Raw genomic sequence first — 72,089 nt, 5'->3', positions numbered from 1 at the left:
TCCTCTATCACCTCCTCTCCTCCATTCCCCCTGTCTCTCCTCTATCACCTCATCTCCTCCATTCCCCCTGTCTCTCCTCTATCACCTCCTCTCCTCCATTCCCCCTGTCTCTCCTCTATATCATCCTCTCCTCCATTCCCCCTGTCTCTCCTCTATCACCTCCTCTCCTCCATTCCCCCTGTCTCTCCTCTATCTCCTCCTCTCCTCCATTCCCAATGTCTCTCCTCTATCACCTCCTCTCCTCCATTCCCCCTGTCTCTCCTCTATCTCCTCCTCTCCTCCATTCCCCCTGTCTCTCCTCTATCACCTCCTCTCCTCCATTCCCCCTGTCTCTCCTCTATCTCCTCCTCTCCTCCATTCCCCCTGTCTCTCCTCTATCACCTCCTCTCCTCTATTCCCCCTGTCTCTCCTCTATCTCCTCCTCTCCTCCATTCCCCCTGTCTCTCCTCTATCACCTCCTCTCCTCCATTCCCCCTGTCTCTCCTCTATCTCCTCCTTTCCTCCATTCCCCCTGTCTCTCCTCTATCTCCTCCTTTCCTCCATTCCCCCTGTCTCTCCTCTATCACCTCCTCTCCTCCATTCCCCCTGTCTCTCCTCTATCTCCTCCTCTCCTCCATTCCCCCTGTCTCTCCTCTATCACCTCCTCTCCTCCATTCCCCCTGTCTCTCCTCTATCTCCTCCTTTCCTCCATTCCCCCTGTCTCTCCTCTATCTCCTCCTCTCCTCCATTCCCCCTGTCTCTCCGTCTATCACCTCGTCTCCTCCATTCCCCCTGTCTCTCCGTCTATCACCTTGTCTCCTCCATTCCCCCTGTCTCTCCTCTATCTCCTCCTCTCCTCCATTCCCCCTGTCTCTCCTCTATCACCTCCTCTCCTCCATTCCCCCTGTCTCTCCGTCTATCACCTCATCTCCTCCATTCCCCCTGTCTCTCCTCTATCACCTCCTCTCCTCCATTCCCCTGTCTCTCCTCTATCACCTCATCTCCTCCATTCCCCCTGTCTCTCCTCTATCACCTCATCTCCTCCATTCCCCCTGTCTCTCCTCTATCACCTCCTCTCCTCCATTCCCCTTTCTCTCCTCTATCTCCTCCTCTCCTCCATTCCCCCTGTCTCTCCGTCTATCACCTCGTCTCCTCCATTCCCCTGTCTCTCCGTCTATCACCTCCTCTCCTCCATTCCCCTGTCTCTCCTCTATCTCCTCCTCTCCTCCATTCCCCTGTCTCTCCTCTATCACCTCCTCTCCTCCATTCCCCTGTCTCTCCTCTATCTCCTCCTTTCCTCCATTCCCCCTGTCTCTCCTCTATCTCCTCCTTTCCTCCATTCCCCCTGTCTCTCCTCTATCTCCTCCTCTCCTCCATTCCCCCTGTCTCTCCTCTATCTCCTCCTCTCCTCCATTCCCCCTGTCTCTCCTCTATCCCCTCCTCTCCTCCATTCCCCCTGTCTCTCCTCTATCTCCTCCTCTCCTCCATTCCCCCTGTCTCTCCTCTATCACCTCCTCTCCTCCATTCCCCCTGTCTCTCCTCTATCTCCTCCTCTCCTCCATTCCCCCTGTCTCTCCTCTATCTCCTCCTTTCCTCCATTCCCCCTGTCTCTCCTCTATCTCCTCCTTTCCTCCATTCCCCCTGTCTCTCCTCTATCACCTCCTCTCCTCCATTCCCCCCTGTCTCTCCTCTATCTCCTCCTCTCCTCCATTCCCCCTGTCTCTCCTCTATCACCTCCTCTCCTCCATTCCCCCTGTCTCTCCTCTATCTCCTCCTTTCCTCCATTCCCCCTGTCTCTCCTCTATCTCCTCCTCTCCTCCATTCCCCTGTCTCTCCGTCTATCACCTCGTCTCCTCCATTCCCCCTGTCTCTCCGTCTATCACCTTGTCTCCTCCATTCCCCCTGTCTCTCCTCTATCTCCTCCTCTCCTCCATTCCCCCTGTCTCTCCTCTATCACCTCCTCTCCTCCATTCCCCCTGTCTCTCCGTCTATCACCTCATCTCCTCCATTCCCCCTGTCTCTCCTCTATCACCTCCTCTCCTCCATTCCCCCTGTCTCTCCTCTATCACCTCATCTCCTCCATTCCCCCTGTCTCTCCTCTATCACCTCATCTCCTCCATTCCCCCTGTCTCTCCTCTATCACCTCCTCTCCTCCATTCCCCCTGTCTCTCCTCTATCTCCTCCTCTCCTCCATTCCCCCTGTCTCTCCGTCTATCACCTCGTCTCCTCCATTCCCCCTGTCTCTCCGTCTATCACCTCGTCTCCTCCATTCCCCCTGTCTCTCCTCTATCACCTCCTCTCCTCCATTCCCCCTGTCTCTCTGTCTATCACCTCATCTCCTCCATTCCCCCTGTCTCTCCTCTATCACCTCCTCTCCTCCATTCCCCCTGTCTCTCCTCTATCACCTCATCTCCTCCATTCCCCCTGTCTCTCCTCTATCACCTCCTCTCCTCCATTCCCCTGTCTCTCCTCTATCACCTCATCTCCTCCATTCACCCTGTCTCTCCTCAATCTCCTCCTTTCCTCCATTCCCCCTGTCTCTCCTCTATCTCCTCCTCTCCTCCATTCCCCTGTCTCTCCTCTATCTCCTCCTCTCCTCCATTCCCCTGTCTCTCCTCTATCTCCTCCTCTCCTCCATTCCCCTGTCTCTCCTCTATCACCTCCTCTCCTCCATTCCCCCTGTCTCTCCTCTATCTCCTCCTCTCCTCCATTCCCCTGTCTCTCCTCTATCTCCTCCTTTCCTCCATTCCCCCTGTCTCTCCTCTATCTCCTCCTTTCCTCCATTCCCCCTGTCTCTCCTCTATCACCTCCTCTCCTCCATTCCCCCTGTCTCTCCTCTATCTCCTCCTCTCCTCCATTCCCCTGTCTCTCCTCTATCACCTCCTCTCCTCCATTCCCCCTGTCTCTCCTCTATCTCCTCCTTTCCTCCATTCCCCCTGTCTCTCCTCTATCTCCTCCTCTCCTCCATTCCCCTGTCTCTCCGTCTATCACCTCGTCTCCTCCATTCCCCTGTCTCTCCGTCTATCACCTCGTCTCCTCCATTCCCCTGTCTCTCCGTCTATCACCTTGTCTCCTCCATTCCCCTGTCTCTCCTCTATCTCCTCCTCTCCTCCATTCCCCCTGTCTCTCCTCTATCACCTCCTCTCCTCCATTCCCCTGTCTCTCCGTCTATCACCTCATCTCCTCCATTCCCCTGTCTCTCCTCTATCACCTCCTCTCCTCCATTCCCCTGTCTCTCCTCTATCACCTCATCTCCTCCATTCCCCTGTCTCTCCTCTATCACCTCATCTCCTCCATTCCCCCTGTCTCTCCTCTATCACCTCCTCTCCTCCATTCCCCCTGTCTCTCCTCTATCTCCTCCTCTCCTCCATTCCCCTGTCTCTCCGTCTATCACCTCGTCTCCTCCATTCCCCTGTCTCTCCGTCTATCACCTCGTCTCCTCCATTCCCCTGTCTCTCCTCTATCACCTCCTCTCCTCCATTCCCCTGTCTCTCTGTCTATCACCTCATCTCCTCCATTCCCCCTGTCTGTCCTCTATCACCTCCTCTCCTCCATTCCCCCTGTCTCTCCTCTATCACCTCATCTCCTCCATTCCCCCTGTCTCTCCTCTATCACCTCCTCTCCTCCATTCCCCTGTCTCTCCTCTATCACCTCATCTCCTCCATTCCCCCTGTCTCTCCTCAATCTCCTCCTTTCCTCCATTCCCCCTGTCTCTCCTCTATCTCCTCCTCTCCTCCATTCCCCCTGTCTCTCCTCTATCTCCTCCTCTCCTCCATTCCCCCTGTCTCTCCTCTATCTCCTCCTTTCCTCCATTCCCCCTGTCTCTCCGTCTATCACCTCGTCTCCTCCATTCCCCCTGTCTCTCCTCTATCTCCTCCTTTCCTCCATTCCCCTCCTCTCCTCTATCTCTCCTCTCCTCCATTCCCCTGTCTCTCCTCTATCACCTCCTTTCCTCCATTCCCCTGTCTCTCCTCTATCTCCTCCTTCCTCCATTCCCCCTGTCTCTCCTCTATCACCTCCTCTCCTCCATTCCCCTGTCTCTCCTCTATCTCCTCCTTTCCTCCATTCCCCTGTCTCTCCTCTATCTCCTCCTTTCCTCCATTCCCCTGTCTCTCCATCACCTCCTCCTCCATTCCCCCTGTCTCTCCTCTATCTCCTCCTTTCCTCCATTCCCCCTGTCTCTCCTCTATCTCCTCCTCTCCTCCATTCCCCCTGTCTCTCCTCTATCACCTCCTCTCCTCCATTCCCCTGTCTCTCCTCTATCACCTCCATCCTCCATTCCCCTGTCTCTCCTCTATCACCTCCTCTCCTCCATTCCCCTGTCCTCTATCTCCTCTCCTCCATTCCCCTGTCTCTCCTCTATCACCTCCTCTCCCATTCCCCTGTCTCTCCTCTATCACCTCCTCCTCCATTCCCCTCTATCTCCATTCCTCCTCTCCTCCATTCCCCTGTCTCTCCTCCTCCTATTCCCCCTGTCTCTCCTCTATCCCTCCTCATTCCCCTCTCTCCTCTATCTCCTCCCTCCATTCCCCTGTCTCTCCTCTATCACCTCCTCTCCTCCATTCCCCTGTCTCTCCTCTATCTCCTCCTCTCCTCCATTCCCCTGTCTCTCCTCTATCACCTCCTCTCCTCCATTCCCCCTGTCTGTCTATCTCCTCCTTTCCTCCAATCCCCCTTCCTCCATCTCCCCCTCCATCTGTCTCTCCTCTATCACCTCCTCTTCCTCCATTCCCCCTGTCTCTCCTCTATCACCTCCTCTCCTCCATTCCCCCTGTCTCTCCTCTATCTCCTCCTCTCCTCCATTCCCCCTGTCTCTCCTCTATCCTCTCCTCCCCTCCTCCATTCCCCTGTCTCTCTCCTCTATCTCCTCCTCCTCCATTCCCCTGTCTCTCCGTCTATCACCTCGTCTCTTCCCCTGTCTCTCCGTCTATCCCTTCTCCTCCATTCCCCCTGTCTCTCCTCTATCTCCTCCTCTCCTCCATTCCCCCTGTCTCTCTCCTCTATCACCTCCTCTCCTCCATTCCCCCTGTCTCTCCTCTATCTCCTCCTCTCCTCCATTCCCCCTGTCTCTCCCTCCTTTCCTCCATTCCCCTGTCTCTCCTCACCTCCCATTCCCCCTGTCTCCTCCATTTCCCCCTGTCTCTCCTCTATCTCCTCCTCTCCTCCATTCCCCTGTCTCTCCTCTATCACCTCCTCTCCTCCATTCCCCCTGTCTCTCCTCTATCACCTCCTCTCCTCCATTCCCCTGTCTCTCCTCTATCTCCTCCCCTCCATTCCCCCTGTCTCTCCTCTATCACCTCCTCTCCTCCATTCCCCCTGTCTCTCCTCTATCTCCTCCTGTCTCCATTCCCCCTGTCTCTCCTCTATCACCTCCTCTCCTCCATTCCCCCTGTCTCTCCTCTATCACCTCCTCTCCTCCATTCCCCTGTCTCTCCTCTATCTCCTCCTCTCCTCCATTCCCCCTGTCTCTCCTCTATCACCTCCTCTCCTCCCTTCCCCTTCTCCCTCTGTCTCTCCCTCCATTCTGTCTCTCCTCTATCACCTCCTCTCTCCATTCCCCCTGTCTCTCCTCTATCTCCTCCTCTCCTCCATTCCCCTGTCTCTCCTCTATCACCTCCTCTCCTCCATTCCCCTGTCTCTCCTCTATCACCTCCTCTCCTCCATTCCCCCTCCTCCTCCTCTATCTCTCCTCCTCCTCCATCCTCCATTCCCCCTGTCTCTCCTCCATTCTATCACCTCCCTCCTCCATTCCCCCTGTCTCTCCTCTATCTCCTCCTCTCCTCCATTCCCCCTGTCTCTCCTCTATCACCTCCTCTCCTCCATTCCCCTGTCTCTCCATCCTCTCCTCCATTCCCCTGTCTCTCCTCTATCACCTCCTCTCCTCCATTCCCCTGTCTCTCCTCTATCACCTCCTCTCCTCCATTCCCCTGTCTCTCCTCTATCATTCCCCATTCCCCCTGTCTCTCCTCTATCTCCTCCTCTCCTCCATTCCCCCTGTCTCTCCTCTATCACCTCCTCTCCTCCATTCCCCTGTCTGTCTATCACCTCCTCTCCTCCATTCTCCTCCTCTCCTCCTTTCCTCCATTCCCCTGTCTCTCCTCTATCTCCTCCTCTCCTCCATTCCCCTGTCTCTCCTCTATCACCTCCTCTCCTCCATTCCCCCTGTCTCTCCTCTATCACCTCCTCTCCTCCATTCCCCTGTCTCTCTATCACCTCTCTCCTCCATTCCCTCTGTCTCTCCTCTATCTCCTCCTTCCCCATTCCCCCTGTCTCTCTCCTCTATCTCCTCCTCTCCTCCATTCCCCTGTCTCTCCTCTATCACCTCCTCTCCTCCATTCCCCTGTCTCTCCATTCCCTGTCTCCTCCTCTCCTCCATTCCCCTGTCTCTCCTCTATCACCTCCTCTCCTCCATTCCCCCTGTCTCTCCATTCCCCTCTCCTCCATTCCCTGTCTCCCTCTATCACCTCCTCCATTCCCCTGTCTCTCCTCTATTCCCCCCTGTCTCTCCTCTATCACCTCCTCTCCTCCATTCCCCCTGTCTCTCCTCTATCACCTCATCTCCTCCATTCCCCCTGTCTCTCCTCTATCACCTCCTCTCCTCCATTCCCCTCCCCTCTATCTCTCCTCTCCTCCATTCCCCCTGTCTCTCCTCTCACCTCCATTCCATTCCCCTGTCTCTCCTCTATCTCCTCCTCTCCTCCATTCCCCCTGTCTCTCCTCTATCACCTCTCCTCCATTCCCCTGTCTCTCCTCTATCTCCTCCTCTCCTCCATTCCCCCTGTCTCTCCTCTATCACCTCCTCTCCTCCATTCCCCCTGTCTCTCCTCTATCTCCTCCTCTCCTCCATTCCCCCTGTCTCTCCTCTATCACCTCCTCTCCTCCATTCCCCCTGTCTCTCCTCTATCTCCTCCTCTCCTCCATTCCCCCTGTCTCTCCTCTATCTCCTCCTCTCCTCCATTCCCCCTGTCTCTCCTCTATCTCCTCCTCTCCTCCATTCCCCCTGTCTCTCCTCTATCACCTCCTCTCCTCCATTCCCCCTGTCTCTCCTCTATCTCCTCCTCTCCTCCATTCCCCCTGTCTCTCCTCTATCACCTCCTCTCCTCCATTCCCCCTGTCTCTCCTCTATCTCCTCCTCTCCTCCATTCCCCCTGTCTCTCCTCTATCACCTCCTCTCCTCCATTCCCCCTGTCTCTCCTCTATCTCCTCCTTTCCTCCATTCCCCTGTCTCTCCTCTGTCACCTCATCTCCTCCATTCCCCCTGTCTCTCCTCTATCACCTCCTCTCCTCCATTCCCCTGTCTCTCCTCTATCACCTCCTCTCCTCCATTCCCCTCTCCTCTCTCCTCATCTCCTCCATTCCCCTGTCTCTCCTCTATCACCTCCTCCATTCCCCTGTCTCTCCTCTATCACCTCATCTCTCCATTCCCCCTGTCTCCCCTCTGTCACCTCCTCTCCTCCATTCCCCTGTCCTCCTCTATCTCCTCCTCCCTCCATTCCCCCTGTCTCTCCGTCTATCACCTCGTCTCCTCCATTCCCCTGTCTCTCCGTCTATCACCTCGTCTCCTCCATTCCCCCTGTCTCTCCTCTATCACCTCCTCTCCTCCATTCCCCTGTCTCTCCTCTATCACCTCATCTCCTCCATTCCCCTGTCTCTCCTCTATCACCTCCTCTCCTCCATTCCCCCTGTCTCTCCTCTATCACCTCCTCTCCTCCATTCCCCCTGTCTCTCCTCTATCACCTCCTCTCCTCCATTCCCCTGTCTCTCCTCTATCACCTCCTCTCCTCCATTCCCCCTGTCTCTCCTCTATCTCCTCCTCTCCTCCATTCCCCTGTCTCTCCTCTATCACCTCCTCTCCTCCATTCCCCTGTCTCTCCTCTATCACCTCATCTCCTCCATTCCCCTGTCTCCTCTATCACCTCCTCTCCTCCATTCCCCTGTCTCTCTCTATCATCCTCTCCTCCATTCCCCTGTCTCTCCTCTATCACCTCCTCTCCTCCATTCCCCTGTCTCTCCTCTATCTCCTCCTCTCCTCCATTCCCAATGTCTCTCCTTTATCACCTCCTCTCCTCCATTCCCCCTGTCTCTCCTCTATCTCCTCCTCTCCTCCATTCCCCCTGTCTCTCCTCTATCACCTCCTCTCCTCCATTCCCCCTGTCTCTCCTCTATCTCCTCCTCTCCTCCATTCCCCCTGTCTCTCCTCTATCACCTCCTCTCCTCCATTCCCCCTGTCTCTCCTCTATCTCCTCCTTTCCTCCATTCCCCCTGTCTCTCCTCTATCTCCTCCTCTCCTCCATTCCCCCTGTCTCTCCTCTATCTCCTCCTCTCCTCCATTCCCCCTGTCTCTCCTCTATCACCTCCTCTCCTCCATTCCCCCTGTCTCTCCTCTATCTCCTCCTCTCCTCCATTCCCCCTGTCTCTCCTCTATCACCTCCTCTCCTCCATTCCCCCTGTCTCTCCTCTATCTCCTCCTTTCCTCCATTCCCCCTGTCTCTCCGTCTATCACCTCATCTCCTCCATTCCCCCTGTCTCTCCTCTATCAACTCCTCTCCTCCATTCCCCCTGTCTCTCCTCTATCACCTCATCTCCTCCATTCCCCCTGTCTCTCCTCTATCACCTCATCTCCTCCATTCCCCTGTCTCTCCTCTATCACCTCCTCTCCTCCATTCCCCTGTCTCTCCTCTATCACCTCATCTCCTCCATTCCCCCTGTCTCTCCTCTATCACCTCCCCCTCCATTCCCCTGTCTCTCCTCTATCTCCTCCTCTCCTCCATTCCCCTGTCTCTCCGTCTATCACGTCGTCTCCTCCATTCCCCCTGTCTCTCCGTCTATCACCTCGTCTCCTCCATTCCCCCTGTCTCTCCTCTATCACCTCCTCTCCTCCATTCCCCTGTCTCTCTGTCTATCACCTCATCTCCTCCATTCCCCTGTCTCTCCTCTATCACCTCCTCTCCTCCATTCCCCTGTCTCTCCTCTATCACCTCATCTCCTCCATTCCCCCTGTCTCTCCTCTATCACCTCCTCTCCTCCATTCCCCTGTCTCTCCTCTATCACCTCATCTCCTCCATTCCCCTGTCTCTCCTCTATCTCCTCCTCTCCTCCATTCCCCTGTCTCTCCTCTATCACCTCCTCTCCTCCATTCCCCCTGTCTCTCCTCTATCTCCTCCTCTCCTCCATTCCCCTGTCTCTCCTCAATCTCCTCCTTTCCTCCATTCCCCCTGTCTCTCCTCTATCTCCTCCTCTCCTCCATTCCCCTGTCTCTCCTCTATCTCCTCCTCTCCTCCATTCCCCCTGTCTCTCCTCTATCTCCTCCTTTCCTCCATTCCCCCTGTCTCTCCGTCTATCACCTCGTCTCCTCCATTCCCCCTGTCTCTCCTCTATCTCCTCCTTTCCTCCATTCCCCCTGTCTCTCCTCTATCTCCTCCTCTCCTCCATTCCCCCTGTCTCTCTGTCTATCACCTCATCTCCTCCATTCCCCCTGTCTCTCCTCTATCACCTCCTCTCCTCCATTCCCCCTGTCTCTCCTCTATCACCTCATCTCCTCCATTCCCCCTGTCTCTCCTCTATCACCTCCTCTCCTCCATTCCCCTGTCTCTCCTCTATCACCTCATCTCCTCCATTCCCCCTGTCTCTCCTCTATCACCTCATCTCCTCCATTCCCCCTGTCTCTCCGCTATCACCCCTCCCTCCATTCCCCCTGTCTCTCCGTCTATCACCTCCTCTCCTCCATTCCCCCTGTCTCTCCTCTATCTCCTCCTCTCCTCCATTCCCCTTGTCTCTCCTCTATCACCTCCTCTCCTCCATTCCCCCTGTCTCTCCTCTATCACCTCGTCTCCTCCATTCCCCTGTCTCTCCTCTCTATCGCCTCCTCTCCTCCATTCCCCTGTCTCTCCTCTATCTCCTCCTCCATTCCCCCTGTCTCTCCTCTATCACCTCCTCTCCTCCATTCCCCTGTCTCTCCTCTATCTCCTCCTCTCCTCCATTCCCCCTGTCTCTCCTCTATCACCTCCTCTCCTCTATTCCCCCTGTCTCTCCTCTATCTCCTCCTCTCCTCCATTCCCCCTGTCTCTCCTCTATCACCTCCTCTCCTCCATTCCCCTGTCTCTCCTCTATCTCCTCCTTTCCTCCATTCCCCTGTCTCTCCTCTATCTCCTCCTTCCTCCATTCCCCCTGTCTCTCCTCTATCACCTCCTCTCCTCCATTCCCCCTGTCTCTCCTCTATCTCCTCCTCTCCTCCATTCCCCTGTCTCTCCTCTATCACCTCCTCTCTCCATTCCCCTGTCTCTCCTCTATCTCCTCCTTTCCTCCATTCCCCCTGTCTCTCCTCTATCTCCTCCTCTCCTCCATTCCCCTGTCTCTCCGTCTATCACCTCGTCTCCTCCATTCCCCCTGTCTCTCCGTCTATCACCTTGTCTCCTCCATTCCCCTGTCTCTCCTCTATCTCCTCCTCTCTCCATTCCCCCTGTCTCTCCTCTATCACCTCCTCTCCTCCATTCCCCTGTCTCTCCGTCTATCACCTCATCTCCTCCATTCCCCCTGTCTCTCCTCTATCACCTACTCTCCTCCATTCCCCCTGTCTCTCCTCTATCACCTCATCTCCTCCATTCCCCCTGTCTCTCCTCTATCACCTCATCTCCTCCATTCCCCCTGTCTCTCCTCTATCACCTCCTCTCCTCCATTCCCCCTTTCTCTGTCTCTCCGTCTATCACCTCGTCTCCTCCATTCCCCCTGTCTCTCCGTCTATCACCTCGTCTCCTCCATTCCCCCTGTCTCTCCTCTATCACCTCCTCTCCTCCATTCCCCCTGTCTCTCCTCTATCACCTCATCTCCTCCATTCCCCCTGTCTCTCCTCTATCACCTCCTCTCCTCCATTCCCCTGTCTCTCCTCTATCACCTCATCTCCTCCATTCACCCTGTCTCTCCTCAATCTCCTCCTTTCCTCCATTCCCCCTGTCTCTCCTCTATCTCCTCCTCTCCTCCATTCCCCCTGTCTCTCCTCTATCTCCTCCTCTCCTCCATTCCCCCTGTCTCTCCTCTATCTCCTCCTTTCCTCCATTCCCCCTGTCTCTCCGTCTATCACCTCGTCTCCTCCATTCCCCCTGTCTCTCCTCTATCTCCTCCTTTCCTCCATTCCCCCTGTCTCTCCTCTATCTCCTCCTCTCCTCCATTCCCCCTGTCTCTCCTCTATCACCTCCTTTCCTCCATTCCCCCTGTCTCTCCTCTATCTCCTCCTTTCCTCCATTCCCCCTGTCTCTCCTCTATCACCTCGTCTCCTCCATTCCCCCTGTCTCTCCTCTATCTCCTCCTTTCCTCCATTCCCCCTGTCTCTCCTCTATCTCCTCCTTTCCTCCATTCCCCCTGTCTCTCCTCTATCACCTCGTCTCCTCCATTCCCCCTGTCTGTCCTCTATCACCTCCTCTCCTCCATTCCCCCTGTCTCTCCTCTATCTCCTCCTCTCCTCCATTCCCCCTGTCTCTCCTTTATCACCTCCTCTCCTCCATTCCCCCTGTCTCTCCTCTATCACCTCCTCTCCTCCATTCCCCCTGTCTCTCCTCTATCACCTCCTCTCCTCCATTCCCCCTGTCTCTCCTCTATCTCCTCCTCTCCTCCATTCCCCCTGTCTCTCCTCTATCACCTCCTCTCCTCCATTCCCCCTGTCTCTCCTCTATCACCTCATCTCCTCCATTCCCCCTGTCTCTCCTCTATCACCTCCTCTCCTCCATTCCCCCTGTCTCTCCTCTATATCATCCTCTCCTCCATTCCCCCTGTCTCTCCTCTATCACCTCCTCTCCTCCATTCCCCCTGTCTCTCCTCTATCTCCTCCTCTCCTCCATTCCCAATGTCTCTCCTTTATCACCTCCTCTCCTCCATTCCCCCTGTCTCTCCTCTATCTCCTCCTCTCCTCCATTCCCCCTGTCTCTCGTCTATCACCTCCTCTCCTCCATTCCCCTGTCTCTCCTCTATCTCCTCCTCTCCTCCATTCCCCTGTCTCTCCTCTATCACCTCCTCTCCTCCATTCCCCCTGTCTCTCCTCTATCTCCTCCTTTCCTCCATTCCCCCTGTCTCTCCTCTATCTCCTCCTCTCCTCCATTCCCCCTGTCTCTCCTCTATCTCCTCCTCTCCTCCATTCCCCCTGTCTCTCCTCTATCACCTCCTCTCCTCCATTCCCCCTGTCTCTCCTCTATCTCCTCCTCTCCTCCATTCCCCTGTCTCTCCTCTATCACCTCCTCTCCTCCATTCCCCTGTCTCTCCTCTATCTCCTCCTCTCCTCCATTCCCGCTGTCTCTCCTCTATCACCTCCTCTCCTCCATTCCCCCTGTCTCTCCTCTATCTCCTCCTTTCCTCCATTCCCCCTGTCTCTCCGTCTATCACCTCATCTCCTCCATTCCCCTGTCTCTCCTCTATCACCTCCTCTCCTCCATTCCCCTGTCTCTCCTCTATCACCTCATCTCCTCCATTCCCCTGTCTCTCCTCTATCACCTCATCTCCTCCATTCCCCCTGTCTCTCCTCTATCACCTCCTCTCCTCCATTCCCCCTGTCTCTCCTCTATCACCTCATCTCCTCCATTCCCCCTGTCTCTCCTCTATCACCTCCTCTCCTCCATTCCCCCTGTCTCTCCTCTATCTCCTCCTCTCCTCCATTCCCCCTGTCTCTCCGTCTATCACCTCGTCTCCTCCATTCCCCCTGTCTCTCCGTCTATCACCTCGTCTCCTCCATTCCCCCTGTCTCTCCTCTATCACCTCCTCTCCTCCATTCCCCCTGTCTCTCTGTCTATCACCTCATCTCCTCCATTCCCCCTGTCTCTCCTCTATCACCTCCTCTCCTCCATTCCCCCTGTCTCTCCTCTATCACCTCATCTCCTCCATTCCCCCTGTCTCTCCTCTATCACCTCCTCTCCTCCATTCCCCTGTCTCTCCTCTATCACCTCATCTCCTCCATTCCCCCTGTCTCTCCTCTATCACCTCATCTCCTCCATTCCCCCTGTCTCTCCGCTATCACCTCCTCTCCTCCATTCCCCCTGTCTCTCCGTCTATCACCTCCTCTCCTCCATTCCCCCTGTCTCTCCTCTATCTCCTCCTCTCCTCCATTCCCCTTGTCTCTCCTCTATCACCTCCTCTCCTCCATTCCCCCTGTCTCTCCTCTATCACCTCGTCTCCTCCATTCCCCCTGTCTCTCCTCTATCACCTCCTCTCCTCCATTCCCCCTGTCTCTCCTCTATCTCCTCCTCTCCTCCATTCCCCCTGTCTCTCCTCTATCACCTCCTCTCCTCCATTCCCCCTGTCTCTCCTCTATCTCCTCCTCTCCTCCATTCACCCTGTCTCTCCTCAATCTCCTCCTTTCCTCCATTCCCCCTGTCTCTCCTCTATCTCCTCCTCTCCTCCATTCCCCCTGTCTCTCCTCTATCTCCTCCTCTCCTCCATTCCCCCTGTCTCTCCTCTATCTCCTCCTTTCCTCCATTCCCCCTGTCTCTCCGTCTATCACCTCGTCTCCTCCATTCCCCCTGTCTCTCCTCTATCTCCTCCTTTCCTCCATTCCCCCTGTCTCTCCTCTATCTCCTCCTCTCCTCCATTCCCCCTGTCTCTCCTCTATCACCTCCTTTCCTCCATTCCCCTGTCTCTCCTCTATCTCCTCCTTTCCTCCATTCCCCCTGTCTCTCCTCTATCACCTCGTCTCCTCCATTCCCCCTGTCTCTCCTCTATCTCCTCCTTTCCTCCATTCCCCCTGTCTCTCCTCTATCTCCTCCTTTCCTCCATTCCCCCTGTCTCTCCTCTATCACCTCGTCTCCTCCATTCCCCCTGTCTCTCCTCTATCACCTCCTCTCCTCCATTCCCCCTGTCTCTCCTCTATCTCCTCCTCTCCTCCATTCCCCCTGTCTCTCCTTTATCACCTCCTCTCCTCCATTCCCCCTGTCTCTCCTCTATCACCTCCTCTCCTCCATTCCCCCTGTCTCTCCTCTATCACCTCCTCTCCTCCATTCCCCCTGTCTCTCCTCTATCTCCTCCTCTCCTCCATTCCCCCTGTCTCTCCTCTATCACCTCCTCTCCTCCATTCCCCTGTCTCTCCTCTATCACCTCATCTCCTCCATTCCCCCTGTCTCTCCTCTATCACCTCCTCTCCTCCATTCCCCCTGTCTCTCCTCTATATCATCCTCTCCTCCATTCCCCCTGTCTCTCCTCTATCACCTCCTCTCCTCCATTCCCCCTGTCTCTCCTCTATCTCCTCCTCTCCTCCATTCCCAATGTCTCTCCTTTATCACCTCCTCTCCTCCATTCCCCCTGTCTCTCCTCTATCTCCTCCTCTCCTCCATTCCCCCTGTCTCTCGTCTATCACCTCCTCTCCTCCATTCCCCCTGTCTCTCCTCTATCTCCTCCTCTCCTCCATTCCCCCTGTCTCTCCTCTATCACCTCCTCTCCTCCATTCCCCCTGTCTCTCCTCTATCTCCTCCTTTCCTCCATTCCCCCTGTCTCTCCTCTATCTCCTCCTCTCCTCCATTCCCCCTGTCTCTCCTCTATCTCCTCCTCTCCTCCATTCCCCCTGTCTCTCCTCTATCACCTCCTCTCCTCCATTCCCCCTGTCTCTCCTCTATCTCCTCCTCTCCTCCATTCCCCCTGTCTCTCCTCTATCACCTCCTCTCCTCCATTCCCCCTGTCTCTCCTCTATCTCCTCCTCTCCTCCATTCCCCCTGTCTCTCCTCTATCACCTCCTCTCCTCCATTCCCCCTGTCTCTCCTCTATCTCCTCCTTTCCTCCATTCCCCCTGTCTCTCCGTCTATCACCTCATTTCCTCCATTCCCCCTGTCTCTCCTCTATCACCTCCTCTCCTCCATTCCCCCTGTCTCTCCTCTATCACCTCATCTCCTCCATTCCCCCTGTCTCTCCTCTATCACCTCATCTCCTCCATTCCCCCTGTCTCTCCTCTATCACCTCCTCTCCTCCATTCCCCCTGTCTCTCCTCTATCACCTCATCTCCTCCATTCCCCCTGTCTCTCCTCTATCACCTCCTCTCCTCCATTCCCCCTGTCTCTCCTCTATCTCCTCCTCTCCTCCATTCCCCCTGTCTCTCCGTCTATCACCTCGTCTCCTCCATTCCCCCTGTCTCTCCGTCTATCACCTCGTCTCCTCCATTCCCCCTGTCTCTCCTCTATCACCTCCTCTCCTCCATTCCCCCTGTCTCTCCTCTATCACCTCATCTCCTCCATTCCCCCTGTCTCTCCTCTATCACCTCCTCTCCTCCATTCCCCTGTCTCTCCTCTATCACCTCATCTCCTCCATTCCCCTGTCTCTCCTCTATCACCTCCTCTCCTCCATTCCCCTGTCTCTCCTCTATCACCTCATCTCCTCCATTCCCTCTGTCTCTCCTCTATCACCTCATGTCCTCCATTCCCCCTGTCTCTCCGCTATCACCTCCTCTCCTCCATTCCCCCTGTCTCTCCGTCTATCACCTCCTCTCCTCCATTCCCCTGTCTCTCCTCTATCTCCTCCTCTCCTCCATTCCCCTTGTCTCTCCTCTATCACCTCCTCTCCTCCATTCCCCCTGTCTCTCCTCTATCACCTCGTCTCCTCCATTCCCCCTGTCTCTCCTCTATCACCTCCTCTCCTCCATTCCCCCTGTCTCTCCTCTATCTCCTCCTCTCCTCCATTCCCCCTGTCTCTCCTCTATCTCCTCCTCTCCTCCATTCCCCCTGTCTCTCCTCTATCTCCTCCTCTCCTCCATTCCCCCTGTCTCTCCTCTATCTCCTCCTTTCCTCCATTCCCCCTGTCTCTCCGTCTATCACCTCGTCTCCTCCATTCCCCCTGTCTCTCCTCTATCTCCTCCTTTCCTCCATTCCCCCTGTCTCTCCTCTATCTCCTCCTCTCCTCCATTCCCCCTGTCTCTCCTCTATCACCTCCTTTCCTCCATTCCCCCTGTCTCTCCTCTATCTCCTCCTTTCCTCCATTCCCCCTGTCTCTCCTCTATCACCTCGTCTCCTCCATTCCCCCTGTCTCTCCTCTATCTCCTCCTTTCCTCCATTCCCCCTGTCTCTCCTCTATCTCCTCCTTTCCTCCATTCCCCCTGTCTCTCCTCTATCACCTCGTCTCCTCCATTCCCCCTGTCTGTCCTCTATCACCTCCTCTCCTCCATTCCCCTGTCTCTCCTCTATCTCCTCCTCTCCTCCATTCCCCCTGTCTCTCCTTTATCACCTCCTCTCCTCCATTCCCCCTGTCTCTCCTCTATCACCTCCTCTCCTCCATTCCCCCTGTCTCTCCTCTATCACCTCCTCTCCTCCATTCCCCCTGTCTCTCCGTCTATCTCCTCCTCTCCTCCATTCCCCCTGTCTCTCCTCTATCTCCTCCTCTCCTCCATTCCCCTTGTCTCTCCTCTATCACCTCCTCTCCTCCATTCCCCCTGTCTCTCCTCTATCACCTCGTCTCCTCCATTCCCCCTGTCTCTCCTCTATCACCTCCTCTCCTCCATTCCCCCTGTCTCTCCTCTATATCATCCTCTCCTCCATTCCCCCTGTCTCTCCTCTATCACCTCCTCTCCTCCATTCCCCTGTCTCTCCTCTATCTCCTCCTCTCCTCCATTCCCAATGTCTCTCCTCTATCACCTCCTCTCCTCCATTCCCCTGTCTCTCCTCTATCTTCTCATCTCCTCCATTCCCCCTGTCTCTCCTCTATCACCTCCTCTCCTCCATTCCCCCTGTCTCTCCTCTATCTCCTCCTCTCCTCCATTCCCCCTGTCTCTCCTCTATCACCTCCTCTCCTCCATTCCCCCTGTCTCTCCTCTATCTCCTCCTTTCCTCCATTCCCCCTGTCTCTCCTCTATCTCCTCCTCTCCTCCATTCCCCCTGTCTCTCCTCTATCTCCTCCTCTCCTCCATTCCCCCTGTCTCTCCGTCTATCACCTCGTCTCCTCCATTCCCCCTGTCTCTCCGTCTATCACCTCGTCTCCTCCATTCCCCCTGTCTCTCCTCTATCACCTCCTCTCCTCCATTCCCCCTGTCTCTCTGTCTATCACCTCATCTCCTCCATTCCCCCTGTCTCTCCTCTATCAGCTCCTCTCCTCCATTCCCCCTGTCTCTCCTCTATCACCTCATCTCCTCCATTCCCCCTGTCTCTCCTCTATCACCTCCTCTCCTCCATTCCCCTGTCTCTCCTCTATCACCTCATCTCCTCCATTCCCCCTGTCTCTCCTCTATCACCTCATCTCCTCCATTCCCCCTGTCTCTCCTCTATCACCTCCTCTCCTCCTTTCCCCCTGTCTCTCCGTCTATCACCTCCTCTCCTCCATTCATTACATTTACATTTACATTTAAGTCATTTAGCAGACGCTCTTATCCAGAGCGACTTACAAATTGGTGCAAACACCTATGACACCCAGTGGAACAGCCACTTGCATCTAAATCTTGTTGGGGGGAGAAGGGGGGTGAGAAGGATTACTTACCCTTACTTACCCTATCCTAGGTATTCCTTGAAGAGGTGGGGTTTCAGGTGTCTCCGGAAGGTGGTGATTGACTCCGCTGTCCTGGCGTCGTGAGGGAGTTTGTTCCACCATTGGGGGCCAGAGCAGCGAACAGTTTTGACTGGGCTGAGCGGGAACTGTACTTCCTCAGTGGTAGGGAGGCGAGCAGGCCAGAGGTGGATGAACGCAGTGCCCTTGTTTGGGTGTAGGGCCTGATCAGAGCCTGGAGGTACTGAGGTGCCGTTCCCCTCACAGCTCCGTAGGCGAGCACCATGGTCTTGTAGCGGATGCGAGCTTCAACTGGAAGCCAGTGGAGAGAGCGGAGGAGCCGGGTGACGTGAGAGAACTTGGGAAGGTTGAACACCAGACGGGCTGCGGCGTTCTGGATGAGTTGTAGGGGTTTAATGGCACAGGCAGGGAGCCCAGCCAACAGCGAGTTGCAGTAATCAAGACGGGAGATGACAAGTGCCTGGATTAGGACCTGCGCCGCTTCCTGTGTGAGGCAGGGTCGTACTCTGCGGATGTTGTAGAGCATGAACCTACAGGAACGGGACACCGCCTTGATGTTAGTTGAGAACGTCAGGGTGTTGTCCAGGATCACGCCAAGGTTCTTAGCGCTCTGGGAGGAGGACACAATGGAGTTGTCAACCGTGATGGCGAGATCATGGAACGGGCAGTCCTTCCCCGGGAGGAAGAGGAGCTCCGTCTTGCTGAGGTTCAGCTTGAGGTGGTGATCCGTCATCCACACTGATATGTCTGCCAGACATGCAGAGATGCGATTCGCCACCTGGTCATCAGAAGGGGGAAAGGAGAAGATTAATTGTGTGTCGTCTGCATAGCAATGATAGGAGAGACCATGTGAGGTTATGACAGAGCCAAGTGACTTGGTGTATAGCGAGAATAAGAGAGGGCCTAGAACAGAGCCCTGGGGGACACCAGTGGTGAGAGCGCGTGGTGAGGAGACAGATTCTCGCCACGCCACCTGGTAGGAGCGACCTGTCAGGTAGGACGCAATCCAAGCGTGGGCCGCGCCGGAGATGCCCAACTCGGAGAGGGTGGAGAGGAGGATCTGATGGTTCACAGTATCGAAGGCAGCCGATAGGTCTAGAAGGATGAGAGCAGAGGAGAGAGAGTTAGCTTTAGCAGTGCGGAGCGCTCCGTGATACAGAGAAGAGCAGTCTCAGTTGAATGACTAGTCTTGAAACCTGACTGATTTGGATCAAGAAGGTCATTCTGAGAGAGATAGCGGTAGAGCTGGCCAAGGACGGCACGCTCAAGAGTTTTGGAGAGAAAAGAGAGAAGGGATACTGGTCTGTAGTTGTTGACATCGGAGGGATCGAGTGTAGGTTTTTTCAGAAGGGGTGCAACTCTCGCTCTCTTGAAGACGGGAGGGACGTAGCCAGCGGTCAGGGATGAGTTGATGAGCGAGGTGAGGTAAGGGAGAAGGTCTCCGGAAATGGTCTGGAGAAGAGAGGAGGGGATAGGGTCAAGCGGGCAGGTTGTTGGGCGTCCGGCCGTCACAAGACGCGAGATTTCATCTGGAGAGAGAGGGGAGAAAGAGGTCAGAGCATAGGGTAGGGCAGTGTGAGCAGAACCAGCGGTGTCGTTTGACTTAGCAAACGAGGATCGGATGTCATCGACCTTCTTTTCAAAATGGTTGACGAAGTCATCTGCAGAGAGGGAGGAGGGGGGAGGATTCAGGAGGGAGGAGAAGGTGGCAAAGAGCTTCCTAGGGTTAGAGGCAGATGCTTGGAATTTAGAATGGTAGAAAGTGGCTTTAGCAGCAGAGACAGAGGAGGAAAATGTAGAGAGGAGGGAGTGAAAGGATGCCAGGTCCGCAGGGAGGCGAGTTTTCCTCCATTTCCGCTCGGCTGCCCGGAGCCCTGTTCTGTGAGCTCGCAATGAGTCGTCGAGCCACGGAGCGGGAGGGGAGGACCGAGCCGGCCTGGAGGATAGGGGACATAGAGAGTCAAAGGATGCAGTAAGGGAGGAGAGGAGGGTTGAGGAGGCAGAATCAGGAGATAGGTTGGAGAAAGTTTGAGCAGAGGGAAGAGATGATAGGATGGAAGAGGAGAGAGTAGCGGGGAGAGAGAGCGAAGGTTGGGACGGCGCGATACCATCCGAGTAGGGGCAGTGTGGGAAGTGTTGGATGAGAGCGAGAGGGAAAAGGATACAAGGTAGTGGTCGGAGACTTGGAGGGGAGTTGCAATGAGGTTAGTGGAAGAACAGCATCTAGTAAAGATGAGGTCAAGCGTATTGCCTGCCTTGTGAGTAGGGGGAAGGTGAGAGGGTGAGGTCAAAAGAGGAGAGGAGTGGAAAGAAGGAGGCAGAGAGGAATGAGTCAAAGGTAGACGTGGGGAGGTTAAAGTCGCCCAGAACTGTGAGAGGTGAGCCGTCCTCAGGAAAGGAGCTTATCAAGGCATCAAGCTCATTGATGAACTCTCCGAGGAACCTGGAGGGCGATAAATGATAAGGATGTTAAGCTTGAAAGGGCTGGTAACTGTGACAGCATGGAATTCAAAGGAGGCAATAGACAGATGGGTAAGGGGAGAAAGAGAGAAAGACCACTTGGGAGAGATGAGGATCCCGGTGCCACCACCCCGCTGACCAGAAGCTCTCGGGGTGTGCGAGAACACGTGGGCGGACGAGGAGAGAGCAGTAGGAGTAGCAGTGTTATCTGTGGTGATCCATGTTTCCGTCAGTGCCAAGAAGTCAAGGGACTGGAGGGAGGCATAGGCTGAGATGAACTCTGCCTTGTTGGCTGCAGATCGGCAGTTCCAGAGGCTACCGGAGACCTGGAACTCCACGTGGGTCGTACGCGCTGGGACCACCAGATTAGGGTGGTCGCGGCCACGCGGTGTGGAGCGTTTGTATGGTCTGTGCAGAGAGGAGAGAACAGGGATAGACAGACACATAGTTGACAGGCTACAGAAAAGGCTACGCTAATGCAAGGAAATTGGAATGACAAGTGGACTACACGTCTCGAATGTTCAGAAAGTTAAGCTTACGTAGCAAGAATCTTATTGACTAAAATGATTAAAATGATACAGTACTGCTAAAGTAGGCTAGCTGGCAGTAGCTGCGTTGTTGGCACTACACTAATCAAGTCGTTCCGCTGAGTGTAATAATTTCTACAGTGCTGCTATTCGGGGGCTAGCTGGCTAGCTAGCAGTGTTGTTTACGTTACGTTGAGTTAAAAGAACGACAATAGCTGGCTAGCTAACCTAGGAAATCGGTCTAGACTACACAATTATCTTTGAAACAAAGACGGCTATGTAGCTAGCTATGTAGCTAGCTACGATCAACAAATCAAACCGTTGTACTGTAATGAAATGAAAATGTGATACTCCCTGACCGGTGATTGAATTCGAATCAGTAAACGTGTGGTGACGTTGGCTAGCTGTTAGCTGTTAGCTGTTGGCTAGCTAGCAGAGTCTCCTACGTTAAGGACGACAAATAGCTGGCTAGCGAACCTCAGTGAATTAAGATAATCACTCCAAGGCTACACACACTAAACTACACAATTATCTTGGAAACAAAGACAGCTATGTAGCTAGCTAACACTGAACTAATCAAGTCGTACAGTTGAGTGAATAGCACTACAGTGATGCTAATCTGTGTGCGTTAGCTAGCGTTGCTAGCTCCTGGGCGAAAAGCAGTGAAGGCTACGTTAGGGCGACGAAATACGAAATACGATAATTATGCAATTATCTCTGATACAAGGACGGCTATGTAGCTAGCTAAGAAGAATTGCTAAGATTATGTAGCTAGCTAACAGTAAACTAATCAAGTCGTACAGTTGAGTGAATAGCACTACAGTGATGCTAATCTGTGTGCGTTAGCTAGCTCCTGGGCGAATAGCAGTGAAGGCTACGTTAGGGCGACGAAATACGATAATTATGCAATTATCTCTGATACAAGGACGGCTATGTAGCTAGCTAAGGAGAATTGCTAAGATTAGACAAATCAACCGTTGTACTATAATGAAATGTAATGAAAAAGTTATACAAAGTTATACAACCTGCAGAGCGAAGTGCGAATGCGACCGCTCGCTCCAACCGGAGAGGAGGTGATAGACGGAGAGACATTCCCCCTGTCTCTCCTCTATCACCTCCTCTCCTCCATTCCCCCTGTCTCTCCTCTATCACCTCATCTCCTCCATTCCCCCTGTCTCTCCTCTATCACCTCCTCTCCTCCATTCCCCCTGTCTCTCCTCTATCACCTCCTCTCCTCCATTCCCCCTGTCTCTCCGTCTATCACCTCCTCTCCTCCATTCCCCCTGTCTCTCCTCTATCACCTCCTCTCCTCCATTCCCCCTGTCTCTCCGTCTATCACCTCCTCTCCTCCATTCCCCCTGTCTCTCCGTCTATCACCTCCTCTCCTCCATTCCCCCTGTCTCTCCGTCTATCACCTCCTCTCCTCCATTCGCCCTGTCTCTCCGTCTATCACCTCCTCTCCTCCATTCCCCCTGTCTCTCCTCTATCACCTCCTCTCCTCCATTCCCCCTGTCTCTCCTCTATCACCTCCTCTCCTCCATTCCCCCTGTCTCTCCTCTATCACCTCCTCTCCTCCATTCCCCCTGTCTCTCCTCTATCACCTCCTCTCCTCCATTCCCCCTGTCTCTCCTCTATCACCTCCTCTCCTCCATTCCCCCTGTCTCTCCTCTATCACCTCATCTCCTCCAATCCCCCTGTCTCTCCTCTATCACCTCCTCTCCTCCATTCCCCCTGTCTCTCCTCTATCACCTCCTCTCCTCCATTCCCCCTGTCTCTCCGTCTATCACCTCGCCTCCTCCATTCCCCCTGTCTCTCCTCTATCACCTCCTCTCCTCCATTCCCCCTGTCTCTCCGTCTATCACCTCCTCTCCTCCATTCCCCCTGTCTCTCCGTCTATCACCTCCTCTCCTCCATTCCCCCTGTCTCTCCGTCTATCACCTCCTCTCCTCCATTCCCCCTGTCTCTCCGTCTATCACCTCCTCTCCTCCATTCCCCCTGTTTCTCCTCTATCACCTCCTCTCCTCCATTCCCCCTGTCTCTCCTCTATCACCTCCTCTCCTCCATTCCCCCTGTCTCTCCTCTATCACCTCCTCTCCTCCATTCCCCCTGTCTCTCCTCTATCACCTCCTCTCCTCCATTCCCCCTGTCTCTCCTCTATCACCTCCTCTCCTCCATTCCCCCTGTCTCTCCGTCTATCACCTCCTCTCCTCCATTCCCCCTGTCTCTCCTCTATCACCTCCTCTCCTCCATTCCCCCTGTCTCTCCGTCTATCACCTCCTCTCCTCCATTCCCCCTGTCTCTCCGTCTATCACCTCCTCTCCTCCATTCCCCCTGTCTCTCCGTCTATCACCTCCTCTCCTCCATTCCCCCTGTCTCTCCTCTATCACCTCCTCTCCTCCATTCCCCCTGTCTCTCCGTCTATCCCCAGGGTGAATGTCGGTGTGGCAGGATCAAAACTGGCGTCAGAGGAGAAAAGCACATTCAATCGTCTAGCAGTCCCAGAGGTCACCACTGTACTGTAGTCAGGTCTCCAGGCTACTGATCTCTATCAATAGGGATAAACTCAGTCAAGCCTCTGGAACATGTGGCCTTACTGAGATTAGTAAATCATTACAATGAGGGCATCTGCATTACACCTGCTAGAACAGTAAGTGAGGGATAGAAAGAGGGAGGGAGGGAGGGAGGGAGGGAGGGAGACGATGGGACACGATGGGACACGGTGGGCCTGGTACAGACTCAGAAAGAAGACTGTCATCATCTGGCCCCGGTTAAAATATGTCCCAGCAGCAGCCTCATATTAGAGAGATAGATCTCTATCAGTACTTTACTGGACTGGTCATGTACGATATTTATATTGTATAGCATAGGTGCAGAGATGATTGATGTAATGATTGACGTAATCTATAAGAATAAATTGTATAGAATTAGTCCATTTACTGTTAATAAGAAAGAGCTGTCCACATTTTTTGTCTTTTCAGTATTTTCAAACTCAGTACCCAGGTTGGCCTGTAGAATATCCCCTTGGTAATTCCAGCATGCATCAGAGGCCCATAGTCTAAAGCAGTGAAGAACGCCAGCACAACAGTCAGACAGGACTGGTGGCAACCTGTCAACACTCAGAATAGGACACAACACTACAAACAATAGCTGTGCTGCCAGCTCCCGCAATCATCACCTTGTCTGTGGAATGAGGGCTTGGGACTTTGTAGGCTTACAAGTATATGTTTGTATTTATTCTGTTCATTGTAGAAGGCGTCTGACGTTGATTTACCTTTCAACATGTCATTGAAAAAGAAAATCAATAAAATTCACTTGAGGTTGCTGTCTGGCAGGAGTGGGGCCAGGCTGGGCTGAAAATGAATAGATCTGTGGAGGACGCTGGTGTGTGTGTGTGTGTTAGTGGAGTTGTGTGTGCAAGTGTGTGTGCACGTGTGTCAGCCAGGTATTATTCAACAACAAAACCTGCCGTGTTTACATGTACATAAAATGTATGATATTGGTCCGACGAATGTTCAAATGATTTAACTAGACAAGTCAGTTAAGAACACATTGTTATTATAATGTTGGCCTACCCCGGCCAAACCTGGATGCAGCCCTATGGGACTTCCAATCACAGCCAGATGTAATGCCGCCTGGATTCACACCAGGTACTGTAATGACGCCTGGATTCACACCAGGTACTGTAATGACGCCTGGATTCACACCAGGTACTGTAATGACACCTGGATTCACACCAGGTACTGTAATGACCCCTGGATTCACACCAGGTACTGTAATGACCCCTGGATTCACACCAGGTACTGTAATGACCCCTGGATTCACACCAGGTACTGTAATGACCCCTGGATTCACACCAGGTACTGTAATGACCCCTGGATTCACACCAGGTACTGTAATGACACCTGGATTCACACCAGGTACTGTAATGACCCCTGGATTCACACCAGGTACTGTAATGACGCCTGGATTCACACCAGGTACTGTAATGACCCCTGGATTCACACCAGGTACTGTAATGACGCCTGGATTCACACCAGGTACTGTAATGACACCTGGATTCACACCAGGTACTGTAATGACCCCTGGATTCACACCAGGTACTGTAATGACGCCTGGATTCACACCAGGTACTGTAATGCCGCCTGGATTCACACCAGGTACTGTAATGACGCCTGGATTCACACCAGGTACTGTAATGACACCTGGATTCACACCAGGTAATGTAATGACCCCTGGATTCACACCAGGTACTGTAATGACGCCTGGATTCACACCAGGTAATGTAATGACACCTGGATTCACACCAGGTAATGTAATGACGCCTGGATTCACACCAGGTACTGTAATGACGCCTGGATTCACACCAGGTACTGTAATGATGCCTGGATTCACACCAGGTACTGTAATGCCGCCTGGATTCACACCAGGTACTGTAATGCCGCCTGGATTCACACCAGGTACTGTAATGACGCCTGGATTCACACCAGGTACTGTAATGATGCCTGGATTCACACCAGGTACTGTAATGCCGCCTGGATTCACACCAGGTACTGTAATGACGCCTGGATTCACACCAGGTACTGTAATGCCGCCTGGATTCACACCAGGTACTGTAATGATGCCTGGATTCACACCAGGTACTGTAATGACCCCTGGATTCACACCAGGTACTGTAATGCCGCCTGGATTCACACCAGGTACTGTAATGACGCCTGGATTCACACCAGGTACTGTAATGACCCCTGGATTCACACCAGGTACTGTAATGACGCCTGGATTCACACCAGGTACTGTAATGACGCCTGGATTCACACCAGGTACTGTAATGACGCCTGGATTCACACCAGGTACTGTAATGACACCTGGATTCACACCAGGTACTGTAATGACGCCTGGATTCACACCAGGTACTGTAATGACGCCTGGATTCACACCAGGTACTGTAATGACGCCTGGATTCACACCAGGTACTGTAATGACGCCTGGATTCACACCAGGTACTGTAATGACACCTGGATTCACACCAGGTACTGTAATGACGCCTGGATTCACACCAGGTACTGTAATGACGCCTGGATTCACACCAGGTACTGTAATGACGCCTGGATTCACACCAGGTACTGTAATGACACCTGGATTCACACCAGGTACTGTAATGACACCTGGATTCACACCAGGTACTGTAATGATGCCTGGATTCACACCAGGTACTGTAATGACACCTGGATTCACACCAGGTACTGTAATGACGCCTGGATTCACACCAGGTACTGTAATGATGCCTGGATTCACACCAGGTACTGTAATGACACCTGGATTCACACCAGGTACTGTAATGACGCCTGGATTCACACCAGGTACTGTAATGATGCCTGGATTCACACCAGGTACTGTAATGACACCTGGATTCACACCAGGTACTGTAATGACGCCTGGATTCACACCAGGTACTGTAATGATGCCTGGATTCACACCAGGTACTGTAATGACACCTGGATTCACACCAGGTACTGTAATGACGCCTAGATTCACACCAGGTACTGTAATGATGCCTGGATTCACACCAGGTACTGTAATGACACCTGGATTCACACCAGGTACTGTAATGACACCTGGATTCACACCAGGTACTGTAATGACGCCTGGATTCACACCAGGTACTGTAATGACACCTGGATTCACACCAGGTACTGTAATGACGCCTGGATTCACACCAGGTACTGTAATGACGCCTGGATTCACACCAGGTACTGTAATGACGCCTGGATTCACACCAGGTACTGTAATGACGCCTGGATTCACACCAGGTACTGTAATGCCGCCTGGATTCACACCAGGTACTGTAATGACACCTGGATTCACACCAGGTACTGTAATGACGCCTGGATTCACACCAGGTACTGTAATGATGCCTGGATTCACACCAGGTACTGTAATGACCCCTGGATTCACACCAGGTACTGTAATGACGCCTGGATTCACACCAGGTACTGTAATGATGCCTGGATTCACACCAGGTACTGTAATGACACCTGGATTCACACCAGGTACTGTAATGACGCCTGGATTCACACCAGGTACTGTAATGATGCCTGGATTCACACCAGGTACTGTAATGACACCTGGATTCACACCAGGTACTGTAATGACGCCTGGATTCACACCAGGTACTGTAATGATGCCTGGATTCACACCAGGTACTGTAATGACACCTGGATTCACACCAGGTACTGTAATGACGCCTGGATTCACACCAGGTACTGTAATGATGCCTGGATTCACACCAGGTACTGTAATGACACCTGGATTCACACCAGGTACTGTAATGACACCTGGATTCACACCAGGTACTGTAATGATGCCTGGATTCACACCAGGTACTGTAATGACACCTGGATTCACACCAGGTACTGTAATGACGCCTGGATTCACACCAGGTACTGTAATGACGCCTGGATTCACACCAGGTAATGTAATGACGCCTGGATTCACACCAGGTAATGTAATGACGCCTGGATTCACACCAGGTACTGTAATGACGCCTGGATTCACACCAGGTACTGTAATGATGCCTGGATTCACACCAGGTACTGTAATGCCGCCTGGATTCACACCAGGTACTGTAATGACGCCTGGATTCACACCAGGTACTGTAATGACGCCTGGATTCACACCAGGTACTGTAATGATGCCTGGATTCACACCAGGTACTGTAATGACGCCTGGATTCACACCAGGTACTGTAATGACGCCTGGATTCACACCAGGTACTGTAATGACGCCTGGATTCACACCAGGTACTGTAATGACGCCTGGATTCACACCAGGTAATGTAATGACCCCTGGATTCACACCAGGTACTGTAATGACGCCTGGATTCACACCAGGTAATGTAATGACCCCTGGATTCACACCAGGTACTGTAATGTCGCCTGGATTCACACCAGGTACTGTAATGACGCCTGGATTCACACCAGGTAATGTAATGACACCTGGATTCACACCAGGTACTGTAATGACCCCTGGATTCACACCAGGTACTGTAATGACCCCTGGATTCACACCAGGTACTGTAATGACCCCTGGATTCACACCAGGTAATGTAATGACCCCTGGATTCACACCAGGTACTGTAATGACGCCTGGATTCACACCAGGTACTGTAATGACCCCTGGATTCACACCAGGTACTGTAATGACACCTGGATTCACACCAGGTACTGTAATGACACCTGGATTCACACCAGGTACTGTAATGACGCCTGGATTCACACCAGGTACTGTAATGACGCCTGGATTCACACCAGGTACTGTAATGACACCTGGATTCACACCAGGTACTGTAATGACGCCTGGATTCACACCAGGTACTGTAATGACCCCTGGATTCACACCAGGTACTGTAATGTCGCCTGGATTCACACCAGGTACTGTAATGACGCCTGGATTCACACCAGGTACTGTAATGACACCTGGATTCACACCAGGTACTGTAATGACACCTGGATTCACACCAGGTACTGTAATGACACCTGGATTCACACCAGGTACTGTAATGACCCCTGGATTCACACCAGGTACTGTAATGACGCCTGGATTCACACCAGGTACACACCAGGTACTGTAATGACCCCTGGATTCACACCAGGTACTGTAATGACCCCTGGATTCACACCAGGTACTGTAATGACCCCTGGATTCACACCAGGTACTGTAATGACCCCTGGATTCACACCAGGTACTGTAATGACCCCTGGATTCACACCAGGTACTGTAATGACCCCTGGATTCACACCAGGTACTGTAATGACCCTGGATTCACACCAGGTACTGTAATGACGCCTGGATTCACACCAGGTACTGTAATGACCCTGGATTCACACCAGGTACTGTAATTCCACCAGGTTGTAAGTCGCCTGGATAAGAGCGTCTGTAAATGACTTAAATGTAAATGTAAATGTAATGACGCCTGGATTCACACCAGGTACTGTAATGACCCTGGATTCACACCAGGTACTGTAATGACGCCTGGATTCACACCAGGTACTGTAATGACGCCTGGATTCACACCAGGTACTGTAATGACCCCTGGATTCACACCAGGTACTGTAATGACACCTGGATTCACACCAGGTACTGTAATGACCCTGGATTCACACCAGGTACTGTAATGACCCCTGGATTCACACCAGGTACTGTAATGACGCCTGGATTCACACCAGGTACTGTAATGACGCCTGGATTCACACCAGGTACTGTAATGACGCCTGGATTCACACCAGGTACTGTAATGACCCTGGATTCACACCAGGTACTGTAATGACCCCTGGATTCACACCAGGTACTGTAATGACGCCTGGATTCACACCAGGTACTGTAATGACCCTGGATTCACACCAGGTACTGTAATGACCCCTGGATTCACACCAGGTACTGTAATGACCCCTGGATTCACACCAGGTACTGTAATGACCCCTGGATTCACACCAGGTACTGTAATGACCCCTGGATTCACACCAGGTACTGTAATGACCCCTGGATTCACACCAGGTACTGTAATGACGCCTGGATTCACACCAGGTACTGTAATGACGCCTGGATTCACACCAGGTACTGTAATGACGCCTGGATTCACACCAGGTACTGTAATGACCCTGGATTCACACCAGGTACTGTAATGCCGCCTGGATTCACACCAGGTACTGTAATGCCGCCTGGATTCACACCAGGTACTGTAATGACGCCTGGATTCACACCAGGTACTGTAATGACGCCTGGATTCACACCAGGTACTGTAATGATGCCTGGATTCACACCAGGTACTGTAATGACGCCTGGATTCACACCAGGTACTGTAATGACGCCTGGATTCACACCAGGTACTGTAATGATGCCTGGATTCACACCAGGTACTGTAATGACGCCTGGATTCACACCAGGTACTGTAATGACGCCTGGATTCACACCAGGTACTGTAATGACGCCTGGATTCACACCAGGTACTGTAATGACCCCTGGATTCACACCAGGTACTGTAATGACGCCTGGATTCACACCAGGTACTGTAATGACCCCTGGATTCACACCAGGTACTGTAATGACCCCTGGATTCACACCAGGTACTGTAATGATGCCTGGATTCACACCAGGTAATGTAATGACCCCTGGATTCACACCAGGTACTGTAATGACGCCTGGATTCACACCAGGTACTGTAATGACCCCTGGATTCACACCAGGTACTGTAATGACCCCTGGATTCACACCAGGTACTGTAATGACGCCTGGATTCACACCAGGTACTGTAATGACCCCTGGATTCACACCAGGTACTGTAATGACGCCTGGATTCACACCAGGTACTGTAATGACCCTGGATTCACACCAGGTACTGTAATGACCCTGGATTCACACCAGGTACTGTAATGACGCCTGGATTCACACCAGGTACTGTAATGACGCCTGGATTCACACCAGGTACTGTAATGACACCTGGATTCACACCAGGTACTGTAATGACGCCTGGATTCACACCAGGTACTGTAATGACACCTGGATTCACACCAGGTACTGTAATGACGCCTGGATTCACACCAGGTACTGTAATGACGCCTGGATTCACACCAGGTACTGTAATGACGCCTGGATTCACACCAGGTACTGTAATGACGCCTGGATTCACACCAGGTACTGTAATGACGCCTGGATTCACACCAGGTACTGTAATGACACCTGGATTCACACCAGGTACTGTAATGACACCTGGATTCACACCAGGTACTGTAATGACGCCTGGATTCACACCAGGTAATGTAATGACCCCTGGATTCACACCAGGTACTGTAATGACACCTGGATTCACACCAGGTACTGTAATGACGCCTGGATTCACACCAGGTACTGTAATGACGCCTGGATTCACACCAGGTACTGTAATGACGCCTGGATTCACACCAGGTACTGTAATGACGCCTGGATTCACACCAGGTACTGTAATGACGCCTGGATTCACACCAGGTACTGTAATGACGCCTGGATTCACACCAGGTACTGTAATGACGCCTGGATTCACACCAGGTACTGTAATGTCGCCTGGATTCACACCAGGTACTGTAATGACGCCTGGATTCACACCAGGTACTGTAATGACCCCTGGATTCACACCAGGTACTGTAATGACGCCTGGATTCACACCAGGTACTGTAATGACGCCTGGATTCACACCAGGTACTGTAATGACGCCTGGATTCACACCAGGTACTGTAATGATGCCTGGATTCACACCAGGTACTGTAATGTCGCCTGGATTCACACCAGGTACTGTAATGCCGCCTGGATTCACACCAGGTACTGTAATGACGCCTGGATTCACACCAGGTACTGTAATGACGCCTCTTGCACTGAGATGCAGTGCCTTGGACCACTGTGCCACTCAGGAGCATGAAGAAGAATGTTTAAATTATGAATGTTTAAATGATGAATGTTTAAATGAATAATGTTTAAATTATGAATGTTTAAATGAAGAATGTTTAAATGATGAATGTTTAAATTAATAATGTTTAAATTATGAATGTTTAAATGAAGAATGTTTAAATGAAGAATGATATAATGAAGAATGTTTAAATGAAGAATGATATAATGAAGAATGTTTAAATGATGAATGTTTAAATGAAGAATGTTTAAATTATGAATGTTTAAATGAAGAATGTTTAAATGAAGAACGTTTAAATGAAGAATGTTTAAATGATGAATGTTTAAATGAAGAATGATATAATGAAGAATGTTTAAATGAAGAACGTTTAAATGAAGAATGTTTAAATGATGAATGTTTAAATGAAGAATGATATAATGAAGAATGTTTAAATGAAGAACGTTTAAATGAAGAATGTTTAAATGATGAATGTTTAAATGAAGAATGTTTAAATTATGAATGTTTAAATGAAGAATGCTTAAATTATGAATGTTTAAATGAAGAATGTTTAAATGAAGAATGTTTAAATGAAGAATGTTTAAATTATGAATGTTTAAATTATGAATGATATAATGAAGAATGTTTAAATGAAGAATGTTTAAATGAAGAATGTTTAAATGAAGAATGTTTAAATGATGAATGTTTAAATGATGAACGTTTAAATTAAGAATGTTTAAGTGATGAATGTTTAAATGAAGAATGTTTAAATGAAGAATGTTTAAATGAAGAATGTTTAAATGATGAATGTTTAAATGAAGAACGTTTAAATGAAGAATGTTTAAGTGATGAATGTTTAAATTAAGAATGTTTAAATGAAGAATGATATAATGAAGAATGTTTAAATGAAGAATGTTTAAATGAACAATATTTAAATGAAGAATGATATAATGAAGAATGTTTAAATGAAGAATGTTTAAATGAAGAATGTTTAAATTAAGAATGGTTAAATGATGAATGTTTAAATGAAGAATGTTTAAATTATGAATGATATAATGAAGAATGTTTAAATGAAGAATGTTTAAATGAAGAATGTTTCAATGAAGAATGTTTAAATGAATAATGATATAATGAAGAATGTTTAAATGAAGAATGTTTAAGTGATGAATGTTTAAATGAAGAATGTTTAAATGAAGAATTTTTAAATGAACAATGTTTAAATGAAGAATGTTTAAATGAAGAATGATATAATGAAGAACGTTTAAATGAAGAATGTTTAAATTAAGAATGTTTAAATGAAGAACGTTTAAATTAAGAATGTTTAAATGAAGAATGTTTAAATGAAGAATGTTTAAATGAAGAATGTTTCAATGAAGAATGTTTAAATGAAGAATGATATAATGAAGAATGTTTAAATGAAGAACGTTTAAATGAAGAATGTTTAAGTGATGAATGTTTAAATGAAGAATGTTTAAATGAAGAATGATATAATGAAGAATGTTTAAATCAAGAACGTTTAAATGAAGAATGTTTAAGTGATGAATGTTTAAATGAAGAATGTTTAAATGAAGAATTTTTAAATTAACAATGTTTAAATGAAGAATGTTTAAATGAAGAATGATATAATGAAGAATGTTTAAATGAAGAATGTTTAAATGAAGAATGTTTAAATGAAGAATGTTTAAATGAAGAATATTTAAATGAAGAATGATATAATGAAGAATGTTTAAATCAAGAACGTTTAAATGAAGAATGTTTAAGTGATGAATGTTTAAATGAAGAATGTTTAAATGAAGAATTTTTAAATTAACAATGTTTAAATGAAGAATGTTTAAATGAAGAATGATATAATGAAGAATGTTTAAATGAAGTATGTTTAAATGAAGAATTATATAATGAAGAATGTTTAAATGAAGTATGTTTAAATGAAGAATGATATAATGAAGAATGTTTAAATGAAGTATGTTTAAATGAAGAATGATATAATGAAGAATGTTTAAATGAAGAACGTTTAAATGAAGAATGTTTAAGTGATGAATGTTTAAATGAAGAATGTTTAAATGAAGAATGATATAATGAAGAATGTTTAAATCAAGAACGTTTAAATGAAGAATGTTTAAGTGATGAATGTTTAAATGAAGAATGTTTAAATGAAGAATTTTTAAATTAACAATGTTTAAATGAAGAATGTTTAAATTAAGAATGATATAATGAAGAATGTTTAAATGAAGAATGATATAATGAAGAATGTTTAAATGAAGAACGTTTAAATGAAGAACGTTTAAATTAAGAATGTTTAAATGATGAATGTTTAAATGGTGTGTGAACATCCCAAAAGAATGCTCGGTGCATTACCAGCAGCAGCGGTCTCTGTCATTGGTTGAGTGGATCGGCCGAGGCGTTTGATGTTATAGGAGGAGGGGAATATTGATCAGAGGATCAACAGAAACAAGCTTGCATGCTCCCTGCTCCCCCTCAATAGTTGAAAGAGAGGATTTAGGCCGAGATTTCTGGGAATTGGAGGTGCGATGTAAATTTCATCTGTGAGTTGGGGGGGGGGGATGATGTTCACGTGGACCCACGCATGAGAAACAGCTCTCTACCAATGAGAAGCTATCTAACTGTCCCTCTCTCACGTAGTGTTTGTGGCCATCTAGGATAACGTTTGCATGTACATCATCACCTTAATGATTATTGATGTGTGTTCCATTACACAGCTACTAGCTACATTGCAGAAGCATCAGGGAAGCGCACGTACGTGCGTGCATGCGTGTGTGTGTGTGTTTGCTAGTATTGTATTATTCTGTAAGCATGACACAGAAAAAGAAAGTTAAATGATGCACGTGGTTGTATGTGTGCATGCGTGTGTGTTTCTCAGATGTTGCCCTGAGCTTTTACTCTGCATCCTCCCATTGATGTCCCACTAACACCATGACAATGCTCCTTTTACTGACCATGTCGTTGCCATGACAGAGAACAGAACATAACTGAGGAGTGAATGGACCATGAAAAAAACAACACGGTGACAACAACACCTTTCAATCATTTCTTTGAACATGTTAGCGCTGTGGAAACGTGTGTGTAGTTTTCAAAAGGCAATGCAACGATATGCCACGGGGGGAAAACACATTTGGAAAGATAAACGCCATACTTTAGATGTAATATGTCCAGTCTATTGCTGTGTGTAGCTGTTGATGGCATAGCTAAGGGCTGTCATTTCCAGGTACCTTGTAGTACTGTGTAGCGGTGCTTTGTGGCGCTGTTGCTGGCTGTTGATGGCATAGCTAAGGGCTGTCATTTCCAGGTACCTTGTAGTACTGTGTAGCGGTGCTTTGCGGCGCTGTCCCTGACTGTAGATGGCATAGCTAAGGGCTGTCATTTCCAGGTACCTTGTAGTACTGTGTAGCGGTGCTTTGCGGCGCTGTCGCTGGCCTTAGATGGCATAGCTAAGGGCTGTCATTTCCAGGTACCTTGTAGTACTGTGTAGCGGTGCTTTGCGGCGCTGTCGCTGGCCTTAGATGGCATAGCTAAGGGCTGTCATTTCCAGGTACCTTGTAGTACTGTGTAGCGGTGCTTTGCGGCGCTGTCGCTGGCCTTAGATGGCATAGCTAAGGGCTGTCATTTCCAGGTACCTTGTAGTACTGTGTAGCGGTGCTTTGCGGCGCTGTCCCTGGCTGTAGATGGCATAGCTAAGGGCTGTCATTTCCAGGTACCATGTTGAAAGGTCAGACGGGGTCAGGATCCGCTTCTCTTTAACACACCGTCTACCCTCTAACGCTTATCTCCTAATCACCGCAATTACCTGTTTGTTTGCTTGTTTGTTGGAATGCTATGTTTATATCCCACTGGCTGGCTGGAGCTGGCCCATTGGGGTGAAGGCTGGGTAGGATTATAGTGGTGTCTGTCTGTGTCTGTCTGTCTGTCTGTCTGTCTGTCTGTCTGTCTGTCTGTCTGTCTGTCTGTCTGTCTGTCTGTGCCTGCCTGCCTGCCTGCCTGCCTGCCTGCCTGCCTGCCTTCCTGCGTGTCAGGTTTGGTGTCAGGTTTATATGTAGAGCTAGCAGTTGGTAATTACAGTGTGTACATAGAGCTGATCTCTTGTCAAAGGTGACAGGGAGCATGGAAACTTAGCAGTTAAACATTAACCCCTTGAGTCGATCTCGGGCTGAAAACGAATTAGCATTACAAAAAAATCCCATCAAAATCTCTCTGTCAGCAAGAGATATTTGTTTTTGCATGGGCTGATCTCAATCCACCACATACGCCGATGTCGGCCTTCAGCATCTGGCTGAGCCACAGCTCTGTCCATCCCGAGAATCGGTCTTCTCACAGAAACATCTGTAGTGTCTGAATGGTTTGGGCTAGAAATGATTTGGAATCTGTTCTCCGTTTTGCACTATGATGCCCACAAGGTTCAAGAGAATCGTCTGAAGGAAACCTGATACAGACCAGAAAATATCAAATTAAAATGAAAATATTTTTTGGGAACGTTTCTTTTCTGAGGATTTCCATTATATCTCAGATGTACTTCAAGACACCTCAAACCAAACTTCCTTTTGATAGATTTTTGGACTATCTGTTTATCAATGTATGAATGTGTTATTAAATGTGTTTCTATGGGCTAATAGCAGTAAGGCCAAATGTAATGTTTCATCAAATAATACAACTTTTAAAACAATTCCACCTACACGGTCCTAAAATGCCTAATCAAAAAACTAAATCATCCATGGTATGACCATCTTAAAACAATTACACCTACAGGGTCCTAAAATGTCTAATCAAATAACTAAATAATTCCATATGTTAGCTTAGTAGAAGTGTTTCACAGTATTACTTACCCGCCAGTGTTGTGATTGGCTGTGATATTCGCCTATTGATTTCTACTGCCGGAGTGGCATCTGTTGTCAAAATGGGGGAAGCTGTTTCTGACTTTGTGGCTGTGTTATCTAGTGGAAATCGCTATGCCATTTCCTGTTCGCTCAATTTGAGTTTATGTGAGAAAACAAGCACTGAATACTGTAAAGGAATCATTTGTCCCATCTAAATTGTTGCAAAATATTTTCAATAACAAAAATATTGTTTTGACAGCTGCAACCAAAACCTATAGTAAAGGGCTCAACTTGCGCTTGTTAATCCTTTTAGTTTTGGGTTGGTAGCATTATGTAGACCAAAGATGCTCTGCGTAATACAGAATGACCTTGACCAGGAAGCTGTGGGTGAGCTGCTTGGCAGGTTCACACACACGCATGCACACATGTGTGTCCTCTCTCTTCCTCTCTGACCAAACATGTCCTCCTTCCATCATCTTAATGGTTATTTTCTGTACTGCCTTTCTGGGTTAGCTATGCAGCATCATTCTCACTGAGAACCCTTACTTCCTTTTCCTCTCTCTCTCTCTCTCTCTCTCTCTCTCTCTCTCTCTCTCTCACTCTCTCTCTCTCTATCCCCCTATTTCTCAATCTCTCTCCATCCTCTCACTCTCTTTCTCTCATTCTTGTGCGTTCTCTGTTGAAGAGCGTATATATGTCATCCATCCAGTCACAGAGACAAAGGCACTGAGTTAATTACCCATCATTTAGAGCAGATGGCTGCAGACGATATGTAAATAGCCCTATGTGTGTGTGCATCACACACAGAGAGAGAGAGAGAGAGAGAGAGAGAGAGAGAGAGAGAGAGAGAGAGAGAGAGAGAGAGAGAGAGAGAGAGAGAGAGAGAGAGAGAGAGAGTCACATGGGTGTGTGGAACAGGGTGATTGTTGGTTGAAAAGTGTTGTCAATTATTTGATTCCTCCCAGATAAATGGTTAATGACTGAAGCTGTAGACGGGTTGTGATTTAACCGCATTTTCACTGTAGATCATGAATGTTAAGGGATCTATTCCTTTGTTTTGGGAGATTTTTTATACCTTGATAACTGTGTTGTATATTCTCCCCAAACATTTTTTTCAAATTTACACATTTTCACTTTTCATTGTGACTAAATCCCTCAAAACTAGCTTACACATTTCAAGGCTGCATACCTACCACAAAAATAGAATGACCAATTAACCATTAAAAAAATATTAAGATGTGTTTTTGTAAAAAATGTTCTAAGTTACACTTCATTCTAAAGTAGCTCTTATATTCTGGAAGGGAAGTGGTGTTCAGATGTCCTCCAAGCTGGATGTCTTTATTAATGTTAGACAGGAAGAGGTGTTCAGATGTCCTCCAAGCTGGATGTCTTTATTAATACTAGACAGGAAGAGGTGTTCAGATGTCCTCCAAGCTGGATGTCTTTATTAATGCTAGACAGGAAGAGGTGTTCAGATGTCCTCCAAGCTGGATGTCTTTATTAATACTAGACAGGAAGTGGTGTTCAGATGTCCTCCAAGCTGGATGTCTTTATTAATGCTAGACAGGAAGAGGTGTTCAGATGTCCTCCAAGCTGGATGTCTTTATTAATGCTAGACAGGAAGAGGTGTTCAGATGTCCTCCAAGCTGGATGTCTTTATTAATACTAGACAGGAAGTGGTGTTCAGATGTCCCCCAAGCTGGATGTCTTTATTAATACTAGACAGGAAGTGAGTTCAGCTGTCCCCCAAGCTGGATGTCTTTATTAATACTAGACAGGAAGTGAGTTCAGATGTTACCCAAGCTGGATGTCTTTATTAATACTAGACAGGAAGTGGTGTTCAGATGTCACCCAAGCTGGATGTCTTTATTAATACTAGACAGGAAGTGAGTTCAGATGTCACCCAAGCTGGATGTCTTTATTAATACTAGACAGGAAGTGGTGTTCAGATGTCACCCAAGCTGGATGTCTTTATTAATACTAGACATGAAGTGAGGAGGACAGAGGATCAATGGAAATTACCAGACCTGGATGCACAGTGAGGGAGTGTAATCTACTGCATATTACGCAGTATTCTATAATACAGAAAATATGATATAGAGAGAGAGAATGAAGAGACAGAATGAGAGAGAGAGAGAGTGAAGTGAGAGAGAAAGAGAGAGAGAGAGAGAGTTAAGAAAAAGAGAGAACGAGAGAAAGAAATAGAGGAAAAGAAGAGAGAGAGAGAGAGAGAGAGAGAGAGAGAGAGAGAGAGAGAGAGAGAGAGAAAGAAAGAAGGTGAATGCAAAAGAGAGAATGAAGAGAGAGAAAGAGAGAGGGAGAATGAGAGGGAGGAAGAGAGAGAGAATGAAGAGAGAGAGGGAGGGAGGGAGGGAGGGAGGGAGGGAGGGAGGGAGGGAGGGAGGGAGGGGAGGGAGGGAGGGAGGGAGGGAGGGAGGGAGGGAGGGAAAGAAAGAGAACGAGAGAGAGAATGAAGAGAGAGAGAAAGAGAAAGAAAATGATAGGGAGGGAGGGATAATATAATAATACACACAGTCACAAACGACCTGAGAACACAGCAGGAAAGGGTGGCCACAGCACTCAAGGGAGGGATTTAAAAAGCTTCTTCTACTTTCCACAACAAACATGTAGTTATATCCACCCTGCTACCACGAAAAGACCTACCCTGGACTTGAACAGCCTTTATGACCAGGTCCACCTATACGAGGCAGCAGTGCCCACCACTCTACCCTGGACTTGAATAGCCTTTATGACCAGGTCCACCTATACGAGGCAGCAGTGCCCACCACTCTACCCTGGACTTGAATAGCCTTTATGACCAGGTCCACCTATACAAGGCAGCAGTGCCCACCACTCTACCCTGGACTTGAATAGCCTTTATGACCAGGTCCACCTATACGAGGCAGCAGTGCCCACCACTCTACCCTGGACTTGAATAGCCTTTATGACCAGGTCCACCTATACGAGGCAGCAGTGCCCACCACTCTACCCTGGACTTGAATAGCCTTTATGACCAGGTCCACCTATACGAGGCAGCAGTGCCCACCACTCTACCCTGGACTTGAATAGCCTTTATGACCAGGTCCACCTATACGAGGCAGCAGTGCCCATCACTCTACCCTGGACTTGAACATCCTTTATGACCAGGTCCACCTCTATAAGGCAGCAGTCCCCACCTTCGCCAGGACCCTAAAGGACATCGCCCTCAACCGCAGACCCAACACCTCACACAGGAGCAACAGATCAACAGACACCCCGCCTAGACCAGCGAGACCCTCTTCCAGAACTACGGGACCAAGCCTGTGGGACCAAGCCAATGGCATGTACCAGATGCTCAGCAGTCTCTGCTCACACTTACTGTTCTGAGGTCAAACCACGCGACTAACAACATTGGACACTTTATGGAATACAAAGCCTTCACTATCTCATTCTGAAATATCCAAGGACTGAGGTCATCTGCCTTTGCCCTAAAGAGCAGGAACCTGGACTTCACCAAATAAATCAGAAACACAGACATTGTCATCCTACAAGAAACTTGGTATATTGGAGATGGACCCACTGGTTGCTCTCTAGGTTACAGAGAACTAGTAGTCCCATCCACCAAACTACCAGGTGTGAAACAGGGAAGGGACTCAGGGGGTATGCTAATTTGGTATAGAGCAGACCTAACTCACGCTATAAAATTAATCAAAAAAGGAACATTTTATATTTGGCTCGAAATTCAAAACAAAATGATCTCAACAGAAAAAAAGGTCCTCCTGTGTGCTACATACAGTGTATCCCCCACTAGAATCCCCATACTTTAATGTAAACAGCTTCTCTATCCTGGAGGAGGAAATCAATCATTTACATTTACATGTACAAGTCTGTGGCAACCTAAATGCCAGAACTGGACAAGAACCTGATACCCTCAGCACACAGGGGACAAACACCTACCTGGAGGTGACAGAGTGTAGTGAAATGCTTGTGCTTCTAGTTCCGACAATGCAGTAATATCCAACGAGTAATCTAACCTAAAGATTTCACAACCTCTACCTTATATACACAAGTGTAAAGGAATAAGAATATATACATAAAAAAATATATATGAATGAGTGATGGTATAGATTGGCATGGGCAAGATGCATTAGATGGTATAGAGTACAGTATATACATATGATATTAGTAATGTAGGGTATGTAAACATTATATAAAGTGGCATTATTTAAAGTGGTTAGTGATACATTTATTACATCCATTTTTCCATTATTAAGTGGCTGGAGTTGAGTCAGTATGTTGGCAGCAGCCACTCAATGTTAGTGATGGCATTTTAACAGTCTGATGGCCTTGAGATAGAAGCTGTTTTTCAGTCGCTCGGTCCCTGATTTGATGCACCTGTACCGACCTCACCTTCTGGATGATAGCGGGGTGAACAGGCAGTGGCTCGGGTGGTTGTTGTCCTTGATGATCTTTATGGCCTTCCTATAACAATGGGGGGTGTAGGTGCCCTGGGTACATGCCCTCCTAGGTACAACTACAACAACATAACCAACAAAAACGGGTCACAACTCCTGCAGCTCTGTTGCTCACTGGGAATGTACATAGTCAATGGTAGGCTTTGAGGGGACTCCTATGGTAGGTACATCTATAGCTCATATCTTGGCAGTAGTAATGTAGACTACTTTATCACTGACCTCAACCCAGAGTCTCTCAGAGCGTTCACAGTCAGCCCACTGACACATCTATCAGATCACAGCAAAATCATAATCTACTTGAACAGAGCAATACTCAATCATGTGGCATCAAAGCCAAAGGAACTGAATAAAATTAAGAAATGCTATAGATGGAAGGAAAGTAGTGTGGAAACCTACAAAAAAAACAACTAAGCAACAACAAATTCAATCCCTTTTAGACAACTTCCTAGACAAAATGTTTCACTGTAATAGTGAAAATGTAAACTTGGCAGTAGAAAACCTAAACAGTATATTTGACCTCTCAGCTTTCCTATCAAATCTAAAAATGTCAAACAGAAAGCAGAAGAAAATGAACAACAATGACAAATGGTTTGATGAAAAATGCAAAAACCTAAGAAAGAAACGGAGCAACCTTTCCATCCAAAAACATAGAGACCCAGAAAACCTGAGTCTACGCCTTCACTATGGATAAGAGCGTCTGCTAAATGACTTAAATGTAAATGTAAATGTAAATGTGAATCACCAAAACATAGAGACCCAGAAAACCTGAGTCTACGCTTTCACTATGGTGAATCACCAAAACATAGAGACCCAGAAAACCTGAGTCTACGCCTTCACTATGGTGAATCACCAAAACATAGAGACCCAGAAAACCTGAGTCTACGCCTTCACTATGGTGAATCACCAAAACACAGAGACCCAGAAAACCTGAGTCTACGCTTTCACTATGGTGAATCACCAAAACATAGAGACCCAGAAAACCTGAGTCTACGCCTTCACTATGGTGAATCACCAAAACACAGAGACCCAGAAAACCTGAGTCTACGCCTTCACTATGGTGAATCACCAAAACACAGAGACCCAGAAAACCTGAGTCTACGCCTTCACTATGGTGAATCACCAAAACATAGAGACCCAGAAAATCTGAGTCTACGCCTTCACTATGGTGAATCACCAAAACACAGAGACACAGAAAACCTGAGTCTACGCCTTCACTATGGTGAATCACCAAAACATAGAGACCCAGAAAACCTGAGTCTACGCCTTCACTATGGTGAATCACCAAAACACAGAGACACAGAAAACCTGAGTCTACGCCTTCACTATGGTGAATCACCAAAACATAGAGACCCAGAAAACCTGAGTCTACGCCTTCACTATGGTGAATCACCAAAACATAGAGACCCAGAAAACCCGAGTCTACGCCTTCACTATGGTGAATCACCAAAACACAGAGACACAGAAAACCTGAGCCTACGCCTTCACTATGGTGAATCACCAAAACATAGAGACCCAGAAAACCTGAGTCTACGCCTTCACTATGGTGAATCACCAAAACATAGAGACCCAGAAAACCCGAGTCTACGCCTTCACTATGGTGAATCACCAAAACACAGAGACACAGAAAACCTGAGCCTACGCCTTCACTATGGTGAATCACCAAAACAATAAAGAAATACACTACGGAAAAAAAGGAACAGCACATCAGAAATCAGCTCAATGTAATTGAAGAATCCATAGACTCTAACCACTTCTTGGAAAATTGGAACACACTAAACAAACAACAACACAAAGAGTTATCTATCCAAAACGGAGATGTGTGTATAAACCACTTCTCCAATCTTGTTGACTCTATAACAAAAAACAAACAGCAAAAACATATACATGATCAAATACAAATCTTAGAATCAACTATTAAAGACTACTGGAACTCACTGCATTCTCCAATTACACTGAATGAACTACAGGACAAAATAAAAACACTCCAACCCAAAAAAGCCTGTGGTGTCGATGGTATCCTCAATGAAATGATCAAATATACAGACCACAAATTTCAATTGGCTATACTTAAACTCTTTAACATCATCCTTAGCTCTGGTATTTTCCCCAATATTTAGAACCAAGGACTGATCACCCCAATCCACAAAAGTGGAGACAAATTTTTACCCCAATAAATATCAGGAGATATGCATCAGCAACAGCAACCTTGGGAAAATCCTCTGCATTATCTTAAACAGCAGACTTGTACATTTCCTCAGTGAAAACAATGTACTGAGCAAATGTCAAATAGACTTTTTACCAAATTACCGTACGGCAGACCCCATATTCACCCTGCACACCCTAATTGATAAACAAACAAAGGCAAAGTCTTCTCATTCTTCATTGATTTCAAAAAAGCTTTTGACTCAATTTGGCATAATGGTCAGCTATACAAATCGATGAAATGTGGTGTTGGGGGAGAATTATACAACATTATAAAATCTATGTACACAAACAACAAGTTGAAATTGGCAAAAAAAAACACAGATTTCTTTCCACAGGGCCATGGGGTGAGACAGGGATGCAGCTTAAGCCCCACCCTTTTCAACATATATATCAACAAATTTGCGAGGGCACTAGAACAGTCTGCAGCACCCAGACTCACCCTACTAGAATCTAAATTATGATCTGGTGCTTCTGTCCTCAACCAAGGAGGGCCAACAGCAGCACCTAGATCTTCTGCATAGATTCTGTCAGACCTGGGCCCTGACAGACCTGGGCCCTGACAGACCTGGGCCCTGACAGACCTGGGCCCTGACAGACCTGGGCCCTGACAGACCTGGGCCCTGACAGACCTGGGCCCTGTCAGACCTGGGCCCTGACAGACCTGGGCCCTGACAGACCTGGGCCCTGACAGACCTGGGCCCTGACAGTAGATCTCAGTAACACAAAAGTAAACGGGTTTCAAAAAAGGTCCAGTCACCAGGACCACAAATCCAAATTCCATCTAGGCACCGTTGCCCTAGAGCACACAAAAAACGGTATATACCTTGGCCTAAACATCAGCGCCACAGGTAACTACCACAAAGCTGTGAACGATCTAAGAGACAAGACAAGAAGGGCCTTCTCGATCTGGCTAAAAATACTTGAATCAGTTATAGAACCCATTACCCTTCATGGTTGTGAGGTTTTGGGTCTGATCACCAGCCAAGAATTTACCAAATGGGACAAACACCAAATTGAGACTCTGCATGCAGAATTCTGCAAAAATATCCTCAGTGTACAACGTAAAATAACAAATAATGCATATAGAGCATTAGGCCGATACCCGCTAATGATCAAAATCCAGAAAAGAGCTGTTAAATTCTACAACAACCTTAAAGGAAGTGATTCCCAAACCTTCCATAACAAAGCCATCTTCAGAGAGATGGACCTGGAGAAGACCCCTAAGCAAGCTGGTCCTGGGGCTCTGTTCACAAACACAAACAGACCCCACAGAGCCTCAGGACAGCAACACAATTACACCCAACCAAATCATGAGGAGACAAAAAGATAAATACTTGACACATTGGAAAGAATTAACAAAAAAATTTAGCAAACTAGAATGTTATTTGGCCCTAAACAGAGAGTACACAGTGGCAGAATACCTGACCACTGTGATTGACCCAAACTTAAGGAAATATTTGACTATGCATAGACCCAGTGAGCATAGCCTTGCTATTAAGAAAGGCCTCCGTAGGCAGACCTGGCTCTCAAGAGAAGACAGGCTATGTGCTCACTGCCCACAAAATGAGGTTGAAACTGAGCTGCACTTCCTAACCTGCTGCCAAATGTATGACCATATTAGAGACACATATTTCCCTCAGATTATACAGACACACAAAGAATTTGAAAACAAATCCAATTTTGATAAACTCCCATATCTACTGGGTGAAATACCACACTGTGCCATCACAGCAGCAAGATGCGTGACCTGTTGCCACAAGAAAAAGGCAACCAGTGAAGAACAAACACCATTGTAAATACAACCCATTATTATGTTTATTTTCCTTTTTGTACTTTAACTATTTGCACATAATATGACATTTGAAATGTCTTTATTCTTTTGGAACTTTTGTGAGTGTAATGTTTACTGTTTATTTTTATTGTTTATTTAACTTTTGCTTATTATTATTATCTACTTCACTTGCTTTGGTAAAGTTAACATATTGCCAGTAAAGCCCTTCAATTGAATAGAAAAACTGAAATTGAATTGAGAGAGAGAGAATCAATAGTACTGCTGGAAACACTCTTCTGCTCTCTGCTTCGCTCCGTAAATCAAGCCTTCTCTGCACCAATATTTTTTACAGCAGGATGTGTGTGTCGTGTGTGTGTTTGTGTCAAGTGTGTGCGGCGTGCGCGTGTGCATGTGCATGTGTTGGTCTACTGCTATCACACCACTATCTCAGCCCATCTTGGTGAGTCATTACGCAGCTGTAAAGCTGTGTTAGCATTCCACTGTTTACGAATAGCATCCGTACCCATTGTTTACCCATTACCCTTATAAAATCAGTTAGCATTTATACCCATCTTTAACCCTACAAAATCAGTTAGCATTTATACCCATCTTTAACCCTACAAAATCAGTTAGCATTTATACCCATCTTTAACCCTACAAAATCAATTAGCATTTATACCCATCTTTAACCCTACAAAATCAGTTAGCATTTATACCCATCTTTAACCCTACAAAATCAGTTAGCATTTATACCCATCTTTAACCCTACAAAATCAATTAGCATTTATACCCATCTTTAACCCTACAAAATCAGTTAGCATTTATACCCATCTTTAACCCTACAAAATCAGTTAGCATTTATACCCATCTTTAACCCTACAAAGCAGTTAGTAGTGAGACTTGCAGCAGTTATCACCTTGCAAGAGCAGGCCTTTATGACACAGCCATTTCCAGCCATGACATTCCCTTGAAAAGGAATAGAACGTAACAGACAGACAGCAGGTGTTCAGATGGAGGTGTTTACTAGCTCACAGCAGGAGGTCGTGTTTATAGCTAATATCTGTCAAACGTACTGCTGAACATTTGGCCTGTCGCAGATGGACTCCTGTTCATTTTGTGGTCATTATAATATCTCCTAGATTTTTACATCCCACATTAGAAGTTATATTGGTCATACTGCATTTGTTAAAGTGCAATAATTGAATAAATTAGAATAATCTGCAGCTTTTATTTGGAGGTGATAAAAATGTAGGCATACACGTTGTTTGATAAAATACATTCTATAATTGAATCTAAACGTGACAGTATTATATGAAACAAGGTGAATGCAGTGAATGAGGGCCATTTAGTTTGACAGTATTATATGAAACAAGGTGAATGCAGTGAATGGGGGCCATTTAGTTTGACAGTATTATATGAAACAAGGTGAATGCAGTGAATGAGGGCCATTTAGTTTGACAGTATTATATGAAACAAGGTGAATTTTTAGTTTGACAGTATTATATGAAACAAGGTGAATGCAGTGAATGAGGGCCATTTAGTTTGACAGTATTATATGAAACAAGGTGAATGCAGTGAATGAGGGCCATTTAGTTTGACAGTATTATATGAAACAAGGTGAATGCAGTGAATGAGGGCCATTTAGTTTGACAGTATTATATGAAACAAGGTGAATGCAGTGAATGAGGGCCATTTAGTTTGACAGTATTATATGAAACAAGGTGAATGCAGTGAATGAGGGCCATTTAGTTTGACAGTATTATATGAAACAAGGTGAATGCAGTGAATGAGGGCCATTTAGTTTGACAGTATTATATGAAACAAGGTGAATGCAGTGAATGAGGGCCATTTAGTTTGACAGTATTATATGAAACAAGGTGAATGCAGTGAATGAGGGCCATTTAGTTTGACAGTATTATATGAAACAAGGTGAATGCAGTGAATGAGGGCCATTTAGTTTGACAGTATTATATGAAACAAGGTGAATGCAGTGAATGAGGGCCATTTAGTTTGACAGTTGTCCCGCTACTTGTTTTTATACTGCGAGCGACTCATCTCTCCATTGCTCTGCAGCATCACCATTGCTATCTAGGCAACATGACAACACATCTCATACTGCTGATGAAAACACAGCAACTAGAATGCTTCTTCATTTAAAACAGGAGATTTCCATCACCAGGTACATCCCAGAAATGGAATGACTTCCGTTCCTAGCAATAACAATGATGGTAGACACTTAAAGATATTTGTGTGAAGTTGTTAAATCAGTAAATTGACATTTCTATGACATTTTTCGTTAGTCAAAGAAATGCAATACAGATTATGTTTGCTGTCATGATCTGTCTTCAATTCTCTTTTTCCAAAGCTAATCGATCAATTGTTTTCTAAGAATTAACTAAATGAAAGATAATATTTCTGCAAATCAGAGAATCTGTCACACTTTTCTGTTGACATGTTTCTCTTGTGACTCTCATAATATATTATATGTCACGAATAAATGTACTTTCTACCTACAACAGATCTTTCAACAAATTTGGAACAATTAAATGATTGTTGTTCTATTACAAGCCTATGTGGATGTGTGAAAATGGAACCCTTCGTCTTAACAGCGTGCATCAAAACAACGAGGGCCTCTACTGGTAGAGTAGCTGTACTAACTACCACCTCTCGGTTTTTCTTCTCTCTCACTCTCTCTCTCTCTCTCTCTCTTTCTCTCTCTCTCTCTCTCTCTCTCTCTCTCTCTCTCTCTCTCTCTCTCTCTCTCTCTCTCTCTCTCTCTCTCTCTCTCTCTCTCTCTCTCTCTCTCTCTCTCACTCTCCCTTTCTCTGCCTATCTCTCTCTCTCTCTTCTCTCTCTCTCTCTCTCTCTCTCTCTCTCTCTCTCTCTCTCTCTCTCTCTCTCTCTTTCTCTCTCTCTCTCTCAACAAATAAAGACTTTTCAAATGTCATATCATGTAATCATGTTTGCTCTATGGCAATGGTGTCTAGATGGAATTTGTATTTGTGGTCTGGGCAAATTGACCTTTTTTGGAACACCAACTTTCCATCAATTTATATAGCAGACCCTCATGCCAAATTGAGTCAAAATCTTTTGGGAAATCAACAAAGCATGAGAAGACTTTGCCTTTGTTTTGGTTTTCTTGTTTGTCAATTAGGGTGTGCAGGGTGAATACGTGGTCTGTCGTACGGTGATTTGGTAAAAAGCCAATTTGACATTTGCTCAGTACATTGTTTTCACTGACGAAATGTACAAGTCTGCTGTTTAAGATAATGCAGAAGATTATCCCCAAGGTTCTTGTTGACGTACATGCCCCAGTAGTTATTGGGGTAAAATTTGTCTCCACTTTTGTGGATTGAGGTGACCAGTCCTTAGTTCTAAATATTGGGGAAGATGCCAGAGTTGAAGATTATGTTAAATAGTTTAAGTATAGCCAATTGGAATTTGTGGTCTGTTTCATCAAATTTTATTTCACCTTTATTTAACCAGGTAGGCAAGTTGAGAACAAGTTCTCTTTTACAATTGTGACTTGGCCAAGATAAAGCAAAGCAGTTCGACACATACAACAACACAAGAGTTAAAAATGGAGTAAAACAAACATACAGTCAATAATACAGTAGAAAAATAAGTCTATATACAATGTGAGCAAATGAGGTGAGATAAGGGAGGTAATGGCAAAAAAAGGCCATGGTGGCGAAGTAAATACAATATAGCAAGTAAAACACTGGAATGGTTGATTTGCAGTGGAAGAATGTGCAAAGTAGAGGTAGAATTAATGGGGTGCAAAGAAGCAAAATAAATAAATACAAATAGTGGGAGAGGTAGTTGTTTGGGCTAAATTATAGATGGGCTATGTACAGGTGCAGTCTGTATATTTGATCATTTAATTTAGGATACCATCAACAACCCAGAGGCCTTTCTTTTGGTTGTAGGGTTAATATTTTGTACTGTAGCTCATTTAATGTAATTGGAGAATAGAGTGGATTCTGGTAGTCTTTAATAGTTGATTCTAAGATTTGTATTTGATCATGTATATGTTTTTGCTATTTGTTTTTTGTTATAGAACCAAAAATATTAGAGAAGTGGTTTATCCATTACATCTCCGTTTTGGATTGATAACTCTTCATGTTGTTGTTTGTTTAGAGTTTTCCAATTTTCCCAGAAGTGGTTAGATTCTATGGATTCTTCAATTACATTGCGCTGATTTCTTCAGTGTAACGAACTTCTTCTTCGTCTGATGAGGAGTAGGAAGGATCGGACCAAAATGCAGCAATGTAAGTGTCCATGATAATTTATTTTCTCAGAACACGAGAAATACAAAATAACAAAGTGAAGGAAAGAAATGAAAATCGAAATAGTTCTGTATGGTGAAAACACAGACACAGAAAACAACTACCCACAACAAACACCAGGTGGGAACAGGCTACCTATGTATGGTTCTCAATCAGATACAACGATTGACAGCTGCCTCTGATTGGGAACCATACCAGGCCAAACACATAGAACTGTAACACACAGAACAAACATAGAATGCCCACCCCAACTCACGCCCTGACCAAACTAAAATAGAGACATAAAAAAGGAACTAAGGTCAGGACGTGACAGACAGGCTGTTCCTTCTTTTTCAGTAGTGTATTTCTGTATTGTTTCAGTGATTCACCATAGTGAAGGCGTAGACTCTGGTTTTCTGCGTCTCTATGTTTTTGGATGGAAAGGTTTCTCAATTTCTTTCTTAGGTTTTTGCATTCTTCATCAAACCATTTGTCATTGTTTGTAAATGTTCTTTGGTTGTCTGCTTGAATTTTTTTGATTTGATAGGGAAGCTGAGAGGTCAAATATACTGTTTAGGTTTTCTACTGCCAAGTTTTCACCTTCACTATTACAGTGAAACATTTTGTCCAGGAAATTGTCTTAGAAGGAATTTAAATTATTATTGCCTAATTATTTTTTGGTAGATTAGGGATGAGGGGTTGTAGAGGAAGCGGGAGGGAGGAGACACACAGGGGGAGGTGGAAGATAGGGTTGAGGGGTTGTAGAGGAAGCGGGAGGGAGGAGACACGCGGGGAGGTGGAAGATAGGGTTGAGGGTTGTAGAGGAAGCGGGAGGGAGGAGACACGGGGAGAGGGGAAGATAGGGTTGAGGGTTGTAGAGGAAGCGGGAGGGAGGAGACACGGGGAGAGCGGGAAGATAGGGTTGAGGGGTAATAGAGGAAGCGGGAGGGAGGAGACACGGGGCGAGGGGGAAGATAGGGTTGAGGGGTTATAGAGGAAGCGGGAGGGAGGAGACACGGGGGGAGGGGGAAGATAGGGTTGAGGGGTAATAGAGGAAGCGGGAGGGAGGAGACACGGGGGGAGGGGGAAGATAGGGTTGAGGGGTTGTAGAGGAAGCGGGAGGGAGGAGACACGGGGGAGGGGGAAGATAGGGTTGAGGGGTAATAGAGGAAGCGGGAGGGAGGAGACACGGGGGGAGGGGGAAGATAGGGTTGAAGGGTTGTAGAGGAAGCGGGAGGGAGGAGACACGGGGGAGGGGGAAGATAGGGTTGAGGGGTAATAGAGGAAGCGGGAGGGAGGAGACACGGGGGAGGGGGAAGATAGGGTTGAGGGGTAATAGAGGAAGCGGGAGGGAGGAGACACGGGGAGAGCGGGAAGATAGGGTTGAGGGGTAATAGAGGAAGCGGGAGGGAGGAGACACGGGGAGAGGGGGAAGATAGGGTTGAGGGGTAATAGAGGAAGCGGGAGGGAGGAGACACGGGGGAGGGGGAAGATAGGGTTGAGGGGTAATAGAGGAAGCGGGAGGGAGGAGACACGGGGGGGGGGGGAAGATAGGGTTGAGGGGGTAATAGAGGAAGCGGGAGGGAGGAGACACGGGGGAGGGGGAAGATAGGGTTGAGGGGTTGTAGAGGAAGCGGGAGGGAGGAGACACGGGGGGAGGGGGAAGATAGGGTTGAGGGGTTGTAGAGGAAGCGGGAGGGAGGAGACACGGGGCGAGGGGGAAGATAGGGTTGAGGGGTTGTAGAGGAAGCGGGTGGGAGGAGACACGGGGGAGGGGGAAGGGGGGGCAACACTTGTAATCGGATCATTGGCTGAAGTGAGTTGAGTGGATGTGATCAATAGAAACTGCACATGCAGCAGAGAGCTCTTAATGGCCCATAATCTCCTTCACGTCTGACAGGGAGGGAGGGAGTCACAGGAACAGAGGGGCTGCATCACATTATACACATATTCTCACTTTATGCTCACACACACACACACTCTGTCAGGTTTACAGAACCCACACCACCAACATGCACACACACACACACACACACACACAGACAGACAGACAGACAGACAGACAGACAGACAGACAGACAGACAGACAGACAGACAGACAGACAGACAGACAGACAGACAGACGATCACTCGTGGTCGAATATGATTGTCCTCCTGGTAGGTCCTGCTTGTGGGTCTTCAGATGGCTGAAGAGGCCAATCCGGGAGCCACATATTTTGGTGCATTGTGGTAAAATTATTGTGGTGGTGGTGGGTGGGTGGTGGTGGTGGCTGTGGCTGTCTTCACAGCTGAACCTCATGATGTTTCGGAGGCCTCTTTCGTAGTGAGACTCCAGGGCTTTAATTAAGGTGTCTGCTGAATGTGGCCTATGTTTCTGGCAGTTGGGTGGGGAGCAACACTGCTTTGTAGACCAGGATTTTAGACTCTTTTCCCCAGTCTTGAAGCTCCACTGGCACAGTTTAGGCGGTGGTGTATCTCCTCATCAATGTCGGCTTTGGAGGAGAGAAGGCTGCCAAGGTAGGTCCACATTTTTAAGAGTGGTATTGTCAATGTATATTGCTAGGGCCGGTGTATTTTTGCCAGGCGGTGGTTGGTAGAAGATGTGGGATCTTTCTTAAGTTTAGGGCCAGATCCAGGAGTATGCCTGACCCAGGCGAATGCCAGACCCAGGAGCATGTCAGACCCAGGAGTATGCCAGACCCAGGAGCGTGTCAGACCCAGGAGCATGTCAGACCCAGGAGCATGCCAGACCCAGGCGAATGCCAGACCCAGGAGCATGTCAGACCCAGGAGCATGTCAGACCCAGGAGCATATCAGTCCCAGGAGCATGTCAGTCCCAGGAGCATATCAGTCCCAGGAGCATGTCAGACCCAGGAGCATGTCAGACCCAGGAGCATGCCAGACCCAAGAGCATGCCAGACCCAGGAGCATGTCAGTCCCAGGAGCATGTCAGACCCAGGAGCATGTCAGTCCCAGGAGCATGTCAGACCCAGGAGCATGTCAGTCCCAGGAGCATGTCAGACCCAGGAGCATGTCAGTCCCAGGAGCATGTCAGTCCCAGGAGCATATCAGTCCCAGGAGCATGTCAGACCCAGGAGCATGTCAGACCCAGGAGCATGTCAGACCCAGGAGCATGTCAGTCCCAGGAGCATGTCAGACCCAGGAGCATGTCAGACCCAGGAGCATGTCAGTCCCAGGAGCATGTCAGTCCCAGGAGCATGTCAGACCCAGGAGCATGTCAGACCCAGGAGCATGTCAGACCCAGGAGCATGTCAGACCCAGGAGCATGTCAGTCCCAGGAGCATGTCAGTCCCAGGAGCATGTCAGACCCAGGAGCATGTCAGACCCAGGAGCATGTCAGATCCAGGAGCATGTCAGACCCAAGAGCATGAACGCCTTTGCGAAAGCATCCAGGACGCACTAAAGGTCCTCTTCCGAGTGGCAGTGATTGCGTTATCACACTGGAGCTCCACATTGGAAGTGTTGAGTTTTCTCTTGTCCTTGAATCTGTTGAGGTTAAAGAGTTTGCAGATAGACAGATAGACAGACAGACACTCTGCCTCTCTCTCACACACACACCAACCCTAACTCCCCTGACTCCTAGCCTGCTAGTATTTCATTTCTCTGTGTTTAATTTTATTTCAAATGCATTGTATTTCAGACCCCTCACAGCCATGGCCACCACCAGCCTCCACTCCAATTCCCCTGCTAACACACACCCCAACACAGAAGATGCCTCATTTCCCGCTGGGCTACTACCCCTCCACAGGAGGCTGCTGAGGGGAGGATGGCTCATAATAATGGCTGGATTGGAGCACTCCACCTCCTGTGTACCACTGTCATATCAATAGGATGGACAGGAAGCAATGACGTCATCACTACGCTGCCTCCCATCGTGATATACATTACTACTCAGCCCCTGGACTAGTCCTGCTGAACTCACATCCCATTCACACTTCCTGTCTGAAGACTCAATCCGTCCCCGCTCTGGAGTAAACATACATGATGGTGGGTCAACTGTGGTGGGCCATGTGTCATGTTGGGCCACCGCCTGGTCTAATATGCAGATAGAGATCAGGTGAAGTAAATACACTGGGAGTGCAGATGTCACGGTCGTCGTATGGAGTAGACCAAATCGCAGCGTGGTGAGAATCCATTATTTTATTGAATGACAAAAAAACCAAAACACATAGAAATAGACAAACTAGACATACAACATAGAATGCCCACTCCTATCACACCCTGACCAAACAAAACAACATAGAAACAAACAACGCAAATCATGGTCAGAGTGTGACACCAGGACTACGTCCTAAATGACACCCTATTCCCTACATAGAGCACTACTTCTGACCAGAGCACTGTGTGCCCTTTGTGCACTGGTCAAAAGTAGTCCATTATTTAGGACTTCTTGGTCCTAAATAAAAGAGGACAGTAGAGCAGCAGAAAGGCTCAGGGCAGAGCAGGGCTGTGTGGATAGGCTACGGCAGAGTTATGATGGCCTGGACATGTTGAAGTGTCCCAAAATAACACTCTACCTGCCTGGAAACCAATTACAAGGGTGTGTGTCTGAAATGGGCTCTGGGCAAACTTTTGGGCTCCGGGCAAAACTACTATAGTGTACTATATGGGGATTGGGGAAGAGGGTGTAATTTGAGAGTCACAGGGGGTAGCCGAGAGAAGGATTCTGGGATGAAAATTGAATTAACTGTCATTAGAACTGAGGGTCATGTGATCGTTGGCAACACTATTACAGTGTTCTCATTAGTTCTCACAGTGAAATGGATACAGACATGTAGAAATGACTCTGGAGACATTGATTAGGATGAAAAGGCACATTTCTGTTGAATCATACTGGTAAATGTTGTTAAGGCCAGTGGTGGGTGTGTTGGTACAGTATATCAGGGAAGGTTATCAATGATGATAATAATATCAATATGTTTTCTACAGACTATGGAAAGTCATGCAGATTGTCTGAAAGATTTGAGACACTATTCTTCTTCAAATCATAAAGACAAATGTGTGACTTTTTGACTCAAAATCAATTCATAAGAGACACACAATGAAGAGATTCAGAGATGAAAGATTCTGTTTATGAAAAAGTTCACCAAACTCCATCTGAACTTGCAATAACATCAGCACATTCCTTGTGATGTTTGTGATTTGTTATTCCGTATGTGTTTGTTTATCTGTTAGTTTTCATTTGAGACTCAAGGCCGCATGCTGTGAAACTAAAAGCTGTGAATGGAATATTAACACAGAGATAGTGTACTAGAGGGGCCTGTCCTAATTTACAGAGTAGCAGAGAGAGGCAGCTAAACATCGGAGTCTTCTTCAGTTGCAGTTACAGAGGGCACCAACCCCATGGGGAATAGCAGAAATACATCTCAGATATGAGTGCATCTCCTCTTTTAGTGTTTTGCGAATATTACATTTATGTGGTCAACATTTTATTCATTTTCACAACTCTGCATTTATGTAGAACAAAGGGCAACAATGTTAGTCAATTTAAGCACAGACAAAACAACCAAAAAGTCACTAGTGGAGTGTACGCACAGTGTACGCACAGTGTACGCACAGTTCAATTACAGTTGCATCTGCATCATTAGTGCAGTTGTTGAGGCATTACAAGAGAGTGATAGTATAAACGCCAAACGCTCATGTTTATCTTATTGTGTGTAGCATAATGGCATCTTCAATGCTGTGATCTATATCATATCATTACTGTGTGTTGGAGAGCATGTTCAGGCTCCACTTTTAACCCAAAGGTAATGATATAACCATGGCAACGCAGATAGCTTGTCTAGAAGGAATCTACACATTAGTGTCGCTCAAATCCCCATTCCAAAAAAATAGGACATAGAACTCCATGGAATCATTCAATGGGGGTTGGAATTACTCATTGTTCCTTTGTGGGGTGCTCTGAACATAGTAGGATGGACCGACGGTAATATCACCGGGGTGCCCATGTGGATACTTCAATGCTTACCGGGGGGTCCCTGATTGGGTATTTTGGTATTTTATTAGGATCCCCATTAGCTGTTGCGAATGCAGCAGCTACTCTTCCTGGGGTCCACACAGAACATGATACATGACACAAAACAGAACATTAATAGACAAGAACAGCTCGAGGACAGAACTACATACATTTAAAATGTCCCACATAGCCTACATATCAATACATACAGTACACACAAAATATCTAGGTCAAATAGGGGAGAGGCGTTGTGCAGAGAGGTGTGCTGACCCAATCACTGGCCACTTTAATAAATGGATCACTAGTCACTTTAATAATATTTACATATCTTACATTACATGTACAGTATATGCTGTATTTTATACCATATATTGCACCTTGTCTATGCCGCTCGAGCCATCGCTCATCCATATATTTACATGTACATATTCTCATTCACCCCTTTAGATTTGTGTGTATTAGGTAGTTGTTGGGGGATTGTTAGATTACTTGTTAGATATTACTGCACTGTCAGAAGTAGAAGCACAAGCATTTCGCTACATTCACATTAACATCTGCTAACTGTGTGTATGTGACAAATAACATTTGATTTTATTTGTTGATTTATCAGTTTTTTTAAACCAGGTTTGCTTTTCACTTGAGCAATCTGAGATGGGAGTTACATGCAATCATGGCTCTATATAATACTGTTTGTTTTCTTGAATTTGTTATGGATTTGGGGACTGTGAAAAGACCCCTGGTGGCATATCTGGTGGGATAAGTGTGTGTGTCAGAGCTGTATGTCAGTTGACTATGCAAACAATTTGTGATTTTCAAGACATGAATGTTTCTTATAAAAAGAAGAAGTGATGCAGTCAGTCTCTCCTCTACTTTTAACCAAGAGGGACTGGAATGCATAGTATTAATATATAATACCTACTGCAGCCCTCATCCTCCACATACAACACCCGTTCTGCCAGTCACAAAGCACACATATCTCTGGGTCGCAGCTCCTTTCAGTACGCTACAGCTAGCAACTGGAACGAGCTGCAAAAACACTCAAACTGGACAATTTGCTACCATGTTGCTACCATGTTGTTGTCATGTTGTGTTGCTACTATGCTGCGTTGTCATGTGTTGCTGCCATGCTATGTTGTCGTCTTAGGTCTCTCTTTATGTAGTGTTGTGTTGTCTCTCTTGTGGTGATGTGTGTTTTGTCCAATATTTTTATTTTATTTTTAATCCCAGCCCCCGTCCCCACAGCAGGCCTTTCGGTAGGCCGTCATTGTAAATTAAAATTTGTTCTTAACTGACTTGCCTAGTTAAATCAAATGTAAAACACAAACGTCCCTCTAATTACAGTGAAGAGCAAGACGTGCCGCTTTGTTCTGGGCAAGCTGCAGTTTTTCTGGGTCCTTCTTTGCAGCACCTGACCATATGATTGGGCAATAATGAATATAAGATCAAACTAGAGCCTGCAGGAATTGCTTTGTGGAGTGTGGTGCCAAAAAAGCAGAGCCTCTCTTTATCACGGACAGACCTCTCCCCATCTTTACAACCATTTAATCAATATCTTTTGACCATGACTGCTTACAATCCAAGGTAACACCAAGTCATTTTGTCTCCTGAATTTTCTCAACAGCCACATTATACATTATCAGATTCAGCTGAAGTCTAGAACTTAGGACCAGTCTTTGGAACTTTGACTTTTGTAGATATGGTCACTCTATTATGGTCGGTACATCCAATGGGTATGGATACAGCTTTAGAGCAGAGTTCTGCAGTATTGATAAAAAGGTGATCGATACATGTGGATGATGTTGTTCCTGTACTGTTTGTAAACACCCTGGTGGATTGATTAATAACCTGAACCAGATTACAGGCACTGGTTACAGTAAGAAGCTTCCTCTTGAGCGGACAGCTTGATGAAAACGACTCTATATTCAGGTCCCCATAAAATAGACCTCTCTGTTAACATCAAACACATTATCAAGCATTGCACACATATTATCCACGTAATGAATGTTAGCACTTGGTGGCCTATAGCATCACCCTAAAAGAAGAGACTTTAGATGAGGCAGGTGAACATGCAACCACAACACTTCAGCAACATTAGAGATGAGATCCAGGAATATGTCTCTGAACACATACAGCAACACCTCCCCCATAGGCATCCCAACTCTTTTAAATGTCATATCCCTGTATTGCTACTGCTGTATCATCAAATAAATGATCTAAGTGAGTCTCAGAGATGGCCAATATATTGTAATGTGATTTGATCAAGCTATTGATTTCATAAACGTTATTTCAAATGCTAGATGTATTATTATGGGCTATTTTTAGCCGTTTCCTCGGAAGCTTATCGGAGGTAGACATAATATGAAGAAAAAAAACACCCATAGCATGATAAGAACATTGTTTGGCTAATAGAGTCAGTCAATCAGGCACTTGTGAGTTTCAGTTGGTGTATGCGTGTGTGATGTGGGGCTGAAACTACTGACCCGGAAGCTTGGCTCTCTCATTCCTCCCAGTCTTTTGGGAGGGAGGGTGGACAATGAGCCTGTCGTAGAGGATGTAAGCAATATCCCATGCTCTCTGGCAGCTTTCATGGCTAAGATAAGTTATTTCTGCCTCTGGCGCCCCACTTCCGAATAGTCCTGGGATATGTTGGTTACTCTTAAGTTCTTGGCTCTCTCTAGAACAGCCATCTTATCCTTAGACCTTTGGAACTTGACCACTATCGGCCTGGGTCTGTCACCTGGGCTGGTTACAGGTTTTCCAGACGTGTGGGCACTCTCCATCTGCAGCGTTTCAGTAATCATTTCTCTTACTTTCTCCACAACCTCAGCCCAGTTATCATGTAAAGAGTCTGATATGCCATCCACAACAATGTTATTGCTCCTGGATTGTCCCTCTACATAGTCAGGTTTCCCAGTCTTTGTTAATAATGATTCACTGACACTGCTGATGACATCTCATGCGGGCTTGTCATATTGCTGCAAGCCTCTTTCAGGACATCCACCTCTCCTTGGAAGAACAGCAAACTGTTCTTTAATGAAAATTACACCCCAAAACTATCTAAGTATTTTCTTTAATTAGACCATTGTTGAAATAGTACCAATAGGTTTTGCTTGTCAGCTGCCAAGTTTTCAAGATATGTAACTTTCAAAATGCATCATACAGGGATGCATTTTGAAAGTTACATATCTTGAAAACTTTCTTTTGTTAGTTAGTCCATCAGTATTTGGACAAAGCTCTTGAAGCTATTTTCCTGGTTTTGTAACAAATGCTTGTAAAACCCTTTTGTTCGTTTTAAAAGATCCTTCACCTGTGATAGAGAAATACTGTCCTCTCTGTTACTCCCCACCGGCTTTGATGTCATGGTAGCAACGTAGGCTAACACTGGTACTCCACGCAGTTCCAGACGGCAGGTTGCAGAGCAGGTAGACACAGCAACAAACAGCAGGGTTTTAGACAGCCACAAGTCCGGGACAATCCGCAGTCTCAGCCACAAGGGCAAACCACATCATGGGCTGTGTTCAAGCTTTCAGGAGACATTGCTAGTTTGATAGCAGCTAGGCTACCTGCTACGCCAAGCATCTCATCACACTTTTGGTTGGCAGGATCCCTGGACAGATAGCAGCATACCCAGCAACTGATGCTAACCACGTTGCAAGATCCAAATTCAAAAGGTATCCAGTAACCAAACTTTTTGAAAATAACACTTTTGAGACTTTCAAAACAACAAACCGAGCTCTCCGTTGGTATTGGGTTTCCCAACACCCTAGGGCACCCTTTGACCCCCAGATTCCAACAGCTCTGAACTGACAAACAAAAACATTCTTTGAAATAATGTCAGGTTGTCACCCTAAGATCACTAAATGTCACTGAGCATGGTCATCAATACGCCTCATGTCAAGGTTGGGCTTGTAGGAGAGACCAGACGTGCCGGGGCCGAGAGTGTGGAAACATTCAACACAGAGAGGAGAGAAATGTCAGTGGTGCAGAGCAGAGGCGTGACCTAACCTCGCCCCCAGCCATGTCTTGACAAGTCTTCAATGCAGCTGAAACTTCAAAGGAATCAGAGGAATCCAGGAGACAAGTCTCCTTTCCTCTCATCTCATCTAATCCCTACGCTACAGGATTTCTGCTCTGAAAATGACATTTTGGGGCTTGTTAAAGGCATCCCTTTGGAGCTGTTTTGACGAGTTCATTGGCAACACAACAGACTAATGAACACAACCAATTTGAGTCAAATATACACAACTACTGTATAATAGCTGCATAAGCTCCACAAATACAATAAGGTAATCCACATCACAATACAAAAGCCTCCACAACATCATCATCGGGTATTAGCTGAGCTAATAGAGTAGAGGTCAGAGGTCATGCTCTCTATTGTTAGATCTGCCGCAAGCTAATTCAACCTTTGAACGAAACCTCCATTAGCATATTCGGCCCTTTATGCATCTCAACAACACTGCCACGTGCAGCGAGCACCCAGTAATTGTGTTAAGCGTTCTGCTATTCTATTCTACAATTATTAGTGGCCTGCTTTGGTTTCCCTCACAGAGGAATGCAGGGAGAGAGTGTGCGGGTCCTTTCAGAGGCTGTCTGCAGAAAGCCTGATGGATGTACAAATGAACAGGCAGAGGAGGACAGAGAGGAGAGTCCCAATCCAGAGCCTCCTCCAATATAATTACAACTCTTTGTCGCACACAAAGAGGGTTCTCTCTCTTTCCCCCTCTCTCGCTCTCTCTCTCTCTGTGTGTAAAGGACATCCTTGGCAAGCCGGCATTAATTGCTCAGACGAAGGTGCAGTTTGCACAACAAGTGTCTGTGAGCTGTGTATAATTGCATGTGGAGGGTTTGGAGGAGCTGTTGGGTAACGAGGTGCTATTGTGCCTTTTATACAAGGGAGACAAATCACAGGACATTAAACACACAGCATTACATCAAATAGGACCACTACACACTGCAGTCCATGGGTCCAAGTTGCAAATTATACAATGGCACCATCTAGTGGACATATACTAAAATACAATACGCATGTACCTCAGGAACTGTATCGTCCCTTCAAACTCAACTCTGGACCTCAAAGCCAGAACTCTGGGCATCAAAGCCAGTTGCATTGTTCCCTTCAAGGACTTATTTAGACCAGGGTCACCAGGTATGTACAATTAATTATCAGGTATAACAGAAAAGGCCGTGTAAGAGCTGAGTACCCCTGGTATAGTCCATCGAGTGGCTTTTACGATACTGAAAACGGAGTTAGTATGATGCAGTTTGAAATAAATTATACTTCCTTACTTCTGTAAATAACTGAAAGGTTATTTATTTTGGCACTTTGTATTAGAGAATGCAATAGAGTAGGGGCTGGCAACCTGGCGGCTGGCCCGCAACTGATTTTTTTTGGGCCCCCAAAAGTTTTTAGTATATTTATTTTCATTAAAAAAAAAATGAAATGGTAAAATCACCAGGAATTCAGCTAAAAATGAGTTTAATTTAGGAAGTCTGTTCCCAAGTATTCCCACAAATAAATACATAAAAATGACGTAATCGTGTCTCAATGTAATCAAGGTATGAAATTATTGTTATTTTCAAATCATTATAATTATTTTTCCGTCCCCCCCGCCCATTCGGCCCATGGCTGTATCTAGTTGCCCACCCCTGCAATAGAGTAGCAACTAAAGGAGACATTGGTACAGTAGGCCTATAGGTCAAACCACAGGGTAGACAGGAAGAAATGGTTCATGGCTGAATGTTAATTCAACTATCAAAAGTTGCATTCTCCCTCCCAATGTCCAACACAACAGAAAACATGGGCATCAATGGAAAAGAGCCTTTATAGAGCAGAAACAGGAAATGCCTTGGTGTGTAATTACAGTCTATTACTTACAGATGTCATCAGACAGACACACAGAGCAGATCATGGCTTTAAGTAGGATAGGAGGGCTGTTATCTAGCATAGTCATAGCTAAAGTATGTCCTCATAGACTAAAATACTGCACTTCTCTTGACATTCAGGACTATACTGATCCGCAAGGACTTGCTTTTGAAATATAATTAGTCAAATTCAAGAACAGCGAATAAAGACGTCAAGTCGTTTCGCCTGCAGTATCAGACATGATGAAGGAGAGTGGAAGAAGCCATGCTATTGGGACACAGCTTATAACGTGTCAATTGTGGGCATTTTATATTAGTGAAAGTTAAAAGCTGGGAAAAGTGGATCGTTGGGACGTGCAACTCTGACGTTGCCCCATTGAAGTTGAAATGTAAAATGGCTACGGTTAAGGGTTAAGGATTTAGGCTAGGGACATCCCAAGGATACCAGATAGCACTAAAAGCTGTTATATTATAGGATCATGTGCAGAAACAACAAATGGATGACACAGTGGGTACTAGTGTTGTAACCCTTCATGCATTTCACTTGATTTGGGGTCAGCTTTGAACAAGAGAAGGTGAGTCTCAACTGTGTCTCAGGTCTAACTTCCAGTGTGTACCCATTCAGCAGAGCTCCAAGCACAATGTTATTTTATGTTCAATTCCCGGGAAGTAACAACTCAGAAGCATTTGTTTCACTAAACATGGGTAATGTTTATTTTCGCTAGCAAGACACCTTGAGGAGAAAATGCTCACTTCCTTGGTGATGTTCAGCTTTCAGGAAACCCCTCTGTTACACCAAGCAGCAAATGGGCAGCAGGCTGAAGTCACTCCTAACCACTGATCTATGATCAGATATATCTTTCATCCCCCTCATGGTTTAGGTTAGGGTGTGGGGTAAAGTATCTGATCCCAGATCTGTGGTTAATGGTAACTTCTACCTGGAGCCAGGAACGCCAGGGGAGGAGGGTCATCCCAAAAGCGTTATAGAGTTTTTCAGAGACAGAGAGCCTGGGGCCTGCTCAGTGAGGTGAAACATTACCCAACATTGCAGATGGAAACAGACAAGATTCCCTGATTCCCAACATAACAGAGAATCCTATCTACTCTACACAATGCATTTGCTATCTGAATGTTGTGTAACGTTGAAGCCTCCTGAACAGGCCCCAGCTTTAGCCTGAGGTACGGTACAGTACATTAACAACAGAATAAAAGACAAGTTACCGACAGCTACCAAGGCGACAGCTACCAAGGCGACTGTTACCGCAGAGCAGATTTCTCCTCAGACAAATGCACTTCAGAGTTACATAATAATCATGAGAAATTAAACAAACATGTGCATTAACTGCCGTTCACCCAGCTCACTACATCATCCATCTCATCGTTTGATACACAGAAACAGATGCAGAAATAAAGGGGCGGGAGTAAGGGCCGGGTTCGTCTAATGATTGGCATTATTTTGGGTGTGTCCTGTCATTTCTCTCACCTGTCAATCAATCACAAGCCGAGGTCAGATTCAAGTAAATGATTGTGTTACACATGATACCTGTTTTAATGTTGTCTGAAGGTGCAGAAGTTCATGGGAGGAGGGGAACTACATTTGTCTTCCCCAAAATTTGGGAGGTATTAAAAACTTAACAAAAAAACGACAAATAATCTGGTGAAAGATTCAGAAAAAGCAACTACACTGGTTAGTCAGTTAGTTATAACAAACAGAAGTCCAGAGAGAAAGTGCTTTAAGAGTTATTAGAGAGTTCAGGGTATTGGTAGAGGCTGTTTTAGAAGGACTGAAAGTGCTTTAAGAGAGTTATTAGAGAGTTCAGGGTATTGGTAGAGGCTGTTTTAGAAGGACTGAAAGTGCTTTAAGAGAGTTATTAGAGAGTTCAGGGTATTGGTAGAGGCTGTTTTAGAAGGACTGAAAGTGCTTTAAGAGAGTTATTAGAGAGTTCAGGGTATTGGTAGAGGCTGTTTTAGAAGAGTTTAAAGTGAGTAATGTTCTTTCCTTTTTCCCCCAGACAGAAACACTGGGGTACATCACCAGAGAACTGATACAGGCGAGTCCGTCGTCGTGTTCACGTCACGAGATACGACGTCGTCGTCTTGTTGTTGTTGTCTTCAGCAGAAAAGATGGCAAAACCCTTAGTTTCCGTGTGGTTAGGCTAATTATTTAAGGTCCTATGTCATTAGTGTTTGCCTTCTAGCAGGAAGATCTCTGTATGGTTACTGTGGATTTCTATTCCGCTCCTGAGGAAAGAAAGAGAGAGAGGGGAAAATAAACCAAATTAGAGGATGCTTAAGTGGGAGGGGGAAAAGAACACATGGAATGCTGTTAGAAAACATCCTCAGGGAAATTAGTATTATGTGATAAAAGCTCAGTGATGCAAGACATTGCAAGTTAAACATCTAAGGTCCAAATCCCCAAGGAACACATGCACTTCACTTCAACATTTGTGTATGTCACACAGTGGTGTCAACTGAAGAGTTCTACCAAGATGAGTTCTTGCTTGTGGAACTCTGAGTGACGATTCAAACTCTCCTTTCTTTCAAAGGCTAGTTTCTGTAACTGTAATCCTCATAATGGCTGAGTGTTCCCTTAACTGTTAATGATGACGGGTGACTGATTTTCACCAGCTGATGACGACTAGGGCTGAGAGCATGGGCAGACCAGCTGATGACGACTAGGGCTGAGAGCATGGGCAGACCAGCTGATGACGACTAGGGCTGAGAGCATGGGCAGACCAGCTGATGACGACTAGGGCTTAGAGCATGGGCAGACCAGCTGATGACGACTAGGGCTGAGAGCATGGGCAGACCAGCTGATGACGACTAGGGCTGAGAGCATGGGCAGACCAGCTGATGACGACTAGGGCTGAGAGCATGGGCAGACCAGCTGATGACGACTAGGGCTTAGAGCATGGGCAGACCAGCTGATGACGACTAGGGCTTAGAGCATGGGCAGACCAGCTGATGACGACTAGGGCGGAGAGCATGGGTAGACCAGCTGATGACGACTAGGGCTGAGAGCATGGGTAGACCAGCTGATGACGACTAGGGCTGAGAGCATGGGCAGACCAGCTGATGACGACTAGGGCTTAGAGCATGGGCAGACCAGCTGATGACGACTAGGGCTTAGAGCATGGGCAGACCAGCTGATGACGACTAGGGCGGAGAGCATGGGTAGACCAGCTGATGACGACTAGGGCTGAGAGCATGGGCAGACCAGCTGATGACGACTAGGGCTTAGAGCATGGGCAGACCAGCTGATGACGACTAGGGCTGAGAGCATGGGCAGACCAGCTGATGACGACTAGGGCTTAGAGCATGGGCAGACCAGCTGATGACGACTAGGGCTTAGAGCATGGGCAGACCAGCTGATGACGACTAGGGCTGAGAGCATGGGCAGACCAGCTGATGACGACTAGGGCTTAGAGCATGGGCAGACCAGCTGATGACGACTAGGGCGGAGAGCATGGGCAGACCAGCTGATGACGACTAGGGCTTAGAGCATGGGCAGACCAGCTGATGACGACTAGGGCTGAGAGCATGGGCAGACCAGCTGATGACGACTAGGGCTGAGAGCATGGGCAGACCAGCTGATGACGACTAGGGCTGAGAGCATGGGCAGACCAGCTGATGACGACTAGGGCGGAGAGCATGGGTAGACCAGCTGATGACGACTAGGGCTGAGAGCATGGGCAGACCAGCTGATGACGACTAGGGCTGAGAGCATGGGTAGACCAGCTGATGACGACTAGGGCTGAGAGCATGGGCAGACCAGCTGATGACGACTAGGGCTGAGAGCATGGGCAGACCAGCTGATGACGACTAGGGCTGAGAGCATGGGCAGACCAGCTGATGACGACTAGGGCGGAGAGCATGGGCAGACCAGCTGATGACGACTAGGGCTGAGAGCATGGGCAGACCAGCTGATGACGACTAGGGTGGAGAGCATGGGCAGACCAGCTGATGACGACTAGGGCTTAGAGCATGGGCAGACCAGCTGATGACGACTAGGGCTTAGAGCATGGGCAGACCAGCTGATAACGACTAGGGCTTAGAGCATGGGCAGACCAGCTGATGACGACTAGGGCTGAGAGCATGGGCAGACCAGCTGATGACGACTAGGGCTTAGAGCATGGGCAGACCAGCTGATGACGACTAGGGCGGAGAGCATGGGTAGACCAGCTGATGACGACTAGGGCTGAGAGCATGGGCAGACCAGCTGATGACGACTAGGGCTGAGAGCATGGGTAGACCAGCTGATGACGACTAGGGCTGAGAGCATGGGTAGACCAGCTGATGACGACTAGGGCTGAGAGCATGGGCAGACCAGCTGATGACGACTAGGGCTTAGAGCATGGGCAGACCAGCTGATGACGACTAGGGCGGAGAGCATGGGTAGACCAGCTGATGACGACTAGGGCTGAGAGCATGGGCAGACCAGCTGATGACGACTAGGGCTGAGAGCATGGGTAGACCAGCTGATGACGACTAGGGCTGAGAGCATGGGTAGACCAGCTGATGACGACTAGGGCTTAGAGCATGGGCAGACCAGCTGATAACGACTAGGGCTTAGAGCATGGGCAGACCAGCTGATGACGACTAGGGCTGAGAGCATGGGCAGACCAGCTGATGACGACTAGGGCTGAGAGCATGGGCAGACCAGCTGATGACGACTAGGGCGGAGAGCATGGGTAGACCAGCTGATGACGACTAGGCTGAGAGCATGGGCAGACCAGCTGATGACGACTAGGGCTGAGAGCATGGGTAGACCAGCTGATGACGACTAGGGCTGAGAGCATGGGCAGACCAGCTGATGACGACTAGGGCTTAGAGCATGGGCAGACCAGCTGATGACGACTAGGGCTGAGAGCATGGGCAGACCAGCTGATGACGACTAGGGCTGAGAGCATGGGCAGACCAGCTGATGACGACTAGGGCTGAGAGCATGGGCAGACCAGCTGATGACGACTAGGGTGGAGAGCATGGGCAGACCAGCTGATGACGACTAGGGCTTAGAGCATGGGCAGACCAGCTGATGACGACTAGGGCTTAGAGCATGGGCAGACCAGCTGATGACGACTAGGGCTTAGAGCATGGGCAGACCAGCTGATGACGACTAGGGCTTAGAGCATGGGCAGACCAGCTGATGACGACTAGGGCTGAGAGCATGGGCAGACCAGCTGATGACGACTAGGGCTTAGAGCATGGGCAGACCAGCTGATGACGACTAGGGCTGAGAGCATGGGCAGACCAGCTGATGACGACTAGGGCTGAGAGCATGGGCAGACCAGCTGATGACGACTAGGGCTGAGAGCATGGGCAGACCAGCTGATGACGACTAGGGCGGAGAGCATGGGTAGACCAGCTGATGACGACTAGGGCTGAGAGCATGGGCAGACCAGCTGATGACGACTAGGGCTGAGAGCATGGGCAGACCAGCTGATGACGACTAGGGCTGAGAGCATGGGCAGACCAGCTGATGACGACTAGGGCTTAGAGCATGGGCAGACCAGCTGATGACGACTAGGGCTGAGAGCATGGGCAGACCAGCTGATGACGACTAGGGCTGAGAGCATGGGCAGACCAGCTGATGACGACTAGGGCTGAGAGCATGGGCAGACCAGCTGATGACGACTAGGGCTTAGAGCATGGGCAGACCAGCTGATGACGACTAGGGCTGAGAGCATGGGTAGACCAGCTGATGACGACTAGGTTCTTAGAGCATGGGCAGACCAGCTGATGACGACTAGGGCTGAGAGCATGGGCAGACCAGCTGATGACGACTAGGTTCTTAGAGCATGGGCAGACCAGCTGATGACGACTAGGGCTGAGAGCATGGGCAGACCAGCTGATGATGACTAGGGCTTAGAGCATGGGCAGACCAGCTGATGACGACTAGGGCTGAGAGCATGGGCAGACCAGCTGATGACGACTAGGTTCTTAGAGCATGGGCAGACCAGCTGATGACGACTAGGGCTGAGAGCATGGGCAGACCAGCTGATGACGACTAGGGCTGAGAGCATGGGCAGACCAGCTGATGACGACTAGGGCTGAGAGCATGGGCAGACCAGCTGATGACGACTAGGGCTTAGAGCATGGGCAGACCAGCTGATGACGACTAGGGCTGAGAGCATGGGCAGACCAGCTGATGACGACTAGGGCTGAGAGCATGGGCAGACCAGCTGATGACGACTAGGGCTGAGAGCATGGGCAGACCAGCTGATGACGACTAGGGCTGAGAGCATGGGCAGACCAGCTGATGACGACTAGGGCTGAGAGCATGGGCAGACCAGCTGATGACGACTAGGGCTGAGAGCATGGGCAGACCAGCTGATGACGACTAGGGCTTAGAGCATGGGCAGACCAGCTGATGACGACTAGGGCTTAGAGCATGGGCAGACCAGCTGATGACGACTAGGGCTGAGAGCATGGGCAGACCAGCTGATGACGACTAGGGCTGAGAGCATGGGCAGACCAGCTGATGACGACTAGGTTCTTAGAGCATGGGCAGACCAGCTGATGACGACTAGGGCTGAGAGCATGGGCAGACCAGCTGATGACGACTAGGTTCTTAGAGCATGGGCAGACCAGCTGATGACGACTAGGGCTGAGAGCATGGGCAGACCAGCTGGCTGGAGTGTATACAGACATATTCAAGCTCTCCCTATACCCGTCTGTTCTCCAGTTTCAACTGACCTGAGCCCTAGGGCCATGCCCCAGGACTACCTGACATGATAACTCCTTGCTGTTCCCAGTCCACCTGACCGTGCTGCTGCTCCAGTTTCAACTGTTCTGCCTTATTATTATACGACCATGCTGGTCATTTATGAACATTTGAACATCTTGGCCATGTTCTGTTATAATCTCCACCCGGCACAGCCAGAAGAGGACTGGCCACCCCACATAGCCTGGTTCCTCTCTAGGTTTCTTCCTAGGTTTTGGCCTTTCTAGGGAGTTTTTCCTAGCCACCGTGCTTCTACACCTGCATTGCTTGCTGTTTGGGGTTTTAGGCTGGGTTTCTGTACAGCACTTTGAGATATCAGCTGATGTACGAAGGGCTATATAAATACATTTGATTTGATTTGTTGTCCCCACTTGCTTCAAGATGTCCATCATTGTTCCTGTATCCAGGAAAGCAAAGGTAACTGAACTAAATTACTATCGTAGCACTCACTTCTGTCATCATGAAGTGCTTTGAGAGGCTACTTAAGAATCATATCACTTCCACCTTACTCGCCGCCCTAGACCAACTTCAGTTAGCATATCACCGCAACAAATCCACTGATGACACAATCACCATTGCACTGCACACTGCCCTATTCCAACTGGACAAATAATATAATAATAATAATAAACAAATGCTGTTTATTGACTACAGCTCAGTATTCAACACCATAGAACCCTCCAAGCTCATCACTAAGCTCAGAGACCTGGGGCGAAACACTTCCCTCTGCAACTGGATCCTGGACTTCCTGACGGGCCATCCCCGGGTGGAGAAGGTAGGAAAAAACACTTCCACTACGCTGATCCTCAACACAGGGGCCCCACAAGGGTGCGTGCTCAGCCCCCTCCTGTACTTCCTGTTCACTCATGACTGTGTGGCCACGCACGTCTCCAACTAAATCATCAAGTTTGCTGACAATACAACAGTGATAGGCCCGATTACCAAAAATGACAAGACAGCCTATAGGGAGTTGGTGAGAGCCCTAGCAGAGTGGTGGCAAGAAAATAACCTCTCCCTCAACGTCAAGAAAACAAAAGGAGCTGATCGTGGACTTCAGCAGATAATGTCGACGAAGCCACAGTGGATAGGGTGAAGCGCTTTAGGGCTGTCCCTGACTAAAATAATTATTGGTCGACCGAGAGTCTTCCTGTTCTCTCGACCAATCAATTGGTCAAATGTTTAAATTTATATTTCCATATAGAGACATGTGTTGGAATAAAATCAAACGTTTTGAGAATGACACAAATATTAATTTCCACAAAGTTTATTGCTTCAGTGTGTAACGGCGTTCTTCGTTTGTGGAAAGAGAGTCGGACCGAAATGCAGCGTAGTGGTTACTCATGACTTTAATAGAAAAAGTGACACAAGAAATAACGATACAAAATACAAAACAACAAACGGAACGAGAAACCTAATTACAGCCTATCTGGTGAAACTACACAGAGACAGGAACAATCACCCACGAAATACAAAGCGAAACCAGGCCACCTAAATACGGTTGCCAATCAGAGACAACGAGAATCACCTGACTCTGATTGAGAACCGCCTCAGGCAGCCAAGCCCATACAACACCCCTACTCAGCCGCAATCCCAATAATACAAAAACCCCAATACGAAATACAACAACATAAACCCATGTCACACCTTGGCCTGACCAAATAATTAAAGAAAACACAAAATACTAAGACCAAGGCGTGACACAGTGTCTTTAGATATTTTTGTCAGATGTTACTATGGAATACTGAAGTATAATTACAAGCATTTCATAAGTGTCAAAGGCTTTTATTGACAATTACATGAAGTTGATGCAAAGAATCAATATTTGCAGTGTTTACCCTTCTTTTTCAAGACCTCTGCAATCCTCCCTAGCATGCTGTCAATTAACTTCTGGGCCACATCCTGACTGATGGCAGCCCATTCTTGCACAATCAATGCTTGGAGTTTGTGGGGTTTTGTTTGTCCACCCGCCTCTTGAGGTTTGACCACAAGTTCTCAATGGGATTAAGGTCTGGGGAGTTTCCTGGCCATGGACCCAAAATATTGATGTTTTGTTCCCAGACCCACTTAGTTATCACTTTTGCCTTATGGCAAGGTGCTCCATCATGCTGTAAAATCATTGTTCATCACCAAACTGTTCCTGGATGGTTGGGAGAAGTTGTTCTCGGAGGATGTGTTGGTACCATTCTTTATTCATGGCTGTGTTCTTAGGCAAAATTGTGAGTGAGCCCACTCCCTTTGCTGAGAAGCAACCCCACACATGAATGGTCTCAGGATGCTTTACTGTTGGCATGACACAGGACTGATGGTAGCGCTCACCTTGTCTTCTCCGGACAAGCTTTTTTCCAGATGCCCCAAACAATCGGAAAGGGGATTCATTAGAGAAAATGACTTTACCCCAGTCCTCAGCGGTCCAATCCCTGTACCTTTTGCAGAATATCAGTCTGTCCCTGATGTTTTTCCTGGAGAGAAGTGGCTTCTTTGCTGCCCTTCTTGACACCAGGCCATCCTCCAAAAGTCTTTGCCTCACTGTGTGTGCAGATGCACTCACACCTGAGCAAGCTCTGTACTGTTGGTGCCCCGATCCCGCAGCTGAATCAACTTTAGGAGACGTCCTGGCGCTTGCTGGACTTTCTTGGGCGCCCTGAAGCCTTCTTCACAACAATTGAACTGCTCTCCTTGAAGTTCTTGATGATTCAATAAATGTTTGATTTAGGTGCAATCTTACTGGCAGCAATATCCTTGCCCGTGAAGCCCTTTTTGTGCAAAGTAATGACGACGGCACATGTTTCTTTGCAGGCAACAATGGCAGAGCAAGAACAATGATTCCAAGCACCACCCTCCTTTTGAAGCTTCCAGTCGGTTATTCGAACTCAATCAGCATGACAGAGTGATCTCCAGCCTTGTCCTCGTCAACACTCACACCTGTGTTAACGAGAGAATCACTGAGATGATGTCAGCTGGTCCTTTTGTGACAGGGCTGAAATGCAGTGGAAATGTGTTTTGGAATTCATTGCAATTCATCTGATCACTCGACATTACATTCTGGAGTATATGCAAATTGCCCTTCATACAAACTGAGGCAGCAGAATTTGTGAAAATGTATATTTGGGTCATTCTCAAAACTTTTGGCCATGACTGTACATATGCACTGTGCTTGTCTGATGCTTTTAGCACACTGTTTGATGAAATAATTAAGACACAAATGACTCAAGAAAGAGCCCGATGGTCACTTTGTAAAAAATGTTTACACTGAGTGTCTGTGTGATAGGGAGGAGGGCGAGACATCATGTGGCCCCATCCTCGGACAGTGTCTCCTGTCCCCTCCTGTCTCAGCCTCCAGTATTTATGCTGCAGTAGTTTGTGTCGGGGGGCTAGGGTCAGTTTGTTATATCTGGAGTACTTCTCCTGTCCTATTCGGTGTCCTGTGTGAATCTAAGTGTGCGTTCTCTAATTCTCTCCTTCTTTCTTTCTCTCTCTCGGAGGACCTGAGCCCTAGGACCATGCCCCAGGACTACCTGACATGACGACTCCTTGCTGCTGCTCCAGTTTCAACTGACCTGAGCCCTAGGACCATGCCCCAGGACTACCTGACATGATGACTCCTTGCTGTCCCCAGTCCACCTGGCCATGCTGCTGCTCCAGTTTCAACTGACCTGAGCCCTAGGACCGTGCCCCAGGACTACCTGACATGATGACTCCTTGCTGTCCCCGGTCCACCTGACTGTGCTGCTGCTCCAGTTTCAACTGTTCTGCCTTGTTATTATTCGACCATGCTGGACATTTATGAACATTTGAACATCTTGGCCATGTTCTGTTATAATCTCCACCCGGCACAGCCAGAAGAGGACTGGCCACCCCACATAGCCTGGATCCTCTCTAGGTTTCTTCCTAGGTTTTGGCCTTTCTAGGGAGTTTTTCCTAGCCACCGTGCTTCTACACCTGCATTGCTTGCTGTTTGGGGTTTTAGGCTGGGTTTCTGTACAGCACTTTGAGATATCAGCTGATGTACGAAGGGCTATATAAATAAATTTGATTTGATGTGCCTAATGCCGCGAAAAGGTACCACAGCACAGTGTTTATTGTGCTGTCTGTGCTGAAGCTGCAAATCGTTTCAGCCATTTAGTTTCTTGTTTCTGACTGAAAAGTTCTGTTACCAAAATCTCTAATTTCCTCAGGAAAAACATTCCCTATTCACTCAACTCTTGCTCTCTTTACGTGAAACATGTAAGCATCGCATGCATGTGACCAATAAGGCCTGACCTATAGTCTGTCATAATCACATCAATAAATGAGTTATAACAAACTCCCAACACAGTAGCACGGATGTAAAGGGGGACATGAAAAAGAAACTTGAAACGGGAAAATGTTTACTGGTTGCTCAGGAGGGAAAGAGGAAGTCAGATCTGTGAAAGAAATTTGACTTGATGAAGAAAATGGAGGGTATAAAGAGCGAGAGCTGCGTGCATTTTGTGTGTGACAAACCAGTGCAGTTAGATTACAATATTATTTTTCTGCCTGTTTGGAACAGTGTAATCAACACTAAATACGTAAGTAATACCAGTCTGTTCTAATGAAACCATTTTTTAAAAGCCTTTATTACAGCATAGAAAAGATTAAAAACAGCCAAATCTTTGAAATTGCTTTATCTGACATGTTTCCGTTGCATGAGGCTTGGTGCTCACGCTTTGCCTACTCAGCAAACAGATGCTGTGGCTATAATTCATCATCATGCAGTATTCAATGTGGAATTGTTCATCTATTTAGAACATTCCAAAGAACAAGCAGAATAAACTAAATTAAATGTCTGTATATCGAAAATAAAACCGATTTTGGTTTGTAACCCTGAAAAAAAAAAGGTATTTGAACTCACCAAATTGAGCTTCCTGTGTATACAGTATACCGTATTCTAATCAAGGTTCATCCTATATATAACTACTGCTGTACACAGCTTTTCTATTCATATACTGTCTAAACACCCCATACACATCTGACATCGCTCATTCTGATATTTCATAATTCCATTTTTATTTTGTGGATTTGTTTTGTATTGTTCAGTATTACTGCACTGTTGGAGCTAGAAAACAATTTCGCTGCACCTGCGATAACAATCTGCAAAATATGTGTACTCGACCAACATGTTATTTAACCCAAACCTTTCCCATACCACCCCCAACACA

At 47.5% G+C, this 72,089-nt stretch overlaps 1 protein-coding gene and 1 long non-coding RNA gene across 2 annotated transcripts in view; one reads left to right on the top strand and one right to left on the bottom strand.

Annotated features, from left to right (window-relative positions):
• The first annotated feature begins 25,158 nt into the window (after nt 1-25,158).
• LOC127916161 (uncharacterized) lies at nt 25,159-27,975 on the top strand. Its single transcript, XR_008093656.1, has 3 exons — nt 25,159-25,171; nt 26,222-26,281; nt 27,902-27,975. It is a non-coding gene; the product is annotated as an uncharacterized LOC127916161 (long non-coding RNA).
• A 32,903-nt stretch (nt 27,976-60,878) lies between these two features.
• LOC118370129 (YTH domain-containing family protein 3-like) overlaps nt 60,879-72,089 on the bottom strand; it is a 21,708-nt gene continuing 10,497 nt past the window's right edge. Inside the window, exon 5 of the mRNA XM_052503070.1 lies at nt 60,879-62,429. Coding sequence (XP_052359030.1) covers nt 62,406-62,429 — 24 coding nt within the window. The 3' untranslated portion in view covers nt 60,879-62,405. The remainder of the gene's footprint in view (nt 62,430-72,089) is intronic.

This window comes from Oncorhynchus keta, chromosome 4 (assembly GCF_023373465.1).
Source record: "Oncorhynchus keta strain PuntledgeMale-10-30-2019 chromosome 4, Oket_V2, whole genome shotgun sequence".
In the NCBI taxonomy this organism is placed as follows: Eukaryota; Metazoa; Chordata; class Actinopteri; order Salmoniformes; family Salmonidae; genus Oncorhynchus; species Oncorhynchus keta.
Note: the sequence above shows the minus strand (reverse complement) of the source record. Positions and strands in the feature narration are given on the sequence as shown.